The 72,089-nt window shown below is 32.5% G+C and overlaps 7 protein-coding genes and 1 pseudogene across 7 annotated transcripts; 1 reads left to right on the forward strand and 7 right to left on the reverse strand.

Annotated features, from left to right (window-relative positions):
* Positions 1–4,972: 4,972 nt before the first annotated feature.
* Positions 4,973–7,270, reverse strand: LOC116025483 (annotated as a pseudogene).
* A 13,129-nt stretch (positions 7,271–20,399) lies between these two features.
* On the reverse strand, positions 20,400–22,824 carry LOC116026207 (transcription factor MYB3-like). The gene is made up of 3 exons (XM_031267679.1): positions 22,528–22,824; positions 21,754–21,883; positions 20,400–20,819 (listed from the first exon to the last, which is right to left on the reverse strand). The coding sequence occupies exons 1-3, from the start codon at positions 22,673–22,675 to the stop codon at positions 20,564–20,566; spliced, it is 534 nt and encodes a 177-aa protein (XP_031123539.1). The 5' UTR covers positions 22,676–22,824; the 3' UTR covers positions 20,400–20,563.
* Positions 22,825–28,499: 5,675 nt separating this feature from the next.
* Positions 28,500–33,252, reverse strand: LOC116026054 (uncharacterized lipoprotein syc1174_c-like). The gene is made up of 11 exons (XM_031267498.1): positions 33,154–33,252; positions 32,973–33,010; positions 31,896–32,095; positions 31,666–31,800; positions 31,277–31,393; positions 31,017–31,145; positions 30,480–30,656; positions 29,904–30,044; positions 29,275–29,460; positions 29,023–29,094; positions 28,500–28,752 (listed from the first exon to the last, which is right to left on the reverse strand). Exons 3-11 carry the CDS (start codon positions 32,013–32,015, stop codon positions 28,603–28,605), a joined length of 1,227 nt encoding a protein of 408 aa, XP_031123358.1. The 5' UTR covers positions 32,016–32,095; positions 32,973–33,010; positions 33,154–33,252; the 3' UTR covers positions 28,500–28,602.
* LOC116026053 (TMV resistance protein N-like) lies at positions 33,044–40,190 on the reverse strand. The gene is made up of 5 exons (XM_031267497.1): positions 39,652–40,190; positions 35,366–36,431; positions 34,927–35,253; positions 33,862–34,820; positions 33,044–33,710 (listed from the first exon to the last, which is right to left on the reverse strand). The coding sequence occupies exons 1-5, from the start codon at positions 40,161–40,163 to the stop codon at positions 33,140–33,142; spliced, it is 3,435 nt and encodes a 1,144-aa protein (XP_031123357.1). The 5' UTR covers positions 40,164–40,190; the 3' UTR covers positions 33,044–33,139.
* Positions 40,191–42,566: 2,376 nt separating this feature from the next.
* On the reverse strand, positions 42,567–44,129 carry LOC116025484 (TMV resistance protein N-like). Its single transcript, XM_031266715.1, has one exon. It carries the CDS (start codon positions 44,127–44,129, stop codon positions 42,567–42,569), a length of 1,563 nt encoding a protein of 520 aa, XP_031122575.1.
* Positions 44,130–44,224: 95 nt separating this feature from the next.
* LOC116025485 (TMV resistance protein N-like) lies at positions 44,225–52,210 on the reverse strand. The gene is made up of 3 exons (XM_031266717.1): positions 51,699–52,210; positions 44,657–45,725; positions 44,225–44,554 (listed from the first exon to the last, which is right to left on the reverse strand). Exons 1-3 carry the CDS (start codon positions 52,208–52,210, stop codon positions 44,225–44,227), a joined length of 1,911 nt encoding a protein of 636 aa, XP_031122577.1.
* Positions 52,211–54,667: 2,457 nt separating this feature from the next.
* On the reverse strand, positions 54,668–57,279 carry LOC116024834 (heavy metal-associated isoprenylated plant protein 20-like). Its single transcript, XM_031265842.1, has 3 exons — positions 57,100–57,279; positions 55,850–55,925; positions 54,668–55,035 (listed from the first exon to the last, which is right to left on the reverse strand). Exons 1-3 carry the CDS (start codon positions 57,172–57,174, stop codon positions 54,746–54,748), a joined length of 441 nt encoding a protein of 146 aa, XP_031121702.1. The 5' UTR covers positions 57,175–57,279; the 3' UTR covers positions 54,668–54,745.
* A 9,345-nt stretch (positions 57,280–66,624) lies between these two features.
* On the forward strand, positions 66,625–67,879 carry LOC116026219 (putative fasciclin-like arabinogalactan protein 20). The gene has a single exon (XM_031267700.1). The coding sequence runs from the start codon at positions 66,650–66,652 to the stop codon at positions 67,745–67,747; it is 1,098 nt and encodes a 365-aa protein (XP_031123560.1). The 5' UTR covers positions 66,625–66,649; the 3' UTR covers positions 67,748–67,879.
* Positions 67,880–72,089: the final 4,210 nt, after the last annotated feature.

A 72,089-nucleotide genomic window follows, 5' to 3' on the forward strand; every position in this document is an offset into this window, starting at 1 on the left:
AAGAGTTGAAATTGAATTCATAATCTTTTACCAAAGATCTTATATCACTACACTATAATGTCATTGACAAATTGGGTTTTAAAAAATTGCTAATACATGTTTACTAAATGTCATTGAAACAAAGAAGGATTGTGAAAGTTTACCAAATTAAAACAAATATTCCCCTTGAAAATGAGAAATATACCTTTCAGGAATGAATTATTCTTGTGTTCACATGGGAGATTGCCTAATTTTCCATCTTTTTAAAACAAAAATTTCCTATTATTTTCACCTAATCGTTTGAAAATTCTCATTTTATTGCCAAAAATTATGAACCATGGGACCGTAACGTAATGAATGCCGGGGATCCATACCTTTTGCCCCAAATATTGAGGACAACTTTTTCATATTTGGTTTGCTAGCTGTAGCCATGGGAAAAAAATAATAATAAATAATTTAATTTTCCATTACTAAGCAAACACTTCCATTCCTACAAATTATGCATAATGCATAATTAATTAATTAGATTGCTAGCCTTTGGTCTTCAAATGAAGCTTCCATTTTATTTTTACTAGTATCACATACACGACAATAATGTTTGTATTTTAAATTTATTTCAAAACAAAGAAACTATAGTACAACAGATAATCTAGGGAGATAAGAGGGTGAGATCAAGGGATAATATACTTATAATAAATTAAATGGTAAAGGATAAACAAAAGAGATCATAATACGGGCAAAGGTAATGGCGGTCAAGGAAGCTCTAACCTGGTTAAAAGATCTTGGCAGAAGTAATATCATAGTAGAATCAGATTGTTTAAACTTTTTTGTTGCTTTTAATTTGTGTTACTTAGTTCACTCGTATGTCGATTTGGTTGTTAAGCAATGTCATATGATTGCTAGGGACATTGGGAACGTCTCTGTTCATCATGTCAAAAGGTCAGCAAAAAGTTGTAGGTTTAACTCTTAGAGAACAAATTAAAACTATTAAACTCTACTACAATTTACTTAGTACATCGTATTTTAAAATTTTAGTGTATATCTTTATTCTTTATAACTTTTTCAGTTTTGATATTTCATCTGCAATATAGAGAATTGACAACCTTCTTCTCTAAATTGTTTCTCTTCAATTGTTGGCATACCGTCCTTATTTTTCCTAAACGAACCTGTTAAAATTAATTTTTTTTACAAATAAAATATTAAAACTAAAGTAGATTATAAATAAAAAAAAAACATAAAAAATACTAAAATATCAATGCACTAAGTAAAATTTTAGTGGAAAAAAATTTTCTAACAACCAAATAATGTATAAAATTATTTTTCCCAAACTATAGGAATTCTAATTCCATGGAATTTATTTTCATGCAAATCAAACGACACTGAAGGTTAGATATTTCATATTAAACATCTAAAACAAAATTTGAAAAAATTAATTTATTTTGATCTGCTGAATGATATGAGATTTCAAACATTTAAAATCAATTAACCAATGCATGCATATATGGAATATGAAATAGCTGCCTTGACGTGCCAAACAACAGTGTCAAAAGTTGTTCCAGAATTTTTTTCAGCATTAATTAATTATGCATATAATATTATAAGAACCAAAGATAGATTATATCAAATATTAATTATTAGGCGTATGGTTTAATCCAAAACTTGCTTTAAAAGTTTTCTTTATTATTATTATTATTATTATTATTATTATTAGTATTATTATTTATTTTTTTCTTTATGAGAAAATTGTGCAATGTATAACCTTTCGTAACGCAGCAACTCTCGCTAGAGGTTGCATAAATGCATGAATTTTGTGAAGACGTACCATCGCTGCAACTATCATTAAAAAAAAAAAAAAAAAAAAAAAAACTGAAATTACATTTTTTGAAAAGAGTAAAATAGGATGACAAATCATCCTTCAAATTGCTTTCATACATGTTCGGGATATAAGAACGTAACGTATTATATATTTTCAATTAATAAATTATATATCTATTAAATTAACATATTATGTATACAATTGACATATTATGTGTTTACAATTAATAAATTATGTTAATTAACGTATTAACGTATTATGTATTGACAATTAACTTATTATGTACCTTCAGTTAATAAATTTTGTACTGATTACAATTACGATATTACATACTTTTAATTTATCTACAAGTACATAATCTGTTATTTGAAAGTATATAATATCTTAACTACATGTATATGATCTGCATATTGTTTTTAGACTAGAGTCTACAATGCAAAATGGACCTGATCCATTGTATAATTGCCTCTATTTAGTATTTACTATTGAAATGATTTAGAATGAAATGAAAGTGGGCTAACTTGTGCCATGGTCAATTGGCCATATTGAATTGGCTGAGCCGTCTCGCAAATTATAGTGTGGATCACGGTTCATGTTGCACTGTAAATCAGAAAAAAATATTTATTTTTAATATACTAAATGTACATTATTTATGTACCTAAAATTTATTATTTGATAATATATCAAATAATAAACCTTCAATATTCAAATAATTCACCTTCAAACATGAACTTTAAGTATATTAAAAATGGGAAAAATATTATATCTACTCCCAACTTTTGCTTCGCACGCAAAATCTTGATGTAGACATTTGTATTAGGACCTACATGAAAAAAGTAGCTTATCAGTAGTGCCGGCCACATCAGAAAATAAGATTTGAAAGTCCATGTAATAAAACTCTTAAAATGTATCTTATGTCCCTGGATTAAGGCAAATTATGCTATGGACCAGGGTCCACCTTACAAGGTGAACTCAGGTTCATGATCACAATTTAAAAACTCTATGTTCATAATTTTAGAACTCTATATTCACAATTTTAAATCTCAATATACAAAATTACATTACTCAATATTCATAATTTTTGAACTCTATATTTACAATTTTGTTATATAGATTCAAAAATTGTGCTATACTATTGAATATAGAGTTCTGAAATTGTGAACATAGAGTTCTGAAATTGTGAATATAGAATTTAAAAATTATGAATATAGAGATAAAAATTGTTAACATAAAATTTAAAAATTGTAAACATAGAGTACTAAAATTGTGAACATAGAGGTGGACCAGGTCCATGGCATAACAACCGATGGTATAATGATTGGGCTACGGTTGGCCTGCTGATTAATAGAGTAATAGTCGCTTCATGGGCCAACTACTTCGTACTACATGATAATATGATATGATCCATTTTGTTTATAATGCTTATAATTTTCTTGTTATTATTTGTTGAATATAGATTCATAAAAAGCTCCAGTCTGAGAGAAATAAGAATTAATCTCAGTCTATCTAAAAAAATCGGATGGATCAGATCAAATTTTTTTTAGAAAAATGCATTGAAATTTTCCTAATTATCCTCAACTTTACTATGCAAACTTGAATACTAAAATATGCAATTCTCATAATTTTTCAGGTTTGCACATTTAGTATTAACATTTTGTACATTTAGTATTAACATTTTGCATATTTAGTATTAAAATATTTCACTTGCAAAAAGCGAAAGTGCATTGCACTTAGGGTTTAGATTTTAGAGTTTATGATTGAATTTTTAATTTTATTTGGTTTAGTAGTTCACTTTTTACTGCTTAAAGTCTAGCATTTACGGTTTAGATTTAAAATTTAACTTTTTCGTTGCTTTTATAAAATTTATCAAGTTTGCATATTTAGTTGTTAAAGATTGCATATGTAAGTGTTCAAGTTTGCATAGTGAAGTTGAAGGTAATTACGAAAATGTTACCGTGTATTTTTATTTTTTTTAAAATCTGGTCAGATCCATTGAATTTTTACAAATGTAAGACTTAGATTAGTTCTTAATTCTCTCCTATGCTACTATTCTCAGAGGATCCTTATTTAGCCTATATATTGTTGGGAAAACATGCTGATAAAGTGAAAATAAATATATGTTGTGCCGTGGTATAACCACGTACTACCATAGAAGCGAATTCGCCGGTTCCGGTGTAGGCTCACAACAACGGTGTGACCCCCGAAAGTTAACACAGCAATCCCCATCTTCGTGCACACAGAGCCGGGATTGGAACTTACACACCATCATTAATTTATGGTGAATAATATTAAAGCATGAGTAAGTCATGAACCACAAAACTTTTCGTGACTTGCATTTTTCCCAACAATCCCCACAAATGCAAGTGAATGAAAAGGAAGACTCTGAGAAGTGTAAAGGTTTGACACTTAAGTGCTAATGAATGAATCTTGAGCCCAAGAGATAGGTGCGATTCTAAGGCACTTCCTGTAGACCCAGTACATACCAACCTTGGGTTGGTTGCGTTGGGAGATCGGGCCGGCTAAGCATGAGCTCTAAAGTTTACTTGAGAGACTCGGGGTTAACCAAAGACTACCAAAGGAAGTGAAAATCATGTTGACTCGCGGTCTCGGGGTTGGCCATGACTCGAGCTCAGCCACAAGACATGGGAAGCGAAGGCTACAAAGATGAATGGTCCGCGGGGTTGATTTCCGGGGTTGGCTTTTCGAGTTGACCTTTGGAGGCTCTCGCGGTCGATCTGTATGTCAGTTGGGTATAATCCTATTCTTGTGGAAACTCCAGAGGAATTAGTTAATATGAGTAGTTTTAAATAGCACCCTCCTTGTCTCAATAGAGACATGTGTACTTTGTTCAATTACTACAATATGCAAACAACTAAACAAGCAATCTCATAACCATCTTTGTCCTATTATTTATTATTTCCATTATTCCATTCTTATTATTTTTATCTGCAATTATAATTAATTAATTTGGACCCATTTCAATTATTAGCTCCATCAAATAGATTAATGGCTCCTTTTATATATCTCCATTTCTCTCGTCTCCTCTCTTACTTTATATGCTATTATCAATTGCACAAGATACAACAATTCACACCCGAAAACATTATTTCATTTACAATAACAATAACCAAACTATCACAAGCAAATTATCCGCAAATAAAAAACAAGTACAACACTTTAAGCTAGCCAGAGATATGGAAAGGAATCTGGCGAGAGAGATGATGAGGAATCTGGCGAGACAGATGGTGAAGAATCTGGCGAGGGATTTGGCGAGACAGATGGTGAAGAATCTGGTGAGGGAGATGAAGAGAGAGATGGTGAGGAAGCTGGAGAGGGATTTAGTGAGGGAGTTGACAAGGGAGAAGGTGAGGGAGATAGCAAGGGAGAAGGTGAGGGAGATGGCAAGGCAGTCTTATTGCAAATTGGTGGGTTTTGTGTTCCAATAAGTATGGGTTTTACATTGGAGCATTTGGATTTGGCACTATCTCCATGGAAGGTCAAGCTAATGTGACCAACCACAACTTTCTCGCATGGCACCTTTCGACTGCATATGAAAGTCACTGCGTTCTCTGTTGCAGATGTGCCCTTTATGTTGTCATAGCTCACGTTGCTGATCTTTACAAGGGATGGTTTCTACAAATCAAAACAACAAAATCTTAACAATGTTATTGCATTTAATTTGTATTTGTGAATCTTTGTAATGGTATGCATTAAATCCATTTGATTGAAAATGGTAGAGGGTATATATGAAGGTTGTGTGTACCTCTTTTTGGCATTTATTATAAGGGCAATATTCTTGATCTATCAAAATTGGATTGTTGACGTTGTGCATGACTATATCATCACAATGTAAGTCAGTGACCACTCCAAGGTAAGAATTTGGCCATGTTTTCACTCTAACACCATTATCCGTGTTTATAAGTGTGCAATTTTTTATAAAGATACCCTTCAGAGGTTTTTCACCAGGTATTTTGCCAAGGCTTCCCACACTGATGCCATATCCCGGCCCACATGTCACATTTTTTACATGAAGATTTTCTGTTCCATCTCCAATTGAGATGCAAATCATCCCCCGTCGCTATGATAGTATTTTTAATAGTAACATCAACTATTCTCGCAACATGAATTCCATCAGTGTTAATACTAGTATTGGGTGCAATAATGGTGAAATTGTCGATTGTTAAGTTCTTGCCTCCAAAAACATTGACGTGAAACAATTTGCTATTCAGAGAAGTTATATTTTGAATCACCGAATTTCTCAAAAAATTCAAGCTCAAATTCTGTATCATACAGTCAAAAAGAAAAAGTTAATTAAATCCATAAACACAAAAGCTGCATCACTTCATGGCCACATATAAATCAAATCAAAGAAATCATTCTAAACTTTAGACTTACATTGGGAAGCTTATTGCAAGATCCAATTGTTCTACCACAATCATTTTGTAACCAAGCTAGAGCTCCTTGGCCATCAAGAATGCCACCACCAGAGAGTGTGAAATTATCAACGTATTGAATTGTAAGCCATTCCCTTTTTGGATCAAGTGTGTTAGGATCAAGAGGGGCTTTCAATGTAGCATGGATTTGAAGGCGAATTGGGGCCTTGCATGGACCTGAAAGCACTACTTGGCTCATTGGATATGTGCCATTTGGGATCAAAATAGTGCTTGGGGTTGTATCTTTACATGCTTCATTCCAAACATCCAACAATGCCTAAAACATTAATACATAATCAAATATTAAAATTCAAGAATTTCTAGTACGTTTTGTATATACCTGGTAGAATCATATATGTTATTTGAATTTATCAAGTATTATATCTACATTTGTCGGTACAGTACATTTTATAGAAAAACATACCATGTATGATTGTATTATATACAAAAATACCAATGCCAATTATACCGTAAAATTTTTCTAATAATTTACTGACGTTATTTGAGTTTATTGAGTACTATATTTGCATTAGTCTCTATAGTACTTAGTACAAAAATAATATACCATCTATAATTATATCAGGTACAAAAAATATTGATATGAATTGATACTGTAAAAATTCTCTAATAGTAACTTACCACACTGATATCTCCATCAAGTATTGTGCCATATTTAGTGACGACGTTCAATTGGGCATTCTCGGAATGTGCTAATAATAATATTAATACAAATATTAAGCCACAAAGAAATTTTGGATTCATCTCTTCATTGACATTTTCTTCTCGATCTTATAATTGATTTGAGAGATGAATGCTGAAGTCATTTATAGTGATAATAATTAAACTGACTCCCTCTGAAGTATTAATTTTTTATTTTTCATTTTTGTAGTTGTGGACAATCTCAATCAAGTTGGTTAGGTTGTTTATTTTTTTTTTTGAGTACTACTGACTCTGTTATAATGTAGTATCTGTCCATAGCTACTTTCGCAACGTTTTGAAGTACAAAGAGTCAACAGTCGCCTCCACTGAGGCTAGAACCCATTCCCTTCCATGTGGGAGTGTAAACTTGGTGCCACTAGAACACAAAGTCTTTGGCAGGTTGTTCATTTGGTAACACATAAGATTACAAGTTCGACTCATAGCAAGAGGAGACTATAGACTTTTTTAGTTTGAGCCTATCAGGCATCAGCTACAGGCAATCTAAGCTAGTTTATCCAATGCACACTATCAGGAATTTTCAATAATTGCTTAGCTATTTTAGAGGTCACAACTTTGTAGTTAATCTTCTTATTATTTTCTGGAAATATTTTATTTAATTTAATTTTTTTTTTGTGACGATGAAAGCCTGTAGCCACTATTCAAGGTGTACATTAGGTAACCCTGTTTTTGTGCGTTTTGTGTAATAACATGCAAACCAACACACATGAGAAATAAATTATACTATGAAGACCCTATGCGACGGGTTCGACTGAGAGAGTGTTGACGACAATAATGAAGAATCACACTCTTGATCTTCTGGTATGAGAACCATATTTCACCCACTCGACTACCCCTTTCGAGGCATTTTATTTTTATCTTTTTTTTAAATTATTTTTTCTAAGTTAAGGCATTCAGTATTTCAGTACATAGGTGTAAACAAATCAAATATTTTTAATTCGATTCGTGATTCAAATTCGAATATTTCGATTTGAATTCAAATAATTTAAATTCGTATTCATATTTCGAATCGAATTTTATTCAAATTCGAATTCGAATCAGAATAATTAAATTAAACATGTGTAAGAATTGCAGTTTCTAATTTAATTAAGGCATTTAGTATTTATTTTACACCATTGTGTTAATTACATTTTATCTATAATTAAATTAAACATGAGTAATGAATTGCAGTTTCTTTTTATATTCAATTGTCAGGTTAATTTTTAACAAATTAAATCAAACGTGAGAAATTGATGAAATGTGAAACTATAGTGAACTAAAAAATAATAATAATAATAATTAAATACACATATTAATGCCGAAGTTTCACCTTCATATCTATATCAAACTGATGAAACTTGAAACAACAGTGAGCTGAAAATTAAATGCATCCATGCATTTATATATAAATAAATTTGAAGTTTCACCTTCATATCTAGCTTATGTTTCTCAAAATATTTTCATGGAGAGACTATATTCCTAACTTGGGCATTTCAGTATTATTAGTATGGTCGAGGTTTTGAGTTTTATAAACTTATATATGAGTAGTGCTAAACACTTATATCATTTATATGTTTTTATTTATAATCTCGAATTTTTAAATTTGTGTATTCCTAGAATGAGAAATCTATTGAAAAATGTTACCAAAATTCAGGATTTTCTCCAACACTTTGAAGGATTAGAATAAATTGAAATAGCATCATAAAGTAGGCTTCTCCCAAAATTTTGACCACCTTTGAGAGAGAAAACAAAGAGTAGTTATATGCATCGTAAAATTGGACAATAGTTTCCCACCACCTACATGGTTAGAAATTAGAATAACGCTATTTTTGTCGGAAATAAAATTGTGGATGAATTTTTTGTTTAAATAAACCAAAATGGTTTCGGGAAGTGGGCTTCTAACCAAAAATTTCACCACTTTACAACGGTTTGGTTCACAGAATGAATTTGGAGGGAATATGAATGTTATTCCATAGGGAATAAAATAGGTAAGAAATAGAATATGAATTGTATTCTATTGTTTAATTTACTAAAGGAATAGACTTTAGGAATTGTATTTGTTTGGTTAGTTAAAGGAATAGAACTAATGAAATAGGTTTTAAAGACATAAATACTTTATACAAAATAATAATAATAATAATAATAATAATAATAATAATAATACATATTTATATTAAAGAGTTATTAATTAAGGACAACTCAAATATAAGCAAACATACATGCATGTGTGTATGTATGCATAATAATAATAATAATAATAATAATAATAATAATAATAATAATAATATTATTATTATTATTATTATTATTATTATTATTTTTTGTGTGTGTATAGATATAATTTATTTAAATATATATTTATTGATAGATAGAAATTATAAATAATTAAATATATAAATATATATAATACATTATATTTATTAAATATAAATATTAAATAATGTGCAAAGGGTATTTTTGGTATTTGTAATATAAAAGCTATTTTCAAGAGCATGGGAATAATACCAAAGCCCCCTAAGGAATGGCTATTCACTTTGCAAGGTAATATCTCATTCTTATGAATGTTATTCCCATATGACAAAATAACCAAAACAAACCATGGAATAAATCTATTTCAAAGAATGTTATTCCATTATTGACCTATACCATGAACCAAACATATCATTAGAGTACAGAAAATAGTGACTTAGAAAAATATAAGTTATATGCATTGCAAAATTAGGTGAAAGTTTCCTACAACCTATTACCTATATGATGGATGCAAAAATGATGTCTTTGTTGGAGATATAGTTGTGGATGGATTCGTTATTCAAATCACTTCAATGAACGAAAATTTCTAATTATTAGTCATAAAAAATTTCTTGACAATTTGAATTTAAAAAGAAAACAAAAATTTCATGATGTTTTGTTAAGAGTGGACATTTCGATTCCATTTATCTCAATCAAACCGAACCGAACCAATTCAGTTTTTAATATAAATCAAACAATTATGTTTTTGACAAATTGAATGGTTTTGGTTTGGTTCTGTTTTAGTTTTTAATATAAACCATCGGTCCGGTTTTTATTAGAACCGAACTGAAAATCGATTCATTATATATACACCTAAATGCTTATTTTATTTTTAAAATTAAAAGTACTCAAATATATATACTACTTCCTTTTTTTTTTTTTGAATACAAGTGACCCTATTACATTGTAGTATATGTTCATCTATATTTTCTCAATCTGTAGAAGCACAAAGAGTCAATATCGCCCCAACCGAACCAAATTCGAGTCAAAATCGAACTCTTTCAAATCGAAATCGAATAGTTTAATTTTCTGGTATTAAATTATTATTAATTTAGGGAATAGTTTTCCACCATTACCAATTGGTGATTCATTGTCATTCCAGGAACAGAGAGCAAGTGATGAATGGCGGAATGGATAAGAATATAGAAGATGAAAAATGGAGGGACTAAAAACTGACAGCAAAGGTTACGGATAACGTGCAAGATAAATCCACCTTACAAAACAAATATTCTTAATTCGTGTAAAAATAAAAGGGCATAAAGGAAAATAAGAATTTTGAAGTCAAAACAAGAATCACAAAGTATGAAACAGTGAACAAGAAAATTAAGAATCAATTTCGGTCTTATAATTATAAAAATCAGATGGATTACATCAAATTTTTTTTAAAAATATAGTGACATTTTTGTAGTTATCGATTGTCAATTTCACTTTGCAAACTTGGACACTTAAACATGCATTCTGTAACAACTAAATATGCATTATTGAATAAATTATAAAATTAATGAAAAAAAACTAAATTTTAAATCTAAATCGTAAATGCTAAACCCTAAGCAATAAAAAGTGAATCATAAACCAAATTGATCTAGCAAAAATGAGTGATGGTAAGTGTACATGTGTGAATGTCGTCGTTCCACTAAGGATTGGGGATATGATGACACGCAATATGTAATCACAAGAAACTAGCCACTAGAATAAGGAAATCAACAAGAAGCTAAGAAAATCATAACGAGGTTGAGGTTACGGTAACTAAACAAAATAACACAAATACATATTAACAAGAGATAAACATTAAATAAAGAACTAGGACTCAAACTAGGGAGCATTATCATCTAGATGTTTTAACAACCTATGGGATTAGGGAGAACAAGTAACAAATGAGTCAATTGGGAATGCACATAGGTATCATAGTCTAAAGCCACTCTCGTGAGCAAATAAACAAGGATTAGAACAATGAATTGCCCTACTTTCATGGTGTATCAATTCCAAGTCCATCAAGCACACAAAAAATCTTAAACCCCCAATTTCCTCTATTTTCATAGAAGCAAATTAGGTTTATGCAATGGGTGGCTTGAATTCATCACCCAACTCTCGTTGAGGCAAAGAATCCTCCAAATACATGGCAATGAATGTGTACATCAAACATTAGCAAGATTCAAACACAAAACATTCACAAACACATGAACCCTAGGTTAGAATTCTACTCATTATGCAATAAACACAAACCAAGTATCAAGATAGATAAAATAGCCCTAGTTCAAGCGCAAAAGCTAACTACTCAGACATTATAAGCATAAATAAAGCAAAAGCACAAGTAATAAACATAAATCTTGCAAAAGAAAGAGATTAAAGGTAGGAGAATTTATGTATTGAAAATGGAAGAACAATCTTGAAATGTTAGAATCCAAGCTTCAAATCCAAGATTGCAAGCTTCAAAAGTGTTAAAGAACATAAATCTAAGCTTTATCTAACACTAAAAATATGAAATGCATGAGTAGAAAATAGGTAGGGCTCAACCTTGGGTCAAAACCGAGTTAAAAAATGCTCAAAATGAGCTTAAATATGAACAGAGTGGGCCGGGGGTGGCACGGCTATAGGCACGGCCGTGCAAAAAATAGCCCAAAATTGATGTTTACTGCCCGATTGGCACGGCTGTGCCTTTTGACCTTCAAAACTTCCAAACTAGGCTTAATTGTCTTCATGAGAGTTGTAGCCTTCGAGTCTTCTTTCTAATGGCGCAAGAATCACCTCATTTGGACATTCCTAGGCCAAAATATGGTCCAAATACTAAGACGTCGGTGTGCAATGCGAGAATTGCAATGTTTTGATCTTTTACTTCTCTTTTGTTTTGGTTTGCCCAAATGACCAAGACCATTGAAAACACAACTCTTATTAGGTTCCTATGGAAGTATTGCATCCATCTCATTAGCTTTATATATATATTTAGCTCTCATTGATTCCAAATGCATCCAAAATGCTCCATTTGACTCCAATGCTTGCCAAATTGCATGAAAATACTCATCTTTGCTCCTAAAGTTTTCCAAACCAAACTCGTTGCAAAATAACACAATTTAGTCATAACCTCATGAAATTTGGAATGATCTATAGGCAAAATGGATTAGTAAAAGGGAGAAAAATATAGACAAACAAGCACTTATCAACTCACCCACACTTAAACATTTGCTTGTCCTCAAGCAAAGGCAATAGATAGATTGTCAACCTAGCAATTAATGAAATTGATCATACTCCCACTTTGCACAACCTATCAAACCACAAACCAACTTGCTATAACACAACTTGTTTCAAGAATCACCTTAGCTTGGTACACAAGTTCCATTCTAAAGCCAATAACCAAGCACGCCAAAATGATTAAAGTGTGTGACTATTTAGTGTGCAGAAATACTAAGTTGAGATTATGCAAAACTTGGCATTGAATGAAAACTTCACACTTGTTCACAATTGAGGTTAGAAGAGATATAACTTGAATGAACTAAGGAGCAAACAATACTTAAGGACAAAACAAAAATTACCCCATATTACCCCTCCAAAAAATTACCGAAATTTAAAAAATAAAAATAAAAACCAAAAAATTATAAACACACACATCCACTAAATAGAGAGTCTGAATTTTTCTATAACTTTTATGTGTATGTGCACGCGCGCAAGATTATCTTGACAAATTAATGGTTGTGATCTCATCATAAGTAACTTAAGGCAAATAATGTAATTGATTAAATTTATAAATAATCCACTATCAATTATTTTTTTTCAAGATTTAAAAATGATAAAATTAATACAAAAAAAAAAAAAAACACATGATCCACAAGATCAACATTTTTTTTTATCCACAAGATCTTTTCAAGATTTAAAAATGATAAAATTAATATCAAAAAAAAAAAAAAAAAAACACATGATCCACAAGATCAACATTTTTTTTTATCCACAAGATCTTTTCAAGATTTAAAAATGATAAAATTAATATCAAAAAAAAAAAAAAAAAAACACATGATCCACAAGATCAACATTTTTTTTTATCCACAAGATCTTTTCAAGATTTAAAAATGATAAAATTAATATCAAAAAAAAAAAAAAAAAAACACATGATCCACAAGATCAACATTTTTTTTTATCCACAAGATCTTTTCAAGATTTAAAAATGATAAAATTAATATCAAAAAAAAAAAAAAAAAAACACATGATCCACAAGATCAACATTTTTTTTTATCCACAAGATCTTTTCAAGATTTAAAAATGATAAAATTAATATCAAAAAAAAAAAAAAAAAAACACATGATCCACAAGATCAACATTTTTTTTTATCCACAAGATCTTTTCAAGATTTAAAAATGATAAAATTAATATCAAAAAAAAAAAAAAAAAAACACATGATCCACAAGATCAACATTTTTTTTTATCCACAAGATCTTTTCAAGATTTAAAAATGATAAAATTAATATCAAAAAAAAAAAAAAAAAAACACATGATCCACAAGATCAACATTTTTTTTTATCCACAAGATCTTTTCAAGATTTAAAAATGATAAAATTAATATCAAAAAAAAAAAAAAAAAAACACATGATCCACAAGATCAACATTTTTTTTTATCCACAAGATCTTTTCAAGATTTAAAAATGATAAAATTAATATCAAAAAAAAAAAAAAAAAAACACATGATCCACAAGATCAACATTTTTTTTTATCCACAAGATCTTTTCAAGATTTAAAAATGATAAAATTAATATCAAAAAAAAAAAAAAAAAAACACATGATCCACAAGATCAACATTTTTTTTTATCCACAAGATCTTTTCAAGATTTAAAAATGATAAAATTAATATCAAAAAAAAAAAAAAAAAAACACATGATCCACAAGATCAACATTTTTTTTTATCCACAAGATCTTTTCAAGATTTAAAAATGATAAAATTAATATCAAAAAAAAAAAAAAAAAAACACATGATCCACAAGATCAACATTTTTTTTTATCCACAAGATCTTTTCAAGATTTAAAAATGATAAAATTAATATCAAAAAAAAAAAAAAAAAAACACATGATCCACAAGATCAACATAAATTGAAAACCTGGATAAGTCTACACTTTTTAAGTGTTCTCATTATTTTTAACATAATGCGCGTTTATTTTTAGGTAATAAATTAAAAATAAACCTATGAAAAATAAATCTGTAATACACTAATAATGAACAATTATGTTAGTATATGGTCGGATCATCATAATCTACAGTATAGTAATTGTTAACAAGCTACTCTTACATCATGTTTCGTTCACGGAATGAATTTTAAGCGAATAGGAATAGTATTTTATAGGGAATGGAATAAGCAGCCAGGAATAGAATAGGAATTGTATTATATTGTTTGGTTCGCTAAAGGAATAGACTTCAGGAATGTAATTTCAGTGTATGGTTGGTTTAAGGAATATAAATGGGATGTGTTTAAAAGAGACATGAACACCCCTATACGAAAAATATATTATTATTATTATTATTATTATTATTATTAATGAATTTATGTATATACTTCAATGAATATAATACATTATATAAATGCATATATATTTAATTAATTACATTTCAATATATAATGGTTAATAATATAAAAGTATATTTTCGGTATTATAGTATAAAAGCTATTTCCAAATACTTGAAAATAGCTAATACTAGGGGGTCCCCTAGAAATGACTATTTCCCTTGCAAAGGGAATAGCTTATTCCCCAGAATGCTATTCCCAGGAATAAAAGGACGAACCAAAGTTACCAAACGATGAAATAGGTCTATTTCCGGGAAAGATTTTCTATTCCCGACCCATTCCATGAACCAAACACACTGTTAGTAATTTAATTAGAAATGACTATATACATGTGTATGTGTGCGAGAGTGTAGCATTTATAATAACAAGATAAATATTTTTTTTTTTAATATTGTTAAGGGACTTACAAGAGAGTATATATATATTCTTGTCAAAAAAGAAAACGCAGATGCCCCTTGTGATTAAAAATCAAATGTCATATCAACAAAAGAAACAAAATTGTAATTTTGAGATGTATAATTTTCACGGGTTTATTGAAATGATATCCTTTTGATGGTGCGGTGTATGATTGATATAAATTGCATAATGCGCAAGGCTAGGATTTAAGGTAGAGTAATGTATGTATGTTGGGATTTTGATGTTTCACGTTCACGAGAAGAAAGCAAAGTAACGTACGATTAAGAAAGTTGACTTGGAAGTTGGAACGGTGGTTAGTCCCTCCATGCATGCATGCATGCATGTGTGACAATAACATCCGATTATACTCTGATCTCACGATCGAGGTGGCACGCTTTTCTATTTACCGCTATTACATTTTTGGCCGCCAATCCCCCACTTGTCACATTTTATATATCAATAAGTCTTTTGATCTGTAATGTTATCTCAAATGAAACATATAATATTTTTTATTAAAATATAATTAAGTTTCTATAAAAAAAAAAATATTACTTCAATTCCTTGGTTAATCGAATTCCTTGGTTAATCGAATTAAGGCTGTATTTGAAAAGCAGGAAAATGATTTTTGAAAAATGAGTCATTTTTCAAAAAACAGTTTCATTTTATGTGTTTGGTTGCATCTTGAAAAACTGCCTTTGTGTTTGGTAATATTATGAGTTAGAATAGTATATATTATGAGTTACAATAACGTACTTTATGTGTTAAAATAATGTACATTATGCGTTAGAATAATGAAACTTTTGAAGTAAGATAATGTATTTTATGAGTTAGAATAATGTACATCACATTTTAAAATAATCTTATAATGTACATTATAAGTTATACAAATGTATATTACAGTGGATCGCGTGAAAAAAATTACGTGAAACGATGTGATTTTTGGATCATAATCGACACAACACGATAATAACTATTGAGAAAACGGCTCACCCGCCAACTTGAGGAATAAAAAAACATAAAACATTAAAATAAATAAATAAATCCTACTTGCTAACCAATCAGTATATTGCATACTGCGCCCCGATGTGGCAGATTCCATTGGTTGGCCACACCTAGTGGTCTTAGTTTTTATTTTATTTTATTTTTTTTGAAAAAAAAAACATTTTCTAACCCCCCAAATATTGACTATTAGTTGTTTTAGTCTGGCAAATGATACCATAGGCCAGCAGGGTCTACCTTTGTAGTGTAGATCTTATTCTAAAATAATTTTCAGGTTATAGATCATTCAACAATTAACATATTATGTATATGTAGCTAACATATTGTGTATAAATAAATTTTATACACATAATATGTTAATTGTATATACTTAATCATAGAAAGCACATAATTTATTATATATCTGAAAGTACATATAATATGTTAACTCTAAACATATATTCTGAATGTTATTTTGGACGAAAATCTACGATGCAATATAGACCCTGGTTCGTGATATAATTGGTTTTAATCTCCAATCCTTAAAAAACACAAAATATTATTCACAATTTTACAATATTGTACGTAGAAATAGTTTTGGCCCCCAAAAAGGAAAATGTAAATGTTACTCCGTATTTCTTGCAAATTTTAGTCATATTGATACATAAAGTACTAAAATGTTTATGAGAATATCTAAAATATTAACGCCGTCCTATATTTTTATTCATTAGAGGACGAAAATGACCCACAATCTTGCAAATATGGGAATGCATTTTGAAGTTTTTTTTTTTTTTTTTTTTTTTTTTTTTTTTTTTTTTTTTTTTTTTTTTTTTTTTTTTTTTTTTTTTTTTTTTTTTTTTTTTTTTTTTTTTTTTTTTTTTTTTTTTTTTTTTTGTCAGGTCATGAGGTATCATGTACAAATATTAACTCAAGTCTCTAGGAGGCACCTTAACCCCGTACCATATTCAAACTAGTCCCTATTCGCACTGGGCCGGCCTAATTAAGGGGTAAGGTGACACCTTAAGTGCTTACTACTATGCCAAAATGTATAATTAGTAACGAAGACGCACATTTATCTCCTTCTACTTGCATAGTAGTCAGTGCTACATTTCGTTGGCAAGATGTTGGACTCGACTCTCCGAACTAATGACCTGCTTTGATACTAATTGCCAGGATCAAGCGCATATCACTACGCCAAAATGTATATAGCTAGTAGCAAATGCGCAACTTTATTAGAGTTAGCACCACATTTTGATAACAAGATGTTGAACTCGACTCTCCGAACCACCACTCAACATAAGGTGTATTCCATTAAGATTTTTATAAATTTACAGACTTTTTAAAAATTTAAAAGTTTGAATGTATCAATTAGTAAATGATTAGCTGAGTGTTTTGCTAATGGTTTTTTATTTTTTATTTGGGTTAAATGATTTACGAAGTGTGTCTCACAATTATTTACTAAGGAGCAATGTAGCAAAAATCACTATCGGCGCCTGGCACCGTCCTACCGCCTAAATTATCACCATAATCGGTGGTGTAGGATGCTATTTAGTCAACCTCTTTTTTAAAATGCGTTATTACGCTCAAAAAGATATTATTTTGAGTGAAATAACCCTAAATCGGTTCAAATCCTAGACGATGTTTTTTAAGTTAATATTTAATATTTTAGTATTAAATATTGAAGTATTAAATAATTTATAATTATCAAGTCTTAGCTTAAAAATAAAATAAATAAAACATACAACATACGAATTCAAAAATGGGAAATGGGAAAAGAACATTCGAATTCAAAAAAAAAAAAAAAAAAGTAACACAGAACACCGAAAAAGAAAATAAATAAATAAATAAATAAATATGAACACGTAACAAAGTACCATTAAAGAATTACCAATTAATTCTTTCTCTTCAAAACCTCCTGGTGATTTCAACTCAGAAAATGACTATAACCGATACATGTGCTAGGAAAGTTTATGCTTTTGTATTCTTTAATTTAATTATAGTTGCATAATTAAATTTGATTATAAACTTGTTATTGCTAGTCTTATATGCACAGAAGTTGGTGATAACTAAAAAAAAATTGGAATAAGGGTCAAATAGGCCATCGAACTACACACGAAACTGCAATTAGGCCATTGAACTAAAAAACAATGCAATTGGGTCCCTGAACTACACAAATCCATGCAAATTAAGTCAAAGTGACTTGTTTGACTTGATTTTCCGGTTACCAACTTTAAAAATAATATTTTAAAATAATTTAAATAAAATAATTAATTAAAATTAAAATTTAAAATTAAAAAAAAAGTACCCAATTGACTTGTTCCTGTTTTTTTTAATTTTAATTTTAATTAATTAATTAATTTAAAATTATTTTAAAATATTATTTTTAAAGTTGGTAACCGGAAGATCAAGTCAACAAGTCACTTTGGGTTAATTTGCATGAATTTGTGTAGTTCAGAGATTCAATTGCATTATTTTTGAGTTCGATGGCCTAATTGCAATTTCGTATGTAGTTCGGTGGCCTATTTGACCCTTATTCCAAAAAATTTTAATACAGTAAACTTTTTCTTCCTCGAATCTAGTATGGAATTTAGACACATGCTCAATGAATAAAGCTTCCCTGTAATAAAGAAAAATGAAAGGAAATTCTGAAAAACTATTTCGAATATAAGTTTTTCAAATATGTATATATTTACACTAATTTAACACTAATAAAAAAATAAATCAAAAATATTCAAAAGGTATATATTTACACGAATTAACACTATTAAAAAAATAATACAACAATATTCACGATTACCTTTGGTTGGGTTGAGCTTCCCTCAGCTCCTATGTGGTAAATAACTCATGTTTGGACCAAATATTTTGTATCTACTATATATTTGTTAGACTTCTATTCATTTTGAGCCCCAGTTATTATTATTATATTTATATATATAATATTTATTTAGGGATGATGATGAATGAATATGTAAACCAAGCTAAGGGCGGCAGCATGCATGTTGTAAAAGGAAACAATTTATCAATTTTTATTATTAACTTTTAATTTGAAAGGCATCTTGACTATTGATTTTATTTAAGATTTGATCATCTTATTAAATATTTGTTTACTAGGCGTTAAATTTGAGGGTATGAATGTAAAAATTGACTTGTTATTGAGATTAGCAAATTGAATTCATAAACTTCATACACTAAGTTCATTATTAGTGAGAATGCGAAGAACAAGGTTGATGCATATATAAGTCAATTTGGACCATGATACTAATAAGTCTTGACCCCATATTTGAGGTGATTATATTATTTGTTTTAACACCCTTAGCTTAAATCTGGAGATAGAATTCTATTAGCTAATTTTTACATTCTTACCCTTAAATTTAATGCATATTAAACAAATATTAATTAGAGAAGCAAATCTAGAACAAAATCAATAGTCAATGAACTATTTATAATCAAGATGATCATCAGAATTGATAAATATCAATAGTCAAGCGAACGTTTCTGGAATTAACTCTTTGTAAGTGCTAATATACATACTACGACGATATTTGGGGTTTGAAGGGATTGCCCTCATTTTCCGCCAGTAATGTTGGTTACATGTTTTTGCATGATTGACACAGATCGAACTGGCAGCATGTTGTTCACATGGCAGTTTGGTACGTACTGTTCCTCTTTTCAATACCCTCAAAACAGATGAACACCATCATATCGATCCTTACCTTGATTATAGAGTGATAATTTGATAAATATTGGCGTTGGGCAAAGGCGGTGAAAGGCTAGCAAGTTTAGACAAAGCTAAGGAGATTATTGGGCGAAAGTCGATGAAAGGTCAAATGTAGCACTTCACTTCTTGAAAATGTGAAGGTAAAAAAAAAAAAAAATTAAGTTGCGTTTTTGCCATGAGTTATAGCTTGGTGTAATGGTAAGGGATTTATCCTAATTAATCAGTGATATCGGGGCCACTGCACAATTAAAGCTCTCTGGTGAGTCCAACACCTTATTTTTCGAAAATGTAGTTGTCAAGGGTCAAGTCTAGCACCTTGCCTCTTGAAATTGTGATAGATAAAGAAATAAAGTTATGCCTCCACTAACTACGAGCTAGTGTTACGTACCCGTTTGATGTTAACAATTAGTGATATCATTTATTACTAATTTATTTAGAGCTATTATTACAATTAGATTATAGTTGTAGACATAAGCTCAACCTCAAAAGAAATGAATCCACCGTATTGGATGAAACTTTCACATGTCTTCACTCATCCCTAAATACCAACTGAGCTGTTTATGAGACATAATAGACATAAGCTAGAGCACATAATAATAATAATAATAATAATAATAATAATAATAATAATAAGCTACGACACATATTGTACGTTCAAGTGTTCAACGTTAATACGGTTAATTTAGGTAGTCCGGCAGCCGTACACTTGCCGGCCGGCCTAACGGACGTTACTACTTCCGGCATCTGAAACTTCACCGTCGCTCTCGACCCGTTGCTTTTCCGGCGAAGTAACACGGCTCTTCCCGGCCGAAGTTTGGGCGGCGATGTTATGAGGGCGGGAATAAGTGCAAGAAAGGCGGTGATTATTGGGATCAATTCCCATATCCAAAAGCTTTTTTTTGATATGGGAATTCCAGTAATTCTTCACTTCTTCCTCGGTGCGCCCCGGCAATCTCCCGGCGATCAACGACCACCTGCCAAACCCTACTAATATGAAATCTTAACCATACTAATGACTCTGTAATAATTCTGTATTTGTTCATAATTACTTTCTCGACCTACTGAAGCATGAAAAGTCAATACTGTCCCACTGAAGTTCGAGAACCCAAGATATCTCATAGAGCAAAGTCAATTCGTGCCACTAGACTTGGCAATTTATCAAATTTAGAATAATTAAAGATGATTACATAGATAAAATATTCAAATCACTTTTTACCCAACATATATGGACACACATACTAATTTCTTTATCTTTTTTACCTTTCTTTCCTATAAATTCCATCAATCCTCACTTTATACCCAACTATACAAGGTTGCATTGTTTTCCATTAGCATGTGAGGTGATGACAACAAAAATGGCAAATATTAATCTCATCATAATAAAGAGGTTTTTCATTCTTGTTCTCTCGTTTATAGTAACATTTTCAATTATATTGTAGTTACCGATGTTGATTCTTTGCATTCTATTTCAAGATATCCAAAAATGTTCTAAATTTGAAATTTTTATCCAGTAATAAGTAATAACATATTGAAAACTTTAGAAAAAATAATGTATAATTTTTTTTTAAAGATAATAGCATATGAAATAAACTCTTAACCAATATTACTATTTTTTATTTTTATATAACGAGAGAAACCTGCTACCACTACCCGGAGGCATGTATAAGGTACGTAAACCCCGCTAGTGTGTAACAACATACAAATTCATACCGGAGAAGTAAATCCCACTATAATTGTGTGACCCGCTCAACTGAGATGGTATTTGCAAGAATCAATCATGACCTTTGGACACGAAAATCATGCTCCACCCACTTAACCATTTTTTTTGGGGTAACTATTTTATTATTAAATAGGATAATTATGGGTTAAGAAAAAAGTTAAATTTCCATTTTGTATACACTCATTTACCTGTCGCCAAGCAAGGCATGAAGCTTGATGATGAGATCCTCCTCATCATCACCAAAGTTCCCTCGTTTGGCAGTTTGCTTTAAATGATTCATCCATCTAAGCCTACAACTTTTACTGCAACGAAGCAGACCTGAAAAAAAAAAAAGTAAAAATAAAAATTACCAAATATAATTAACTTTATTTACTTCAAACACATACTCCGCATCCCTCTCAAATCAAAAAAGAATATGGGTATAGGTTAAGGTTTACCTCCCATGATAAGCTTTTAGTTTTAGATTAAAATTTAAGAATCCAATTTTTTTTTTCTCCCAAAACCTTTAGTCTAGTCCTGATATATAGAATATGTAAATTTTTATTCTTTTTATTTTTTATAAAAGACGGCGATATCAATTCTCTTGACTCATAATAAATTCGTGTTAAGAAAAATAAATTAGTGTTTTTGTGATTGGATTAAAACCTATCTTATACCTAAGTTCAATACTTTATAGTCTGATAACATAAACGAAGATAGAATCTAAAAAGCTAAGAGTTCTTAGATTCAATCCTTATTCCCCTCGAATATACCAAAGGCCAAAAGAACTTAAAACAAAGGGGCAACTATAGCCAAATGGATGAGTTAGTTGTTCACCTAATAACTACAAAGTTAAAAATCTGACTCCAGATGGGAACAATTTATAGACATTTTTTATTTGAATCGATCAGTTAAGAACAACTTAAGCTATCCCTTTGCTGGCTAAGGTCATAAGGCGAGGTAGGGTGGCATTATATACAAACCTGCAGCCTTGGGCAGGTCGCGCCAGCCTCCCTCGCCGTGTTTTCGGATGTAATCTAGGAGCTTCTGGTCTTCCTGCTTGGACCAAGCACCCTTGTTGATCTCATGATGATGATGATGATGAGAATGGTCGCAGGAAGCCTTCCTCATAGTCGTTAGTTGTCGGAGAGACAAGAAGTGAATTAGGTGTGTGGATCCGGGAAGAAATTAAAACACTCCTTGGCTATATATGTCGTATGTATGTATAGAAAATGATGAGAGTGTAATTATATATAGTTGCGTGAAGACGGAGGCGGTGGGTGAGGTGTGGTGTGGTGTGGGGGTGGTTTAATTTACACTTTATAGTGTTTTATGGAATAAAAGGAGGACGACCATGAGAGAGTTGACCGGTGGTTTGGCCCTGCATGCTCTAGTATGTATGCAATGCATGCCTTACTCACACCACCCACTTTTATAAAATTGATAATCAATGTACATTTTTTCTTTCTATGCTACTACCTCAACTATAATGCACTAGCAATTATTATAGCACAGACAGCTCAGTTAATTCTTAAGTAGGTTAATTATAGGTAATGATACAGAATCAAACTCTAGCTAGCAGTCGTAGTGTAAGAGTTGCACCCAATACTTGCATGCGTAACTCAATTGATCACACAGATGAAATTTGTCACAATAGACACCAGCGTGTGAGAATAACCTCTCAAAATGAGAAGATTTTTTGTGCATAGTGAGTAAAAGTCTAACGTCAGTTGATTAATTGAGTCACCCTAGTTTACCTTTCTACTATCTTGTTGGACCATGATGTGAGGACGAGAAAATTTTACATTTTCTGCATGGACAAGTATTATCAACACTTGCTAGATGACAATTACATAGGTACGTACGTATTTTGCTATATAAGTATTACATTTGCCCTCAAAGTATTACATTTTCCCTTATAAGTAAGAAATACTTTATTCCTAATTAATATTACATTTGCTATATAAGTATTACAATTACATATTGACCTGACCCGCCTCACGAATAAAGATCCGTGAGACGGTCTCACACAAGTGTGACTCATAATAGTATTATCTTTTTGGATGAAAATATAAAATTGATATCAAGTCTGTACAAATTTTATGACAAATAAACCTCTTTTTTTTTTAGTATTAGACTCTATTAATTACAAGGTGCCACAAATAAACACCATTTAGTTTTGTTATAAAGTATAAATGATCAACTGAGTGTAGCTTACGTACTGATAAACTTGGGACAGCTAGGCGCTATGTATATAATACGATGAGCTTTGGATTGGGACCGATGTTTATTATATTTGTGATGTGTATTTATCACAACACTACAACTAATAACGGGCACTATAATATGTGCTCAATTGAATGTTATATTCGTTCTATATTAAAAATTTAAATAAATATATTTTTTAAAGCAAAAAAAATTAAATATATAATTAAGTTACACATTTATATTTTATTCATTATATGCTTAATTAATAGAAAAACGTGAATAATGTTTTTCGTTTCAATTAAAAGTTAAAAAGGATAAATGGACTATACATTTATATTTGAGTTAATTCTTCTTCTTTTTTTGTTATAGATTTATAGGCGTTATTCCACTTTTAGTCCTTTTTTTTTTCAGAACATCCCTTGTTGGTCCTAGTATTATTGTAGCATGTTTATTTTTGGTCCTCCGTCAAAAAATATGTTTAAAAGAGGACATCTCAGTCTATTTGGCCTACCATCTTCTCAACTTCAATTCTCTTTGTAGTTAATTCTTTTTCCTTTTTTTTTTTTTTTTGTCATAGAGTTATATGTGTCATTCCACTTTTGGTCCTAAAAGTTTTAACTCCATGTAAACAAATTTGTTGATGGGATCAAAAATGATCATTTCACAATAATGATATAACCAAAAGTGGAATGACACCTATAACTCTAGGACTAAAACAGGAATTAACTCTTAGAACAAAATGGAGTTGAGAATATTGTAGGCTAAATAGACCAAAATGCCCCTCATGTTTATTGCCATCGTCTAAACATATTTATTAACGGACGGAGGACCAAAAATATCATGCCAGAATAATACTATAACCAAGGGAAGTTCTAAAAAAAAGACTAAAAGTGAAATGATACCTATAAATCTTGGACAAAAAAAAAGAATTAACTATTTATATTTTATATATATGTTAATTTCATTTTTTGTCATAGATTTATAAGTGACAATCCACTTTTAGCCTTTTTTTTTTTCTTTTTTTTTCTTTTTTTTTTTCAAAACATCTTCCTTTGATCCTAGCTAGTATTTTTGTGACATGACCATTTTTGTCCTTCATCAATAAAATGGTATAAATTCCAGAAAATATAAGGGTATTTAGGTTTTCAATTATGATTTTTTAAATAAAAATAAAAATAAAATTATAGCGGGTTAACCCACTTTGTATTTTAAAAAAAAATCGAAATGTCCTTGTATTTAACGATATTTCAACGATTTTGTTGACGAATGATAAAAAATGGTCATGTCACAATAATACTTGGACCAAAGAGAGATGTTCTAAAAAATGACTAAAAATAAATTGTCACCTACAAATTTAATAAAAAAAAATGGAATTAACTCGTTTATATATTATATGCTTTGGTCAACATCAACTCTTAACTTTACTAATATGATAATAAATAATAATATATTACTATTACGTCAACATAATTTGTGGTGGCTACTAATACTATTTTCAAAAATAACAAAAGATTCCTAAAAGGGATCTGATGACCAAGTGGGTAGAGCATGATTCTTGGACCTAAAGTTTACGAGTTTGATTCTTGCCAGAGTTTGTTACACAAGATTTTTAGTGCAGTTTACCTTTTCTACGTGCTTTACCGCAAATTATATCGTGGACCGCGGTCCCAAAACGACGTCGTTTTGATTAATGAAAACAGACGGATGAATTCGCGCCACTCACTTTCTTTTCATATATACTGCACTTTCTTTTCAACACAACTGTAGTTACCTTTCAACACAACTGCAATTACTTTTTGATATAACTACAGTTTCTTTCGATAATATAAAAACACAAATGTGAAACTGTTATTCAGTATCTTTTCATATACACTGCACTTTCTTTTACTGTTATTCAGTATCTTTTCATATACACTGCACTTTCTTTTCAACACAACTACAGTTACTTTTTGATAACTGCACTTTCTTTTCAACACAACTACAGTTACTTTTTGATATAACTACTTTCTTTTCAACACAACTACAGTTACTTTTTGATATAACTATAGTTTCATTCGATAATATCAAACACAAAAGTGAAACTGTTATTCAGTATCTTTTCATATACACTGCACTTTCTTTTCAACACAACTACAGTTACTTTTTGATATAACTACAGTTTCATTCGATAATATCAAAACAAATGTAAGGCAGTATCTTTTGGAATGAACTGTAGTTTCAATCCGTCTCCCACCTACTAAAACGACGTCGTTTTGGGACCGCGGTCCACGATATAAGAACTGGTGCTTTACGGGTTAACAAGGTTTACTCAGTGCACACCCTCAAATAATAATTACGACTTACGAGCTTCCCTTTTCACCAAAATAAATAAATAACATAAAACCCAAAAATAAAAAACCAAGCTGGTCAAAACAATACCAATAGTTGCATGATTATATGTCTCAAATCAAGGTTTTTAGCCCAACATGTACAGTATGTTCCATATCACTAGTTGAGATAAGAGACTAAGGTTCGAATCGCTTGGCAGGGAGAATGTGGAGATTATATCCAAAGTATACAGATCCCTTGTGCACACCAGCATTTGGCTCTGTCTGTTGAGCCATTGAGTCAAAGTGATTTACATCCTCCCAAATGTTTTGTTGGGTCAGAGTCTGGGACCCTTGGGGTTGGGGATTCAACTTTTGGGAGAATAATTGTACATATAACTTGAAATTATATATCGCCAATTAGTGTTAAAATAACATGTTGAATATAACAAGATTTTTCACCACTGTTATTGGTCGAGAACTCGAGATGCATAATCTAATGTAAATAATGAACCAAGATTCAAAATAGAATGAAAAACTATTTTTTTGAATTAACAAAAGAGATTAATTAATGTTTTATACTCAAAATAGAAGTGCCAAATTTTATTTTTTTTTTACACTAATCATTCAATCAATCTTCTTTTTTTTTTTTGGCAGATGGGACCCAATTGTGTCATCTTGTGTAGTCTCTTAACACACCATAAAATATTAACGTTAGTGAGATGAAATGTATAAAGTATATATTTAATTACATAAATATTTTAATATAGTTTTTCAATTTTTATTATTCGTTTTGAACTTTTGGGGTTGTTAGAGGTAGAAGAAAGATTGAGTTCACCAATCTTTCATGGAGAGTGTTGGCAAACGCGTTTCACGTGCCTACCAATTCATCTAACCCATTTCTTGAATTTTAGATATATTTGGGGAAGAAATATAGTACATGGAATTTCACAAGTACGTAAATGCGCGACAAAAATAAAGAGACAAAGAAATCACCAATAGGACGCCAAATTATTTTTGTACTCAAATTCCCATACAGAAAAAAAAATAAGTATTTTTTTTTAAAGTACAGATTAAAATGTATTTATTAAATTAAGAATTTTTTTTAAATTGAAGAACGAAAATAAAAAGCATATTTATTAGCACAAATTTCGAATTTGAAAAATGAAATACTATTTTTTTCAAACCTAACAAAGGAATTTGAAAATATATAAATTATTATATTAAATATAATAAATTATTTCCCAAAGTTTCAAGAAAGTTTTCAGTTAATAAGATCTGATTTGAATATATCTTTATACTGTACTATCACTATTACAATTTACTAAATATTATTAATGCAATAATATTAATAAGCTCTCTTGAATTGTTTTGAAAGTTAATTAGCATTTAATATTAATATGAATTATGATGATGATAGTATAAAAATATATTCAAATAGCTTCTGGAAAATTTGTTAAATAGACTTTTAAACTTTATACAAAAAATAATAATTAGACACCTAACTTTAAAAAGTTGCAATTAAATACCTGAACTCAATGAAACCATGTAAAAATTTGATGATATGACCTTTTTAAATTTATCAAAATATTATTTTTCGAAAAAAAAAAAAAAAAGGTGACAACCGCGACCATCGGTCTCCTTTAGTGGTCAATGAAGAAGGCAACCATTGGTCAACTTCTTCATATCGAAGAAGAGGCGACCAAGGGTCTCCTTTAGTGGTCAATTAAGAAGGCAACCATTGGTCAACTTCTTCATATTGACAAAGAGGCGACCAACATTCAGTGAAGGTTTCGAAAGTGATTTTTATATGATAAATTTTATAAATAAAATATTATTATAAATGTATTCTTTTTAATGTGCATATGTGGTGTGACACGTAAGCTGGTACGTCAAATTTTACTGGTTTGGATTAATCAGGTATTAGGCCAAGATGTATTTTATAATCGTAGTAATCGGTAGATGGAAAGTAGGTTGGGAAAGGTGGAACTTCAGCATAATGTTATTCTCTAAGGATGGCGAATGGAAATTGAACAGTGCGCGGCTAAGCATAAATGCGTAAGAGTTGTAAAAAGCTAGGTCCCAAGACTAAACAAAGAACATTATCAAAGTAACAAGTGAAAGTAAAGCAACAAGTAATTGTAAAGAAGCAAGTAAATGGAGGAGACTAAGACTAGGTGTTCCTTGATTAGATGCAGAATGACCCCAAATATAGGAAGTAATATAATGCATTGATCATAGTTCTTCGAAGATGTTTCCATTACCAATACCACTATCATATTCAACAAGGAAATCAAATATGTCCAGTGTACCCGTATTTCAAAGGCAAAACAAAAATGTAGTTAATCTAATCAACACAAGGAAATCAAATATGTCCAGTGTACCCGTATTTCAAAGGCAAAACAAAAATGTAGTTAATCTAATCAACACAAACCTGCTCATAATTAATACTACCAATGAAATTTCTCATATTTTAATGGCTCATAATTTATATCGTATTTACAATAACATAAAAGAAATAATCTACCAATAACATTAGATTAACTACAGCTTTAACATAGCTCTACTATGATACTCTAACAAAGAATGGTTTTGAATGTTCTTAATTCTGTCTCTTCTAAGGGAATCTGGGTTAATTCCTGCTTTATGAGCAGCAACTACACCTATGGCTTCCCAGTAATTTGCCACTCTCACCTGGAAAATAAATTCCAAACATAATAATCAAATACTCCATAGTTGGATGCACTACTTGGAACAGCATAGATGAAAGATGGGCACAAGTTTCTTTGTTTCTTTCTTCGATTTTTTTTTTTTTTTTTTTGGTAACTTCAACAAAATTGTTGCTATCTTACAGTTGATGGAAATTTGAGTTTATGGGATAACCGGATATGTGGTTTAAGGACATCTACATAAGTCAGAGATATACAGAAAGTAGAAAGAGTTATCCAAATATTGTATACTTACAGCTTCTATCCCAAGTCTCTCAGGCGTATCATTGAGAACAGTTTCATTCTCTTCCACAGCGATTATAAGTGGCTGCAACGAATAATACATAGAAAGTGCAGAAGAAATAAAGGAAACATAATTAGAAAATAAGCTTACCTAGGAAAAGCGGGGATTGGTCAAATGTAGCAAAGAGTATATTAGTGTGTTGTATAATTGCTATCTCTGATGTAGAGCTTATTTAGTCATAAAAGATAAACGTAAGAATTGTACCCTGTTTCTTTTACTGCTTGCAAATGCAAGGGCACCATCTCCCCCGCAAGCATCAATTGGTAGAATGACACTGTCAACGTCACTGGCTGAAATGCAGTTTTTTCCTAAAACCTCAGTTCCCTTGATCAGATACTGTGGTGCAGTACCAAGCCCAGCAAGCACACATGGCAAGAAAGTATATCCTATCTGTCAGAATTCAAAGGTGGAATTCAAGATTAAAAAATTTAAAGAAATAAATAAATAAATAAAATTAAAAACGAAGTAAAGAGAGAAACTATGTCAATCTTACAGGAGATGAGAATAAAAAACATAACGAATTCAGTGCTTGCATCTGAAGAATATCTATTTGTCTTCGTTCTTAATTTTTTATTGGTATATTGATGGGGGCAAAAGGAGTTAAGCACTACACTAAACCCTGTATCTGTGTCCATCATAAAACACATAGATCTTTGGGATGATTGGATGAAAGGCACAATCAGGCCTTAATCTAAAAGAGTTATGGACAATTGGACATACTGAAGGCCTTAATCTTCAGTAAAAAAGCATGTCAGAGTGTCAGACTACTTAACACCCCACACCACCCCCCGCCCCTCTCTTCCCCTTATGCTTGTGTATAGCAGCCTTCTTACCTCTTCAGAAGCTGATTTTGGACATACTGAAGTGCTTAGTTGAGGGGGTGATAATGCAGGAGCATGTGCACAAGGAATTTGAAAATGTTTCACTACTAGATGGCTTATTACTGCCTCCACACCAGCCAAGAGATCTATTCCCTTCAGAAAGAAAAAACATATAATAAGAGGAAATAATAGGTTTATATTACTGATAAGGGTTAGGGACTTTCAGTCACACCACAAAAAGAGTCATTAGAAATTTAGAATAGCATAACCAGAAAAGCTGCACTACCATATCGGTATCAGTTTGTTTTTTAATAAATCCTAATCATGTCTCTTTTCCTGGTAATGATAACAGAATATCAGGCATCACTAAGGCAAGAATAAAATTAAAGTGAGCATTTGGAGAGTAAATGGTAGAGCAAAATATGTAATTCGCTTAAAAAAAAAAAAAGCTGCATCCCCAAACAAAAAAGAAAACCTGGTATTACTGGTGCCAAATACTCAGAAATGAGAGATGATAGCATGCCATAAAATAAAGAGCAAGAAAAAGTAAAGAAACCAGTGTTATGAAGTTTGGTGTATCAACCATACCATCCCCTGTCGGTAATCATCTATATCTTCATCATCATCGTCTGGAAAACGTGCAACAACTGCAACTGCATTCACGTCTGAACCTTTTACCAACTTCTCTACAGCCCTCAACAGGGAGTCTGGATTTTGTATCCTCCCAGTTGACTGCCCACATTTTGGGTCAACCCACTTCTCCACCTATAATAAGTGATTCTGTAGGTTAAGGGAGGCCTTCAACACTAAGGACCAATGTTCATAAGCAGTGCAGAAAAACATTGGTAATACTAAAGTAAAGTCAATAAAAGATCTGCCGACCATTTAGTATAAAAAGTGTCACATGATTATTCAATTTTAAACAACTGTACAATTGAGAGAGATGGAAATTCTCATGTACTTTGCTCTATTGAACTTCTTTCCTACAGCATTAGATGTTCCTAAGCCATTACAGAATACATAATTTCTGTAATCATTCATATCCAACTCCTCCCCCAAGTAATGAATAAAAAGAATGCGACTGGATACACTAACTCCTACTCTGTTACCACTTAATATGCGTACCATTAAAGGGAGGTCTGTTACAGTATATTCCACAAATGAGAGACCAAGGGAAGCTCTAGCTGCATCAACAACTTGTAGATGGCGAGTACGAAGATCTTCTTCAATTCCAGCATCAAGAACCAATCCAACCTGATTAATGTTATGATGGTCACATCATTGCAGGCTGAATAGCAAGGAAATGGCACGGCAACATCAGCAGCCTAGTGCAAAGCATCTATCACCGCCAGAACAAGTTGGACAAGAAAGAATTCAAAGCATACTCTATTTTGATGAACTGGTTCCAGTGCCCAAAGTCCTTCTGCAAACCGATCTAAAGCATAGCCTTCAACATACAACACATTTGACATGGGCCAGTAGAGCATTGCAGCATTAAGAACCTGTAAGCATTACAAATTTACATAGAAAAGATAAGTTGCAGGACAGCTCTACCAAATATGTCAGTATATACACTTAAATCCTAACTGTAACTTAGAGTTCTCTCTATGCAGTTAGATTCATGACAACTCTACCAAATACTTCAGAAGCCAGTACTATGAATAGTAAATAGAGTGCAAATCCATTGCAATTGAACAAGTGTGAAATTAAGTCAAGTCAGGGCTCAAATGTAGAAAAGGATCTATTGTAAGATGTGAGCCAAAAGAAATCTCACATTAGGATGAGTGATAAGGCAGTCAACAACGGAAGAAAAAGCTCTGGCCACTGGCAAAGCGTCGCCGGCATAGCCACCAATCGCCGCTCCTATTCCCGTCGGCACTATCATCACACTCGTGTACTGCCGCTTAAACTGCTCAAAAATAATTGAAACAGTACAAAAATTCAAGGCATAAAAAAGTGAAAATTTCTATTTAAAAACACACACACACATACAGAAAATTCTACCTTGCTAGGAAGAGGAGAGAAAGAGCAGGAGACTCTGGTTTTGCACTTGGGAAGTGAACGGTGGCGAAGACAGACGTGGCCGGCCAGGGAGAATGGACAGGTGAGATTTAGTGCCGCCATTGCAACTGAGTATTCAGATTTCGCTGCTTCTTCACTAGTATGCAGCAATGGCGCCGGCGAGGAGGGCTATTTGGAAATTCCTTAAAAATTCACAATAAATAGATTATGTTAGTGTAAATATAACGAGTACAAATGAATATTTAAATCGGGCCGTGACCCGTGCACTTTAGATTGGGCAGTCTAAAAAGACTCGTTGTTTATAATAAAAATAATAAGGCAAAAACTTGTGTGAGATCGTCTCACCATTAGACGGATCGGGTCGTGTCAAGATGCAATTGTAACACTTATATGAACAAATGTCATACATATATCCTCAAATGTAATACTAATCAGGAATAAAATTTTTGTTACTTTGTTACTTATAAGAGTAAATGTAATACTTTTAAGGGAAAATACAATACTTTTACATTTCGATTTAAAAGTATTACATTTTCCCACAAAAGTATTATATTTGCCCTTATAAGTAAGGAACACTCATCAACATTACTTATTATGAAAAATGTATTACTTTTTCTCTTATAAGTAACAAAAATTGTATTCTTAATTAGTGTTATATTTGAAATTATGAAATTTGCACATATAAGTATGACATTTGCATGGTGCTTTGACCCTATTCGACCCTACTCACGAATAAGGATCCGTGAGACGGTCTCACACAAGTGTGACCCAAATAATAATTCTTATTACATAAAATTTAATATGGAGTATCAATTTGAAATAAATAAACTATTATTTATAATTTATAATAGATATATTACAATATTTATATATGAAATTGTGATACTATTTAGGGGTAAAATGATTTTTAATGGAACATCTCACATAGTATAATTGTCTATAATCGGAACATCTTAGACAAGTTTTTGCGTAAACTGATTGTATGTGGTTCCTCAAAGCATTGATTGATACTATAATACTGAATAATGTAATAGTGTAATGGGTTAAGAGTATTAGAACCTGAGCGACTGAGACGAGCTGCTACAATTTATATCTAGCTGAAAAAAAAAATAAAAAAAATCACAACTATAAATTTATTTGTTAAAGCATAAAGAAAAAAAAAATATAGTGGGGAATAAGAAAAAGACGAAATGAGTATTGTAATTGAAACAATAATAACTCTCAAGTCAAATGTATTTACCAATTACGTCACAGTCTATCATTGCTTCAATTATCAAGTCATCATCTTTATATAACAAACTACAACCCCAATCTGTTGAAACTTGAGAATCCAGAAATGCCTCAAATGTTGAATAATGATTGGGAGTAACACCAGCATCTTTCTGAGCCTTTGATTCATTCCACAGACTACTAAATGGTATGTAGGCAAAGCAAGTACGTGGCTCAAAGAATTTTATTGTATCCTTATCTAGCTTGGTGATCACACACCTTGTTTGGGGAGCTTCTTCATTTCTTGTATTATCATTGCTTGCCAGTTTGGCTATGACCGCACAATGCTCCAAATGTGATTCCCATATAGTTGTTGAAGGGAGAATACAACATACAACAAATCCCAGAAAATTTGGAGTGTACCAGAAGGGTTGAAGATGAATTGAAATCCTACTTGCACCATCACATTTATATTTGAAGCGTGTGTTGATATCGCTCCCAGTCAAATCAGTAAAAAAGATAACACTGAGAGGAGTCATTCTGAGAAAAGACCTTGAAAAATGAATGAGATTCCTTACTTCTGATGGCCTGCCAGCAAATTAAAACGAGTTAAGAGTGAATATATATAATAATTATATTCCAAGTACTTGGTTGATAGCGCAGCTCAGCTATACTGCTTCTAAAGGCAAATTAAAATCGATCGAGTATCTACATATAATAATGCTTTCTAAGAAAAGACCTTGAAAAAGGAATGAGCTTGTTTGCTGATGAACTTAACCAGCTGGAAGCTCTAGTAACCGCAAGATTATGAGTGAATGAGATTGAATATAATTCCAAGTACTTGGTTAATAGCTCAGCTATATTGCTTTCAAAGGCAAAACGAATATCTGCATATAGTTCCCATATAGTTGGTGGGAGTTGTGGTAGCTCTTCAAGCCTCTCACAACATCTGATGTCAAGGTACTTAAGGCTAGGGAGTTGACTGATGCTTTCAGGTAAATGTACAAAATTGTTTTCACTCAGATTCAAGTACTCCAGCGAGTTCAAGCCGCATCCAAAATCTTGAGGGAGCCCTTGGTCCAACATTTTAAGAGAAGAGAGCTCTAGCATTTTTAGTAACAACAACCGCTTGATTGAAGATGGGAGTTGAAGAATGGCCGTTGAATGTACATGAAGCTTTTCCAATTGGGACAAGTTGCCCATGTTTATTGGCAAGGACTTCAACTTAGGACATTTTTCAACTTCAACAACTTTAAGATTTTTTAACTCACATAAGCTTCCAGGAAGTTGAACAAGATTATGACAATCAACCAAACGTAGTTTAGTGAGGCCATGTAGTTGTTGGATGGATGATGAGGGGAATTCTCCAATCCCAATAATGTATCGCAATTCCAGCTCCAGTAGATATGGCATACTTGCCCGGATCTCTGGAAATTTTTCTAATTTTTTGCAAAAGTTAAGATTGAGAAACTCCAGAGATTTGACTTGAGTGAAGCTGGGAAGCTTCTCAAGATTCATGCAGTGACTTAAATCCAATAAAACAAGCTTCTCAAGACATCCAATAGATGGATGGACTTTTTCTAAACTCACACAGCCTCGGAAGTCTAATCTCACTAAATTTGGCATCCTTTCAAAGTTTGGGGTTTCCAACAAAGAGCGGGAAGAGCTGAGATCCAAATAAACCAATTTGTTCATGTTCTGCAGGATATATAAGATAGAAACAAAATATATATAAGTCTCAACTCTTTACCTTACCTTGATGATAGAATTGAAGGAAGACAATTGAATTGATCAAATTAATTACCTTTGTTATGATGCAAGTTTTGAGTGAACTATACGGTAAATGAAACCCAACCAGCTTTGATGGATTAAAGCTTTCGGGTAATGAAAAGAAATGATAAGATGAGAAATGAAGCCACCTCAAACTGCTAGGAAGATAATTATCCATAATGCTCCTACCAAAACTTTCCTCAAACTCTAAACCACTCCAAAAATAATTACCATACCCTTCAACTATGAGTATCTTCAATTTTTTCATCCCTTTCAAAGCTTCAATCACACAGCTAATATTTTCATTATAGCTCTGTCGGTCTCTATATGTGACCAAAACACCTTCCATCTCTTCATGATCCTGAAAGAAGAAAATATTATATATATATATGCATAATGCACATTAATATTTTGTTTAATTCAATAACTAAGAGTATTGAAACATACACAAGATTTATTATTATTATATTTACCACGTCATCTAGCAGGTCGTCAAGCTGCCATATCATCCTCCTAGGAATTTCTCTTGCAATACGCAAACCCATTTCTTGTATCAAATCGTGCATATCCATACATCCATTTGATTCAAAGAGAAGAGATCTTTCGATTAGCACTGATATTCCAATGCTAGGATGCAAATCACAACTCTTAAGTACATCTTCTACATAATCTCTACTCTTTTTACGAAATAGACATGCTATACTCAAAAATATCCTTTTCTCTCCATCTTTAAGCCCATCAAAACTTATCTTAAGCTTCTCAATAACCTCATCATCTGGGATGGTTTTAATCATCTCCAGTGTGCTTTTCCACTGTTTATTGTCTCGTCCACATAGAAAAGAGCCCCAGACTTTAAGAGCTAATGGAAGACCATCCGCGTAAGTTACAAAAGATGTAGACAGATCTACAAATTCATTATCTGGAGATTCTTTTTTGAAAGCATGCCAACTAAATAGTTGAAGAGCTTTTTCTTTATCCAATTTCTTTACTTCATAACATTCAAAGGCAACTCCAAATTGAGTGAATAAATGCTTGTCTCTTGTAGTTATGATGACTAAACTACCTTCGCAAAGCCATTCACCATTTCCAACCAATTTATCTAATTGCTCCTGTTGATCTACATCATCAAGAACAATCAACACTTTCAGCAATTGGAGCCTTTTCTTGATAACCTGAATTCCTTCATCCGCATCATCTGTACGCATTCGACTTTCATTCAGAAGTTTTGATAGGAGTTTCTTTTGCAAGGCTACCAACCCATGTTTACTATGATTTTCTCGAATGTCAGCAAGAAAACATGTGCGATTAAATCTTTCAGATAATTGAGCAAAAACAACTCTTGCAAGGGTTGTTTTTCCTATACCGCCCAAACCCCAAACGCCTAATATTAATTTATCATCATCTCTATAAGACAGTTTTATCAAGTTACTTATCTTATCAAGTTGCGACTCTAAACCCACCAAATTTTGCTGGATACTTTGGGTTGGAAGCAGTTTGAATATGTCACTTACAACTCCTTGGATACAAGCTAATTCATACCTGAAAAGAAGATAAACACATTATTGGTTAGGTTTTTTTTTTTTTTTTTTTTGGAAACTCGGCTGCTTATAATTTATATTTATAATGTTTAATAATTTTTAAATTATATAATAGTCCCTCTATACTTTTTTTTTTTAGTTCTTTACTTCATTTTTATTGATAAGGTGGTCTGTTTTAATTCTATACTGTTATAATAATTATTATATTATATTATTATTAATTATTAAAACTAGCCAAATAACAGTTAATTAGAGGAAGAACGGGGTGTTTGTGGCCATGTTTTAATTTGTGGCTAGGATGTTAGATAATGGCAAATTTTCAGCTATTTGTTATTATATCTCCCTAAAATAGCCATGTTTTCCTGACTTTAAAGCTGCATTTATTTCTTGGAATGTGAAATTACTTCAGGTGATAGAATTATCTTTCAAGAGGTAGATTTTCTTGCATGTTTTGTTATGTACATTTATATCTACAATTTTAATAAGAGTAAATAAAGTTAAGGCTCTAACGTGGAGAAAAAAAAATGTTGGTGCTAATTATTTACTTAAACAAATAGTTCATATTATTTTGATTTTAGGTTATTTGAATGTCTTATTTGTCAACATTCAACAAATTCTCCCCAAAGTAGTTAATATGATTTGAAGGTAAGAAATCTTTGCATTGTAGAAAATAAAGATAATATAACCAATGAAATTATTTCTCTTTTTTAATTTTTTGATAATGAATAATTTTTATTGTAGAAAATAAGACATATAAGTAATAAAATTATATCTCTTTTTTTTTTAAAAAAAAAAATTGATAATAAATAATTTTTATTGTAGAAAATAAAGATAATATAAATAATGAATGTATATCTCTTTTCTAATTTTTTTTATAATGAATAATTTTTTTTTCTGAATAAAGGCATTGTAAACAGCGAATTTTAAATTAAAGAAATGCATATTTAATTTTTTTTTTGTACTTACTAATTTATTTAATTTAATAATAAGGTAGGATACTCACTTTTCAATAATATACGCTAACATATTCATAGTATATGTTTAACAATTATGTCAATTCTAATTGGGATGTGGTTCAAACTTAAGACTTCTCTTATAGAAATTAATGGGTAAGTTAAAAGTTAACGGAATATTCATTACTAAAGTTTATACTAACGGAATGTGGGTTATTTAAGGAAAGAAAATAATATAATAAAGGGTAAAGAATGAAAATCATAAAAAATTACTAAAATCAAAATAATATGAAACATTCGTTTAAGTAAATAATTACCACCAACATTTTTTTCTTCCCGTTTAAGCCATAAATTTATCAGTAGTTATACTGTGGACCATGGGTCATGGACTCATGACTGATACTACAGTTGTGTTGAACGGATACTACAGTTGTGTTGAAAGGGAACTGCAGTTGTGCGGAACAGAGACCGTTTCATCCGTCTGGAACTGCAGTTGTGTTGAACTGATACTGCAGTTATGTTGAATGGATACTACAGTTGTGTTGAACGGATACTGCAGTCATGTATGTTGAACAGATGAACGACCTCTATTTCGCGCAACTGCAGTTTCCTTTCAACACAACTGTAGTATCAGTTCAACACAACTGCAGTATTCTTTCAATACAACTGCAGTATCAGCCATGACTATGGTCCACAATGCATTGTGGACCATGGTCCACAATATAATTTGCGTAACTTTATTGGCTCTTGATTGTAGATGTAGATGTAGATTTTTAGACTAAGTATTTAGACTATCATTTTTACAAAATTGCAAACATTTATTTTAGTGACATTATAATCAACCTCTCATATATTATCTTGCATTCATATACTTTGAATTACCAATTTAAATTAAAAAAATTCAACATTAATTACATATGCATGAACATCTCATATATAATCTTGTATTGATATTCTTTGAAATTTTTATTTAAAAATAAACATTGGGTACTAATTTAGACCTGGCAATCATCGACACGACCCGTTAACACGACACGAAACCGGACACGAAAATAACGGGTTAGTGTTTAGCCTTAACATGTCCCGGGTCGTTAACGGGTTGACCCGTTAAGAACCTGTTATGTTTTCATGTCTTAACAGGTCAACCCGTTAAACCTATTAAGAACCCGTTTAACCCGTTAATATTATCGTGTTAACCCGTTTACACGAACCCGTTTACACAGACCTGTTTAGAACCCGTTAAGAACCATTGTCATTTAGGTAAGAACCATTGTTTTTACAAAATATATCATGAACATGATTAAGAATGAATTTACTACATTAGGTCAAGATTATACACCAATTATTGATGTTCAACAATATGAAATTTGAATGTTTATTGTGTTCAATTTTATTCTAAAAACTAGTATGGAATTCTTTAATTATGATTTTTTGATGTTATTTTATAATTTTATGAATGTTATAAATAGAATTTTTTTTAATTTGTTTGATGGATTGGATTGTATGTTTTATTTCTTTTTTATATAATTTAACTTTAAATTTTAGTTTTTAATATATCAATAGATTTAGCGGGTTTAAACGGGTTTCGTGTCATATCGTGTCGACACGATCCGAAACCCGTTAACAAAACGTGTCTATCGTGTCAACCCGTTTAACCCGTTAACAAACCGTGTTCGTGTTCGTGTTACAATTTTGAACCCATTAACCTTAACGTGTCGTGTTCGTGTTTAGCCTTATCGTGTTCGTGTCGTTATCGTGTCGACCCGTTAACGAACCCGTATACACGAATTGCCAGGTCTAGGTACTATCCTATTCGTGAGTGAAAAAACTAGTTTTTATATATAAGGGTTAGACTTATGGTTGTCATGGATAAAAATATATATATAGGGGCGCGCTCTAATGAGAACGGGTACTCATGAGAGAAATAAGAACGATCCGCAATCGTTCAAATATATATGGAGAGAGAGTCGAGTAAAATACATAACCATATAATTAATTTTTTCTATCGATTCTTCACACGTCGGTATTTTAACATATGTATCAATATAATATCAATATTGACTATTAATTTTAAACGTATCAAATGAATTGTATACAATAAATGTCTAAGGGTAAGATTTAACAAAAGATAAATATAAAATGTTTTGGGAGAATTAATTATAAAACTAGCTAGGTATTAACCTTCTTAGCGCTACTTGCATATACAATTCCAAAACAAAAAAAATACAGAATAAAATGCTAAAGAAACCAAGGACGTCGAAAACATACCCGTTGTATTTATCACCCTGTAAATCGTGCCCTACAATTTTGCCTGTCTCTCTCAAAGCGTTCCTCCACGTTTCAACCTTCGCCTTCCCCTTATCATCTTTGAAATTTTTTTGGTGTTTTGTAAAGGATTCATCAAAACTTCCTGTTTGGTTGCGCACATGTGAAGGCTCCACGTCGTAGAAAATTGGCACCACAACTTGGCCAAACTTTTCTTTGCATTCCATGATGGTTGCAACTTCATCCAAGCACCATGTTGACGATGCATAGTTTCTGGAAAAGATGATAACTGCAATTCTTGATTCTTTAATGGCTAGTAACAGAGTCGGAGCAATATACTCTCCCCTCTTTAGTTTCTCATCATCTTTAAAGGTATGAATTCCCTTCTGTTTAAGATGATGATTAAGATGATCCAAAAAAGTTTTGCGAATATCTTCACCTCTAAAGCTCAAAAAAACATCATAAGTGAATTTGTGAGTTGATTGTGAAGGCTTAGCGGAAGAGGTAGAAGCCATATTCTGAAACTGGAAATTGGGTGCCTTAGCTTGCTCTGAAACAGACACACAACTAAAGAACTAATTGATATGGGTAAGTAAATACGCGTGATTTTCTATGTAAAAAAATGATCACAAGTCAATATCAATTCGTAAATACACGTAAGATTAAATTACGTGTGACTTAATTGGTCTAACATTCGACTAAGTCAATACGCGCGATTTTTCTATGTCAAAAGAGGATCATGTAACACCCTCCTCCAATAAAATTGCAGAAACGTAAACCTTTAACCAAAAAATATAGTGTTATTTTATCTTTCAAGTATCTACCTATACCTAAACGCTAAGACTAATTTACAACTGATGGAGATATTAGAAACGATCCAATAATGAGGACCCCGGGTCTCGGAGGGCATAGCCTAGGGCCTAGGAAGATCATCTAAGCGACCTAAGAAGGATCCAGAGCCCAGAATAATGAGCTTAAGACTTAGTCTCGCGGCCCACCATGTGGGCCTTGATTTAGTTTCATGGCCTGCTACATTTCTAACTAGGTTGGTTGGGCTCCTTTGTTGGCTAGAATTGTTAGTTTTTCTAATTTATATGTTATTAGTAAATTAAATCCTAAGAGCTTGTTTAAGATTCTCTATAAAGCATCCACTATATGTGAAAATATATTTTTTTTTCTTGCTTGAAATTGTCGTCAAAACATGTAAATAAGATCATTCAAGAAGTAATCATTAATTAAATAAGTGTAACATGTGTCACGTTCTCTATTGAACAACATTTTCCTCCATCTTAGACGTGAAGAACTCTCGAACATTTGAATAACCACTTCATTCAATTGGATCACAATGTTGAACAACTCTTCTCCAATTGGCGAATATAATGGTATATGATTTGCTATATTGTGGATTTAACAAAAAGAACTTTTCCACTTTCGATCCTATGATTTTATTGTTCCTGTAAATTTAAGTATACAACTTTCATTTCTGACATAAGTAGTGACTATATTAATAATTCTTGATACTTAGTAGCACAACTTTCATTCCTGACACAACCAAGCAATCTCATTTATATTAGTAATTCTTGATACTAGTTTTCATGTTGGTTTATTCTTGAATTTAATTTATATTATTTTATTTTATTTTATTTCTATTGTAATTAAAATCATCTATTTGTTTAGTGAAATTTTAATTTACCTAATAAATACTCCGTAGTAATTAGCTCAAAACTCTCCATGGGATGGATCTAAACCTACCTGTCCTATCTATAGGTTAGTTTAGTTATATTTTTTGGTGTAAAACGACACACATCACTATTTCATTTAAAAAAAGAAATTGATTCCTTTTTTTGTCCCACTATTTTATTGGTATGTTCTCTTCTAGCACTAATTAAAAAAAAAAAAGAAAAAAAAAAGAAAGAAAGTTTTCATTTTTGGATCAAAAGAGAGACACAATTCAACTTTAGACTCATCCCCTTGCAAATTAAAGAAGTCAATAAAAATGGACAAGTAGAAGTTTGAGGTATGTATAATTGCTTTACAAATAAGAATGGTAGGAAGTAAGAGGATACTATATAGAGTTTTGGTAGCAAGCTAAGCATGGTATCCACGACAAAATGGATAGAGGAAGCTTTTGCTCTGATCTGCCCATCAATCATATAAAAGCTATAATTGAGTATGAATTTATTGTTAGGACTTGCACCAAAGTTGCACACTCAATGATCACAGAACCTATGTCCAAGCATTTACAACACCCTCATCAAATCTGTGTTCAATATTCATTCAAAATCCCTTTATAAATTCATCAACTTTCATAATTTGAATCCAACTCAGAAGCTTACTTGTACATGTTAGAATTCTGCCAATGGGAATTTAGCATTTTTCCTAGAGAGCTTGTGATGAACTGAAACCTCCCCCTGAGAGAGAGAGAGAGTTATAAAGAATTTAAAATTGCCAGAAGCTGCTAAACCAGATAACGCAAAAAAAGACGTCTGAGTGGTAGGAAAAGAGTCTCCTTTTTGAAAGCTAAGCTGTTTCAGACTGATAATTCTCTTCTCTATCTGCATCTTCCTATACTGATTTTTGAGAGATGCTGCTGGCAATTCAACAGAATTGCAATACATATGAATGAAAGAAATCCTCAAACATTTGCACATTTCATAATTAGATATGGTTCCTCAATCAAATTAAAGCATTGATAATACAATATAATACGGAATAATGTAATGGGAAAAGAGTATTAGAACCTGAATCACTACCATTGGGACAAGCTAGCCGCTACACATTATTTAGAGCTGAAAAAAGAAAAAAGAAAAAAGAAAAAAAAGCACAGCTATAATTTTTGTTATAGCAAAATATAGGGAGGAATAAGAAAAAGACAAAATGAGTATTGTAATTGAAACAATAATAATTTCAAGCAAAATCTATTTACCCATAATTTGAAGCTTTATCATTGCTTCAATTATCAAATCATCATCTTCATAGAACAAACTACAACCCCAATCTGTTGAAACTTGAGAAGAATCTAGAAATGCCTCAAATGTGGAATAATCATTGGGAGTAACACCATCTTTCTGAGCCTTAGATTCATTCCACAAACTGCTAAATGGTATGTAGGCAACGCAAGTACGTTGCTCATAGAATCTTTTATACTTATCTGACTTGGTGATCACACACTTTGTTTGGGGAGCTTCATTTCTACTATTATCATTGTCTGCCAATTTGGCTATGACTGCACAATGCTCAAAATGTGATTCCCATATATTACCTCTTGAAGGGAGAAGACAGCATACAACAAATCCCAGAAAATTTGGTGTGTACCAGAAGGGTTGAAGATGAATTGAGATCCTACTTGCACCATCACATTTATATTTGAAGCATCTGTTGATATCGACAGGATAGATAACAGTGAGAGGAGTCTTTCTAAGAGAAGTCCTTGAACAAAGAATGAGCTTTATGCTTTTTAATGATTCTGGCAGGTATGATTTTGCGCTCGGACGCATATAGACCTCAAAATTATGAGTGAATGTGATTGAATATAATTCCAAGTACTTGGTTGATAGCTCAGCTATATTGCTTTCAAAGGCAAAACGAATATCTGCATATAGTTCCCATATAGTTTGTGGGAGTTGTGGTAGCTCTTCAAGCCTCTCACAATATCTGATGTCAAGGTACTTAAGGCTAGGGAGTTGACTGATGCTTTCAGGTAAATGTACAAAATTGTTTTTACTCAGATTCAAGTATTCCAACGAGTACAAGCATCCAATATCTTGAGGAAGTCCTTCATCCAACATATAAAGGGAACAGAGCTCAAGCACTTTTAGTAAGAACAAACTAGATACACTAGGTAAAACTACGTTGGAACTGCTCCATTTAGATCCATAAATAAAATCTCCAAGGTATAAGTATTCAATTGAACTCAACTTCTTGATTGAAGATGGGAGTTGAGAAATGGCTGTTCTCTCTACATGAAGCTTTTCCAATTGTGACAAGTTGCCCAAGTTTTCTGGCAACGACTTCAATTCTGCGCATCTTTCAACTTCAACAACTTTAAGATTTTTTAACTCACATAAGCTTCCAGGAAGTTGTACAAGATTATCGCAATCAACTAAACGTAGTTTAGTGAGGCCATGTAGTTGTTGGATGGATGAGGGGAATTCTCCAATCCCAATGTATTGTATTTCCAGCTCCAGTAGATATGACATACTTGTCTGGATCTCTGGAAAGTTTTCTAATTTTTTGCAAAAGCCAAGATTGAGAAACTCCAGAGATTTGACTTGAGTGAAGCTGGGAAGCTTCTCAAGATTGCCGCATTCACTTAAATCCAGTAAAACAAGCTTCTCAAGATGTCCAATAGATGGATGGACTTCTTTTAAATTGACACAGCCTTGGAAGTCTAATCTCACTAAATTTGGCATCCTTTGAAAGTTTGGGGTTTCAAACAAAAAGCGGGAAGAACTGAGATCCAAATAAACCAATTTGTTCATGTTCTGTAGGATAAGATAGAAACAAAATATATAAGTCCGAACTCATTAGGTTAGCTTGATGATAGAAGGAAGCCTGTTGAATTGAATTACCTTTGTTATGATGCAGGTTTTGAGTGAACTATGAGGTAAATGAAACCCAACAAGCTTTGATGGATTAAAGCTTTTGGGTAATGAAAATAAATGATAATATGAGAAATGAAGCCACTCAAACTGCTAGGAAGATAATTATCAATAATGTTCCTACCAAAACTTTCCTCAAACTCTGACCTATTCGTCTTACTGTAAAAATCATTACCATACCCTTCAACTATGAGTATCTTCAATTTTTTCATCCCTTTCAAAGCTTCAATGAGACAACTAATATTTTCATTATAGCTATATCGATCTCTGAATGTGACCAAAACACCTTCCATCTCTTCATGATCCTAAAAGAATAGAAGAAAATAGCATGCATGCAATTGACATTAAAAAATTAATTTAATTCAATGACTAAGAGTATATATAAAAGCACAAGATATTATATTTACCACATCATCTAACAGGTCATCAAGCTGCCATATCATCCTCCTCCTAGGATTTTCTCTTGCAATGCGCAAACCCATTTCTTGAATCAAATCATGCATATCCATGCATCCATTTGATTCAAAGACAAGAGATCTTTCAATAAGCACTGATATCCCAATGCCAGGATGTAAATCACAACTCTTAAGTACCTCTTCTACATAATCTCTACTCTTTTTACGAAATAGACATGCTATACTCAAAAATATCCTTTTCTCTCCATCTTTGAGCCCATCAAAACTTATCTTAAGCTTCTCAATAACCTCCTCATCTGGGATGGTTTTAATCATCTCCAGTGTGCTTTTCCACTGTTTATTGTCTCGTCCACATAGAAAAGAGCCCCAAATTTTAAGAGCTAATGGAAGACCAACAGCGTAAGTTACAAAAGATGTAGACAAATCTACAAATCCATTATTTGGAGATTCTTTCTTAAAAGCATGCCAACTAAATAGTTGAAGAGCGTTTTCTTTATCCAATTTCTTAACTTCATAGCATTCAACGGCAACTCCAAATTGAGTGAATAAATGCTTGTCTCTGATAGTTATGATAACTAAACTACCTTTGCAAAGCCATTCACCGTCTCCAACTAATTTATCTAATTGTTCCTGTTGATCTACATCATCAAGAACAATCAACACTTTTCGCCATGCGAGCCTTTCCTTGATCACCTGAATTCCTTGATCCACATCATCTATACGCATTGAACTATCCATCCAAAGTTTTGATACGAGTTTCTCTTGCAAGGCTACCAGTCCATGTTTACTATGATTTTCTCGAATGTCAGCAAGAAAACAAGCGTAATAAAACCTTTCGGTTAATTGAGCAAAAACAGCTCTTGCAAGGGTTGTTTTCCCTATACCGCCCATACCCCAAATGCCCAATATTAATTTAACATCATCTCTAAAAGACATTTTCATCAAGGTACTTATGTTCTTAAGTTGTGATTCTAAATCCACTAAATTTTTCTGAATGCTTTGGGTTGGAAGCAGTTTGAATATGTCATTAATAACTCCTCGGATACATGCTAATTCATACCTGAAAAGAAAACAAACACATCATTGGTAGTTTTTTTACAAACTCTACTACTTATAATTTATATTTATAATATTTATCATAGAAAATTTCACTTTTAATCCTATGATTATTGGGGTCTAATTTACTAAAAAAAAATTGATTATTGGAGTCTTGTTAATTTCAGTCCACGAGTTTCAAAACTGTCAATTTAGTACCTTAATTATTCATTTTTTTCAATTTCAAATTGCCAAATTGCCAGCTAAAACTCACCGAAAAAATGTGATAAGTGCAAGAGATGCTACAATTGTAAGGTCAATCTCGGGTCGCATTGCATGTATTTACTAGCGTTTGAGATTGATTTGCCCTTTTATTGCATTAGAATACTTGATTTTGTCATGGAACCCCATTCCACACTTGGCTAATTGTTTTTCAGGTAAAAAAGTTGCGCAAAGTGGTGAAAAAGGGCATGGATTTCAAAGATTGATTCGAGAACCAAATTGGAAACAAAAGGACCGACCGGACGCGCCTAGGACGCGCGCCCGCCCAGGCGTCCACGTCCCAGGTCCACAAAGTGCAAAGCAGTGCGCAGCGGACGCCAGCCGGACGCCACCGGACGCGCCGCGTCCGATTATTCGCTCTCTGAAGTTTGCAAAGTCTGCTTAGGGCGCGCATCGGACGCCATCGGACGCCCCACGTCCGAAAAATCACTCTCTGAAGTTTGCAAGGTCTGCTTAGGACGCGTAGAGGACGCACGTCGGACGCCGCGTCCGATTCCCACTTCCCGCGCCGAAGATTTGAACAAGCGCGCAAAGAATCCCGCTGGACGCGCAGAGGACGCGCGTCCAGTCGGGCGTCCGATACGGTTTATTTTGGCGGTTGGCGCGATTTAAATAGGGAATTGGGGCATTTTTTTTGGAGGATCCCCATTCATTTTTCCAGATTAGTCTAGCCTAAAATTCTCTCTCTAGAATTAGGTTGAAATTCTCTCCCAATTCACTTCAATTCCATTCATACTTCCATTCAATTAGCTAGATTTGGAGGAGATTGTGGACAACAACTTGCAATTGATCAAGATTTGTAGAAGATTTCCATTTGCAATCAAGTAATCTTTCAATTTCTTCTATTGTTCTTCAATTTCTTGATTTTGATTTGATCTTGAATTTTGTGATTTGATATTGAATTGCATTTTGATTTGATCTTGAATTTTGTCCTTGATATTGAATTGCATTTTGATTTTGATTCTAGTTTTCCTTTTTGTGTTTTGTTTTGTTGAATTGAGTAATGCTTTGAATTGAGTTGAATTGCTTTGTTGATTTGGTTTGAGCTTTGTATTGAGCTTTGCTTTCAATCCTTAGAGCTTAAATTTGTTAGATGCTTTGAGAATGCTTAGTCTAGTTATGTGTGGCTAGTTACCTAGGGATTAGGACTAGTTGAACATACGTTTTGCTCTTGAGCTCTTATGTCTTGAATCTAGGGTAGATTAATGCCTTTTGGATAGCTTGATAGTGGTTGGGATGTTTGTATGATCTCTTTTCCGATTAGGCCAATTGGACTTGAGGATTAGTGTGTTCGCTTTCACCTATGAGAATAGGGATTGCTTGAGACCTCACCAACCTCTTTTCCTTCTCACCTTTGAGAAAAGGGAGTAGGAAGGCAAGATGCACATTAAGTGTTTGTGGTAATGCCTCTTCTAGCCTAAGGTTCACAAGTATGGCTTTATGGTCTAGTAGTGAGTCCATTGACCACGAGAGTGGCGGTGGTGCTAGTGACCTTGTCTCTTGTTAGTCCGTTGAGCGTTTTTCACATCCCTAGTACCCTAGAAAATCAAGAGTTGCATGTGTGGTAGACTAGTCCCAATCCTTCTTTCCTAAAATTGTTCACAACACCTTTTGTTTTAAGGGTTTGATATATTCTTAGAATGACATACACAAACCTTTCGATAGGACTAGTTTTTGAAATCTAGGAACTCTTGTGACTATTCCCTTGTCTACCAAATCCTTTTCTACCATTCCTTGAGACCGACACTCGGGAACTTCTTCCCGTTTTATTCACCTACACTCTTTCCACCTCCCGCGAAAACTACACCCTTCAAAATGTTAATTGATCACATTATGTTTAGGGGTGACAATTCAACCCGCCCCGATGGAGACGGATTCGGGGATTTTTTTTGGGGTACAAGGGCGGGGATGGGGGAATTTCCCATTCCCCGCCGGGGACGGGGAGGGCATTCCCCTCCCCGACCCCATCCCCGAATCCCCGTTTAATATATATTAATATATTATATAATAATATATATATATAAGATTATTAATAAAAATAACTAAAGTGACTTAACCTTAGATTTGAAGTTCATTTGTATTGCTATGTACTTATATTTGGACTTTGGAAGAGTTTGAAACAATTTAAAATGTTTGAACATTTTATAATTATGTATTTATGTTTGAAAGTTGAAACTTTGGATATTTGTAGTAATTTTAGAGTTTGGATATTTTAATTTTATTAATTTATGTAGTTCGAATTTGGACTTTGTTTAAGGATTCAAGGCATAACAATATAAAATTTTCATAATATTAGTCTCTTTTTTTAATTGACATAATTAAAAAAAATCCCGGCAGGGATTTTCCATCCCCGAAAAATTCCCGCGGGGACAAGGATGTGGAATAAATCTCCATCCCCGCCGGGGAAGGGGGAATGGGGAGAGATTTCGGGGACGGGGATGGGGACTCTATTCCCCGCCCCGCCCCGCCACGTTGCCATCCCTAATTATGTTTAATCACAATGGCAAATTCGTCTTTTCATGTTTAGACACATGTAAAATTTTTGTAATTACATATTAATATTAGTATTAGTATTATTATAACAATTAAATTAGTGTACACAAAATAAGTTAAAGATATTTTTTATTTTTATTTTTTCAACTCTTATTGCAACTTTTTTCTCCTTTATGATAAGAATTAAAATATAATAATTTTTTTTCTTAGTTTATTTTGTTTCTTCCAACCATTATATATATATATATATATATATATATATATATATATATATGCTTATTATTCCATGAGAACACAGTCAACACACCTCCAGGAGAAAACTAAGAAATCAATCTCAGCCTTACATTTGTAAAAATTTGATGGATCTGATCAAATTTATTTTAAAAAAAAAACACAGTATCATTTTTTTAATTATCTCATGGGCTCGAGGCCACGGTCAAGCATTCGGGTCAGGACTGAGCATAAAAGACTAAGAGTAGAAGTTGATCAAGCTAATAAGGGGCATAATCTTCAGGGCAGGTCGGCCAGTACTCTCTCGAAGTCGGATTAGGTCGGAAAAATATCCTCATTACGTGGGGAGTCGGATCCTATCAGGTTCTCATACGCATAGGTCGGTATACCGCGGTATATTCCCTATCAATGTTAATAGGAAATGTGCATTTTGTAACAACTAAATGTGCAACCTTAAAAATTTTAAGATATGAAGATTTTAGTGTTCAAGTTTGCATAGTAAACTTTGTGATAATTATGAAAATGCCACTGCATTTTTTTTATTTATAATTTGATCTTATCATCTGATTTTTCCAGATGTAAAGCTAAGATTGGTTCTTAGTTTTCTCCTAAGGCCTTGTTCTCATATATGGGATGATTCATGTGCAAAGCTTCTTGCAGGTAAAAAATAGGGTGAGATCTGAACCGTTGATCTAATCTAGGTCAACGGCTCAAACTGAAGTAAAATTAAGAAGAAAAAAAAGAGTTTAACTTTCTGGCAACATAGATGCAACTGATTAAGTGTCTCGTACTAACGCACCTTAAGCTTTAATCATACGCACTTTAAGAGTAAATGATGCATCGTGAACTAGAAAATGACGCACTTTAATCTTTAAACATACGTACCTTAAGCTATAAACTTACGCACAATAAGTTTTAAAATTAACCACCTTAAACTTTAAACTTAGGCACCTAAGCCTATAAACTTACGCACCTTAATTCTTCATTCCTTTTGTGACCTTACGCAAAATGACCATAATGCCGCTGCATATTTTTTAAAATTGTTCTTCATTCTGAGATGTTGATTTTGGCAATATCAAAGGATGTAATTAATCTGCACGTTTCACCCACGAGAAGTTCCGCACCTGATCCCTTGTCTATATATATATATGATGTTCTTTTTTTAAATTTTGTTATGTATGTGAGCATAAATAAATATAATATGTGCAGTCCAACTATTAGCTTAAGCTTTTAGTTGAGATGGAGCACATGCTTTAATTTGGTATCAGAGCCAGGCAAAAGGTCATGGGTTCGAGTGTCATCCAAAAAGAGACTTCCACGTTAGACATTTTTTTAGTAATACTGACATGTTACAATGTAGTATATGTTCATAACTACTTTCTCAACCTACTGAAGTAAAGAGTCAATATCGCCTCCATAGGCTCGAACCCCTCCCTTCCATATGAGAGTCAACCGGATGCCACTACAAGTCTTGGCATTTTAAAGACTTAATTCATTTTAAATTTTAATTATTAATTTATTTATTGTTGAATTATTTTATTTAAAATTGAGCCTTAATTTCACCCAAAAGAAAAATTCCTTCTAGTGGATTTACAACACGTTTGGTTCACGGAATGAATTTCGAGGGAATAGGAATACTATTTCAAAGGAAATGGAATAGGTAATGAATAGGACATGAATTGTATTATGTTGTTTGGTTCGCTGAAGGAATAGACTTTAGGAATTGTATTCCAATGTTTGGTTGGTTAAAGTAATAGAAATGAAATAGGTATTAAAGACATAAATACCCTTATACAAATAATAATAATAATAATAATAATAATAATAATAATCATTATTATTATTATTATTATTATTATTATTATATTATTATTATTATTATTATTATATTATTATTATTATTATTATTATTATTATTATTATTATTATATTATGCATACACACATATGCTTGTCTATATCTAAGTTGCCTTTAATTAATAATTCTTTAATATAAATATGTGTTTTTATAATAATAATAATAATAATAATATATTTGTTAGAGAGATACATGGAGATTGAAAGATTTACTCCTAGCCTAAATTTTTTGAGTTTGAATATGTGGTTAATATCCTTCATTTTTCTATATAAATAGCTTAAGTAAATACAATTATATATTTTTACTGACAATTCTCTCTTGTTAACACACACACACACACACACACATATATATATATACACACACACACACACATACATACATACAGGTTGAGAAATTATTTTTTTTTTGAAAGGTTTATTATTATTATTATTAAGAATTATAATATAATACAAAAGGGCAATTTCGGTATTATAGTATAAAAGCTATTCCCAAATACTTGGGAATAGCTAATACTAGGGGGTCCCCTAGGAATGGCTATTCCCCCTACAAAGGAAATAGCTCATTCCCGGGAATGCTATTCCTAGGAATAGAATGACGAACCAAACAGTGGAATAGGTCTATTCCCGGTAATGGTATTCCATTCCCGACCTATTCCACGAACCAAACACGCTTTTAAAGTAAATATTTGGCACGTCCATTAGAAAGGTGGAATTCCACCAGAAGGAATGAAGAATTCATTTCTAACGGTGGAATCCCATCCGGAAGGAGTGGTTAATCATTCCTTCCCGACAGTGGAATTAATATTTTTGGATTGTTATTTTTAATATTTAAAAGTAATTTATATATTGATATAAAAAAATTGAAGAGAAAATAATATTTATTGAAAAAAGAAAATAAATTTTTATGTGAAATTGGGATGAATTATTTAGAAAAGTGGATTAGAGTTGTAGGAATGTGGTGAAAATAGTAATAGAATTGCAAATTTGATGATGTGAAAGTATTTTGAAAGTGAGAAAGTTTTGCAGAAATATGGATAAACATAGTTCTACTTGCATATAAAATTAAAAGGAAACACAAAGAAATTAGAGAGTAAAAATGATAAAGATCAAAGCCAAGGACGTCAAAATCATACCCGTTGTATTTATCACCCTGTAAATCGTGTCCTACAATTTTGCTGGCCTCTCTCAAAGCGTTCCTCCATGTTTCAACTTTCGCCTTCCCCTTATCATCTTTGAAAAATTTTTGGTGTTTTGTAAACGATTTAGCAAAACTTCTTGTTTGATTGCGCACATGTGAAGGCTCGACGTCGTAAAAAATTGGCACCACAACTTGGCCAAACTTTTCTTTGCATTCCATGATGGTTGCAACTTCATCCAAACACCATGTTGACGATGCATAGTTTTTGGAAAAGATGATAATTGCAATTCTTGATTCTTTAATAGCTAGTAACAGAGTCGGAGCAATACACTCTCCCCTCTTTAATTTTTCATCATCTTTGAAGGTATGAATTCCTTTCTGTTTGAGATGATGGTTAAGATGATCCAAAAAGGTTTTGCGAATATCTTCACCTCTAAAACTCAAGAAAACATCGTAAGTGAATTTGTGAGTTGATTGTGAAGGCGTAGGGGAAGAGGTAGAAGCCATACTCTGAAACTGGAAATTGGGCGCCTTAGCTTGCTCTGAAACATACAGATACACAACTAATTCATATGTAATAGGCGTGCCTTAATTGGTCTAACATTCCACTAAATCAATACGCATGATTTTTCTATGTCATAAAATAATCATAAGCCAATATCAATATTACATTAATTACGTCTGACTTAATTGGTCTAACATTCGACTAAGTCAATACGCGTGATTTTCCTATGTCAAAAGATGATCATGTAACACCCTCATTTTTATATCCAAAATTTTTTACCTTTTCTTCTTCCAATAAAATTACAAATACGTAAAATTTTAACTAAAAAATAAAGTATTATCACCACGTTCAGGTATTTACTTATATACCCAAAGTCTACGACTAATTGACAGCTTTCACGTTCTAACAAATAACACAAATCCAACCTAGTACATTACATGAAAAATAACTATACAATCATTAATTATATTCCTCAATATAGCAAACCTCCAAGGTATTTATTTATTAGAACTTTGAATTCGTAATTTTCTAAATGCTCTAAAATTGGCCAGTAGTAAATAGCACAATTTAATTATATATTGGTTTTCAGTTTGTGTTATGAAGATATATAGTCTAGTTTAAATGAACCGAGCTTGCGAATTTGTTGGCGAGAATTGGTATAGTAGTCTTTCTAATTTTTACAATGCTGTTAGTAAATTAAATCCTAAGAGTTTTGCCAAAGGCTTTGTGGTCAAGTGGCATAGTTGTGGTCACAGGTTCAATCTGTTCTCTAAGTTGTTAGAGCTTGATAATAACCAATTTATTATTATAAAAAAGTAGAGTAATTTTGTCTTGGAAATCAATAATCTATCTTGTTAAAATTAAATTGATATTATATTTATTTGACATTTGATATTATTTTTCATTTTATTGTTGCTATTTAAATTTCAATTCCTATCTCATTCTTTATTAAATTTACGGAAAATGTCATTTTTCCCCCAAGTTATTATATGTATATAGCATTTTTTACCCATAAGTTATTAAAGTGGCGGTTTTTCCCCTGTGATGTTAAATTGACATTTTTGCCCTTAAAAATAACTATTTCATTTATTTTTCTTCTCCAACAATTATTGTTTATATGTATGGATGACCACGATTCGGTTCGAACCTAACCGGAAACTGTAGCAATCATACCAAAATAGTATGGATGGTTCAATTCGGTTCGGTTCTAATTTCGATTTTGAACCGCCAATTCAAAATTTATTTATTTTTGTAAATTCTATTTCTTATTTTTAAAATAGTCTAAATTCAACAATTATTTTTTTTTTATTTTTTTCTGGTTTTGAATCGTAACCGTAACCGTCCATACTATTTAGGCTCAATTTCTATAGTGTTCGATTAGGTTCGAATTGAACCGTGGTCTTCCATACATATTAGTAATAATTAGTTTGAGAAGAAAAATAAATGAAATAGTTATTTTTAAGGGTAAAAATGTCAATTTAACATTACATGGGAAAACAACTCATGGGGAAACTGCTATATACACATAACTCAGGGAGAAAAGTGATATTTTCCCTTAAATTTATTGTTAAAATTAAGTCTAATCATCTCTGTGGGTACGACCTTATTCATCACTATTGCAATTCACAAGAGTAAGTAATTTATAATTTATGGATTCGACAGTCACCACACACAAATATATGCAAAACTTCTCAAGAACAAATCTAAGCCACAAAACTTAACTTGGAAATTTCAAGTCTTCCACTACAAACACTTTGATGTTATTCTTTAAAGGAATAAGATGCAAATTGGTCACTGATCGTAACCTGAAAATGCAATTAGGTCACTGAAGAAAAAAATACAATTAGACCACTGAAAACTCCAAATATATGTAATTTCACCTGATAGCAGGTTACCATCTATTCCATCAGGGTGTTTACTTACGTGGAGGGTGAGTTGACATTTTTTTAAATTATTTTTAATAATAAACTTTAAAAGTAAAAATAAAAATAATTAAAAATAATTTATTTTTTAAAAAAACCATTGGGGTGGCTGGCAGCCATCCCCTTCCTCCCCTCCCCCTTCCGGAGATGAAGAGATATGTCTTCGTCTTCGACCGAAGACGAAGGAGGAGGGTGGAGGGGTGGCCGGGATCATGTTTTTTTTTTTAATTCTTTTTTTTAAAGTTATTATTAAAATTTATTAAAAGTGCTAACTCATCATCTACGTAAGCAAACAACCATGAAATGGATGGTAACCTGCTATCATGTGAAATTGCATATATTTGGAGTATTAAGTGGTCTAATTGCATTTTCTTTGTTCAATGGATTAATTGCATTTTTAGGTTACATTCAGTGATTAATTTCCATGCACCTTGTTCCTTCTTTAAATTTAAAAGTTTTAAAAGTCTAATCAACCCGCATTCCCGGCCTCTCTAAACTTTTACTTGCCGAAACAACATAGACTTATGAAGAGATTGATGTACCTATATTTTAATACCACCGTACCCTTAGAACTTTTATTGAACATACATATATAATATTGTACACGTAAATATGTTACATGACCGAACAAGCATTAGGGTTTTCATCACTAAACATGGAGGTGAACCTCTCAGTATTTGGACTTGGGATAATAGCTTGGGGAACATTTCTCACATAACCAGATGGAGCCTTCTTGTCATAGGCTCCAGGGGCATAAGGGTATGACACCAAATCATACTTCACATATGGCCACAACTCAGCCTTTTTTCCTGTGCTTTGAACTTTCTTCAACACCTTCTTTGGCTCCACATAACCTGATACTGTTACCCTGTTTTGCTTTCTGTTTATATCCACTGATTTTGCACCTAAATTATACAGGGAACAAAGATTAGTCGTACGTGAATGATTTACATTTAAGATCATATTCTATATATGTAACTTGAATTTTTTTGTTCGGTTTTAGTATATTATATCTTTATATAAGTAAACTAGTGTTTTGTTATATAGTTTAGATAGATTATATTGTATTTTGCGCTGCCCCTAAGCTAGCTTAGAAGTTCAATGTTAATTTAAAAATTGATTATAATCAATACCTTAACCAATAGTTAGAATTGTGTTATGGTGTACGACTATTAATTGGGTCAGGCGTGCACGGCTAGAAAAGTTGAGACTTTTAACCTCAGAACAATCCTAATTAAGGTGCTTTCTAACATCTTTGAGGATTCAAAATGTTAATCGTCAGCTATTTTCGACCACGAGTTGAAAGTGGTCAATAAGGCCAATAATTAACAAGGGTTTGAAGTAATGTATTTGTTTAGGATAAAATACATAATTAAATTGAAATCTTTAAGACCAAGCTCGTTAACAAGAAAATTCACCTTACTTGAAGCCCATCAAAGCAATCGGCCCGCACACGTGAGGGGCGTGTTGAGCATAAATAATATATAAACATAAATGTGCACTCCAACTATCAGTTTAGGCTTTTAGTTGAGATGGAGTACATGCTTCAATTATATGTGTTATGCATGCTATACTCCGTATTTATTTCTTTGTTTTACATAAAAGTCTGCAATATAATCGCTACTTGAATGTGCTCTGACCGAAAGTTCTTTCCATAATAGAGCAAAGCCACAACAAAGTGGTACATATTTGATTATTTGTACACAAACTTGAACAAACCTTTCATGGAAGAAACAGCGTTCCTAACCCTTCTCTCACAGCCATCACAATCCATTTTAACCCTGATGTCAACTGTCTGTAATGGGAGACATATGTAGTTAGAAAGTTAATGAGGGAAAATATAATAAATTGAGCAAAGGAGGGGTTGGGGGTTGAGAACTATATATGTTATCTTATACAAAAGGGAGTTTCCAAGTGCAATATGGCATAGTGCCATAATTTCCAAAAAAAAGAAAATTAAAAAAAATTAACCTTTTGTTTGAATATACACAAAAATATTTCTAGCTCGAGAGAAGGCGTGCTGAGTAAATAGAAAACTTTAGAAATTTCTAATACATCTTTTAAGTGAAAAAAGAAAAGAGTTAATCATCATTATTTTGGTCACTCAATTATTCTCCAACTGTCAATGTAATCACTAGTTTTCAATTTTAACCAATTTAATCTTTGAATTGTTTAAACTTTTGTCAATTAAACCCTTTCAGGGCCAAAATTGTGATTTCTAAATTTTTAAAATTTCGTCAATTTGGTCCGTGAAAGGGTTGAATTGACGAAATTTTAAATAATTCGAAGATTAAATTGGTTGAAATTGAAAATTAAGGACTACATTGACAGTTGGGAAATATATTCGGCATGTTTTTAAAAAAAAAAAAGAAATATCATTGAATCAATTCAAAAACTATAACAAATAATGTGGGGGAGAAGTCCCCCAAGAACATCGAACCGGAGAGCCACTGCTCCTAGTTAGAGTATTAGCCAACTGGTTCCTTAACATGGAATGAAAAATAGAGAAATATGTTCGAAATTTTTTTTCTTTAAAAGTAAAAATATCCTATTTAATTTATGTTTATGTTGTCTATGCTTTTTTAAGCTATTCACCTACGTTAACATGATGGAACAAGTGGCTGAACACTCTAGTTTAGTATTGTGGCACCCCAATTAATGGAAGTGTTTACTATATTAATTTTAAAAAAAAAAAATGGGAACAACCTAATCGGTTATGGACAATTTAGGTTAGCTTACCTTCTTGTGATCTTTTGCCAGTTAAGGTAGACAGGGTTTACCCAGTGCACAACCTCGATTGTGACTGCGGGTTTCTCTCGTCATTAAAAAAAAAAAAAATAGCATACGATTTTAAACTGGCAAAATAGCTGAGTAAAATGTTTCTTATTTTAATCTTAAACAACAAAAAAAAAAAGAAAAAGTAGAGGAAGTTTGCTGATAAAAATATTATTAATAACAAGTAAACGAACCTGCATGAGTTTTCGTTTTTTGTTTCTTCTACTCTTAACCTCAAACAAGTCTGATAGATGATCAAGAAACCCCATTCTTCCAGCTTTCTTGAATTTGTGTGTGTGGAAGGGGAAGTTTTGTAATAAAGGGAATTGTTAGTTGGGGAGTTTGTGGCTTAGTTATGCATGAATTCTGTGTGTCTATATATATATATATATATATATATATATATATATATATATATGATGAGATGAGGAGACTGAGATTGAATATGCATTATTGATAAGTAAGAGATTGTCCACATGCTGTGTTTGCGGAAATTCAAATATTTTATTGAAGAAAATGACTTGTGCCTGCTTATAATCATTCTATATAAGAACATCCATATGATGCATGACATCTGGACAAATATGGGGCTTTACTTGCACCCTAGTTTATCAGGAGATCAGTTGGAAAATGAGTTATTTATTAGTAATAATTGTTGAGTGTTACACTCTTACCCAAAATTCCAAGACCAATATATGCCAATTGCCAAAGCCCAATTCAAAACTCTCAACAATTTTGAAAGAAATCACCTTTTTTTAAAAAATGGTTTAATATCAGTCTCAAAAGGTGTTGAGTCGATTAAAAAGAATTTAAATCGTTTAAGTATAAGGTCAAGAGTTTGAACTCATAACTATACAGCCCTAATCGAAATTTAGAAGGTGCATTTTAGGTGAAGCCAACATCGTGACCTTAGTCAGAAAATGAAATTGTACAATCCAATCCTTTATATAAGTATATATTGTTTATATATTGCAAAAAAAAAAAAATCATTTATAGTTGACAAGTACCATATACATACGATATTACATGCGGGTTTTTATGTTACACACTTACACTTTAGAATCATAGTCTAAACTAGTATTCTTTTTATAGAAATTTCAGTACTGAGTGTATTTTGATTAGGCAACTCCTGCGAGGATATAAGTTGTCAACAATTAGTATATTCCTTTGGGGATTCTTAAACACATGCAAATTAAACCACATTGAGTGAAGTCCGATATGTGCACTTTCATTAATTAATTTGTTGGGCGGAGGCTTGGAGGGACAAATTTAGCAAAATGCTATCGAGACGTGGTGATATTTACTGCTACAAAAATATAAGGAATTAAACTAAAGACATAATTGAAATTGTAATTATTATACATTAGTAACTCATTTTATTAAACATATTTATATTGGTCCTATTTGGTAACATAGTTAGCTTATCAGCTACTTTTGACTTATTTGACTATTATTAACTGTTTGACTTGGTTAAACAGTTAATATAAACGTTTAATTAATTAGCTTTTTGTAGCAGCTTATTGCTCCAAAACTCTAAAATTCAAAAAGCTGCTCAAAGCAGTTCTTTCGATCAATTTTTTAGAAAGTCATTTTACATGTAATAAGTTATCAGGTAACAATTAACTTATCAAACATTTTTCTACAATCAACTAATGCTATTAACTAGTCAAATCCACTAACTCAATCAGCTAACAGCTATTTACCAAATACTCTCATTGAATATAAAAGCACATAGAAATTAAAGGACAAGTATATAGCTAATATCTAAATCTAAGAAGGTCCATAGACACACGCATGCCACTTGGTGCTATGAGTAATTTAAATACGAAAACAATATAGAAGGCAATTAATAAGGTTTGATGTGAAGTCACATAATCATATCATTTACTCTTTTGCATGACCTTCCACTATCAATTGCCCAACCACACTACTTCTGGCCAGTCGGCATGCATGGCGTCAATTAAGCATACCCACAATACGGAGTAATGTTTAGGGAATTTCTCAATATATAATCGCATTTATTATAACACTAATAATCATCTTAGAAAAAGAATATATATATTAATGAGTATTGACATATATAGGTAAATTGTCATACCACATACGGCAAGAAAGGGGTTTCACACCATCCACTCAAATATCAATTGTCACACCCCAGTGATAGTACTGTTGAGCGGTCGCTTGGAAAAATGATTCCAGCATCCTGTCATCGAAACGTGACATTGACTGCTTTGCAAGTATAAGAAAATAAAGTTGCATATATATTCACTACTAGCTATAACTTTTGGCGTATAAGCGTTTGATTTAAGAATTGGTATCAGAGCAAATCACGAAGATGGCAGGCGGGGAGGGGGTTGTTAGTTTCATGACAACTACTACATTTTCTATCCCGATGTGTCTTACTCTTAGAGCATATTTGGTTTATGGAATAAATTTTAGAGGAATAGGAATCCTATTTTATAGGGAATAGAATAGAAATTCTTCTCTCAAAAGGTTGAATCCCCAACCCCTAGGCATCAACTGAACACAACTGAACACAGAGTCTAGACCTTTGTTGCCCCTCACTTTGAGAGGTTGACCTTTGTTCACTGCCCCTCACTTTGAGAGGTTGTTCCCACACTGGCGCGGGTGAGACTCGATCCCTGGACCCTGGTCATAAATATTCAAAAGGCATAAATACCCTTTATAAGTTAAGTTATGGCCAATTGACTAATTAAACTCTTAATCAATTATTACCAAACATTATTCAATTGTCAATTCCCTGTTCAACTATTCAATTAATTAATAAACTCCATCTTACATAAACGGGATTGCGGCTTGGGATTGGGATTTACATGGATTTGATTGTTGTTGGTGCATGTACTCTATTGAGTGGGCAATATATCCATCCTTAATCAAGATATTATTAATGCCTATACTATAATACAAAGACCATTAAATTTTATTTTCAATCGAATAGGTTAAATCTTAAATTAATGGCATACATCAATCATATCTTGTCTGCAACTTTTACTAGAAAAAAAACCAAGGAAATTATAAATGCTTTATTATAATATATATGACTTATGAGAATGTATGTGGTACATTTCAATTACCCAACTAATGTCTAAATTGAACAAATTTCAATCAATAAGGATAGCAAGCAATTTCGTTTCCTACATAGTCGAGGCTTAAACTTAAGAGACTTCTAGTTAAACTGAAATAGATTTCACGACATCTCATCCACACCCATATAGGAATAAAGTAAAATAAGTTTAGTTTCTCGATTATTTACATCTTCATTTTTAAGCTTTTGTGGGTGTGAATGAATATAATTGAATAATCAAAAGCATAAAAAAATTTCATTATGCTGATTTAATTTCCAAGCTTTATAAGAAAATATTGAAGTACCTACGAATTTAATACATATAAATTTTCATTGTTTTACCTATAAATTTTTCATCTGCAAATTTAACTTTTATCGAAGGGAAGTGCTTTAAAACTAGCAATTGTTTTTCTTCCCAAAAGGGTTGAATTTCCAACCCATCTGAGTGGATGTAAACCATGGTAACGCAGTTTAACACAAAGGGAAGTGCTTTAAAACTAGCAATTGTTTTTCTTCTCAAAAGGTTGAATCTCCAACCCATCTGAGTGGATGTAAACCATGGTAACGCAGTTTAACACAGAGGCTAAACATTTGCTTACTGTGATGCACAAAGAGCCCCTCACTTTGAAAGGTTGCTAGGTTGCTCTCACACTGTAAGGAGCCCCTCACTTTGAAAGATTGCTCTCACACTGTAGTTGGTGAGACTCGACCCCTTATCTTTCTTTTTAAACTTTACCTTTGTGACCAACTGAGCTGCCAATGCGGGCAACTAGCTAGCAACTGTTGTGGGGACAAATGGTTGGATGAGTAGCAAGCAAAATATTAGTTTCAAGTGGCGATCAATGAATTAATGGAGCCCATATTTTCCATTATTTGGAAAGAAATGACAGCTGCTCAATTTTTAATAGCTCCCTTAGGCCTTCATCATTTCCCTCAAGACTTCTTCTACCTTCAATGCATGGAGATTGTGACATGACCTAAATAGTTAGGGTTTCCCATTCAATAATTTAAACATTTTCTCCCATTCATATTCCAATATTATTGTGGTGTAATAATGTGTGACAAGTTAGATATACACAACATTTTCAATTGAATAACTTCAAATAATTTCATGATTGCACAATATCTGTGTTGCCCAAATTTGTTCTGCCACATGAGTTACCCAAGTTATAAGTTAACAATATTATTTAATTTGTGTGGGGTATAGTATACTCATTGGAAATGACATTACACAAACTCTATCAAACTATCATATTTAATGAGATGAGATGAACAAATTGTTTAAGTGGATAGGGATGTTATCATACATATATGCATATAGTCCAGTCATTTCAAGCCTCTTCCTTATGCAACAACTCATGGCCTAGATTGTTCTTCCCTTGAAAATCCATCATTATCAAAATTTTAATATATAAATATGAAAACTAAAATTAATATGCCAAATCCTAGCTTTTAAAAATTAATTAGGGGGTGTTTGGTAAATATTTTTTAGTGGATAGTTGTTAGTTGATTGGATTAGTGGTTTAACTAGTTGATAGTATTAGTTGATTGTATAAAGATATTTGCTAAATTGGTTGTTAGCTGATAGCTTATTACATGCAAAATGACTTTCTTAAAAAACTGATCAAAAAAAGTAACTTTGAGCAGCTTTTTGAATTTTAGCGTTTTGAAGGAATAAGCTATTACAAAAAGCTAATTAATCAAACACTTATATTGGTTGTTTAACCAATTCAAACAACTAATAGTAGTCAAATAAGTCAAAAAATTGGTTGATAAGCTAACTATGTTACCAAACATAACCTAAATCACTACTACAAAACATAGCTACTACAACGACGACGGTTTTTGAAGTGCCGTATAAGTGACCTCTGTGGTAAATAATTACTTTAACCACCGTGTATGTTACCTATATACGGCGGTAAAAAATCACCGTATAATCATAAACAATATATAATAAAATTAATTAAATTATTAATTATACTATAAGTAACATTATTTAATACGAAATATTATTAATTTTAATAGGGTTAATAAATGAATATAGTAATAAACATATTTAAAAAGTACTGATGTGGAGACGTGGGGTAAATAAACCTCACAAATACACACGTTATGGATACCCTTAGAAAAATATTATTTTTCCTTACCAAAACTCTTTATCTAAAAATCACTCCATGATTTGGTGTAACATGGGCAGAAAATATCTGCCGGATCGGAGCAATTGAAATGCTTAGCGTTTAGTCTTGCATATTCTGAAGCCTTTTGGATAACTAAATAAAATTATGATTGAGATGCAATCATTTGAAGAGAACAGTGTTTAGATTAGCTTCAATTCACAAATCATTGATTGACTAGGTTAACTTACTTGTCCCAAGGTTTATTGTTGTGTATCTGAGGATTCAATTGATGAAGGCCAGCTCCACAGGTTTAGTTGTCTCTTTGGCTTTGATGTGTACAACTTGAAATTTTGAGGTTATTAAGGCGTAGTATGTGTATATATTTTATTCTATTTATTCTATTTGTTTTAGTCTATTCTCTTATACTTTTTCTCCTATAATTTTGGTTCAAAACTGTTAAGGATCTTCCATATTATTGTAGTGTGTTTCTCTTGTGGTTAATATATATTATATTCTTTCCTTTCTAATAGACGAGATTTTTTTTCCTTTTTCATTGGGTCCTACGACTGTTTTAGCTACCATGACCATCATTCAATTATCCGCCCCGACAAATTTTCCAATTTGCCATACTAATGTCAATTTTCCAATTTGACAACGGCAGGTCCGATCGACGCTTATCGACCTTGGTTTACTGGGGTACATTGATGGTACTATCAAAGAAACTGCTCAATTTACTGACACTACATCGACGACTGTAAACCCCAAACATGTAAAGTGGATGTGCTATGATGAAATTATTCTTGTAGCTCTACTCGACAGTTGCATTGAGACAACCCAGCCCGTTATCTCCACAACCACGACGGTCGCGGATGCCTGGGCTCGCCTCATGTTGAGTTATGCCAGCTCGTCTAAAGGACAGGTAATATCTCTTAAAACAAACTAGCCAAAAATCCACAAGGTTCCCGATCAGTGTCTGGTTCTACAAGACATGAAGTATGTTGCTGATGACCTCGCGTTAGCGCAACATCCGGTCTCCAATGAGGATCTTGTGGTTCATACGCTCACCCAGTTAGGTGATGAATTCCATCCCATCGTCGCTGCATTCAGTGTTCGTGAAACAGTTGTCACCCATGCTCAACTTCAGTACGATTGCCTCAAAAATATAATCCATTATTAAATTAAAGTGCATATGATAATTTTAATAAAATAATATTTAAAAAATAATAAGAAAAAGATATGATCGATGACTAGATGTGAGTGTATGGTAATAGTGATGCAGTCGTCATGTTAAAATTCATTAAAAACAAAGTTATAATAGTGTAATGATAGTTTTGTCTAATAAAAATATAATAATGATGATTTCGTCGAATAAAAATAAGGCATATAACATTTTAAGTAGAATGTATACATTTATTAGCATATAAAAAAGGGACAAAAATCAAAACATAACACGAATGTACACATAATGTTTTTAAATTTTATAATACAGGATGCCAAATGTATAGTATTCTAAAAGGCCAAACAAAAGTAAACATTTTACGATCTCTTTAAAAAAAAAAAGGTAACATTTTATAATTCTCTTACTAATTAGTAATTTATCATTCACTAATTAATCCTTTCCCGCATATTAATTGATGTCACGATTTATGTCAACGTATCAAGAAGGTATTGGACCAAACTGTCTAGCTTTTAATTTGAATGGGACCGAGAGAAATCTTGATAACGAGACGAAGGATTTGAGTCACTATGACGCAAAATATAATCCAAGATTTGGGTGTCGGAATTGTTTTTGTATTGTTATTTGTGCTGCTTTTTACGTGTTTGTATCTATACTTTGCTATGTAGTTGATGTTGGAAAGTCTTTGGGACCTAAGGATAGATTCCCAACATGATCAATTGTTATATCATCCATGTGGATCTTGCCTTGTGGGTCTAAAAAATATGTATCTAAGTATAACATATTATGTGTGTTTAATTGATAAATTATATGTTTGTAAATAAATTAAAATGAAGACATATAATATGTTAATAACTACAAACACATATTACAGTTAACATATTATGTGCATGCATTTAATATATTATGTGTCTTTAATTTATTCACAGTCACAGTAACTGTTATCTGAAAATTTGTAGTATATTAATTACATAGACATAATTTGAATGTTATTTTGAACTAGGATCCACAATGCAAAGTGGATCCTAGTCCATAATATTATTTACGAGTCATTATTCTATGCGGTCTGATCGGCCACAATATCACAATCCTTATACCAAATTTAACAATACAAAAGTTTCTGAACATTAATCAATGGCTCCATTATATTTGAAGAATTTCAACCTTTAATTTTATTATGTAGTTACAATTTGATCCATTTTTTTAAATGATTTAGGGTCAATCACTTTCTCATTAAACTTCTAATAAGTTATGAAATGGCTTATATTTGTGCTTCATATATGCTTGCTTTTTGCTCAAATGTTGGGTAAAGAAATGTGGAACAATGTTCAATTTAATTTATTTTTTATTAAAGAAAGAAAAGATCGAGTAGTGGTGCAAGCAAGCATGAAAAAAGAGCTAATCTTAATAATAAAAAAAAAAGGGGACATTATGACACAAGGCAAAAATCTGAGATCACATTAGCAACAAATGAGCAAAATGATAGCGTGAAGGTAATTTACTATAGAGAACATTTTTAAAGTAGATTTTTGGGAAAATCGCACTTTTGGTCCTTCAGTTGTTGCCCGATCTGCAATGTGATCCCTCATTGTCAATTTTAGGTAATTGGATCCCTAATAGTCTTAAACCTTAGCCAATTTAGTCCTCCGGTCAGATTTCTCACTAACTAGAGTTAAAATCATGGACAATTTGGTAATTTTGCAACCCCCACCTTAATAAATTCTCCCATCCATACCCGTCTTCTTCCTCCTTGGCATCGTCCGATTGTTCTCGCCTGCTTATTGAAAACCCCGTCGGAAATGGCGAGTACGGAGCTCGCCAGAGTAATGCTGCCGGAGATTCGTCGTCGTCCTCCTCCTTCGCGCCGGATCTCCGGTGCTGTAGGCCAGTTTCCGCTTCTAGGCTCGAGGCTGTCGGTGGGTCCACCGAGCCCCGTCGCAAGTCTTGCGATTTTGGGATCGGAACACCCTCGCGCTTCTCTTGGACATCAATGACAAGAATAATGCGGCCAATGCGGATACGCAAGTGGAATCGAAGAACATTAGGTTCTCCAGGCTGGCTCATTGTGATGAGGAGCTAGTAGAAGATGCGGAAATTGGGGGAAATTGCGAAAATGGAGTTAGAAACCATTTGAAGGACATTGCTGGAAATTTCTGGGAAGCAGCTTCAGTTTTCAGCAAGAAATTGCGAAAATGGAGTCAGAAACCAGAGGGCGAAACCTCGTTGGTTGACTCTACACCTCATATCCGCACCGTGGAAATCGTCGTCATTTGGGTCATCGGGAAAGACAACAAAGTCCTCGTCGAATCGCACCAGGAATTGTCCAATGGTAATGTTCGGAACCGGTATCGACCCTTATCGGAGAAAATGAAACCCGGCGAGAATGTCGATTCTGTAGTTTTTTGTGCAATCAAATTAAGAGCTGGGTTCCATAATTCTCAGAAATTCTGAGCTTAATAGCATTGTGAGAATTGTGCCCAATTCTTATGTAAAGAAAGTGGACCAAGAAATCGCTTCCGCTGTCTCGAAAACCCAGAAGCAACCGCAACCATCTCAGCTGCGCGGTGCTGTCACCACTCCTTAGTCCCATGAACTCCATTCTTGAATCACCTTAACATCTTTCTAGGATACACCAAATGTGTTTTTCTTGAATCTCTACAATGGCTAGTGGCTTCAGACTCCATAAAGGTTGCGACTTTTTCACTTCCTCCTGGTTCTTGTTGCTTTGTGTTTCTTGACTTTCTTCATTTTGTTGTGCAGCCAACAAAATTGAACGTAGATTCTTCAGCCAACAAAATTGAACTTTCTTGAATCTCTACAATGGCAAGGTGATAAGAGATGGAGACACCATTGTTTCCGGCGGCAAAAAATTCGTCCTGGGATTCTTCAGCCCACCGGGGACGACTAAAAGGTACGTCGGAATTCGGTAAAATGGGATACTCTCGGAGATCTCGGACAACGCCAACGAGAAGAGGGATTGCGAAATGACCAAATTGGAGAAATAATTAAGGTAGGTGTTGCGAAATGACCAAATTGCCCATGGTTTTAACACTAGTTAGTGAAAAATCTGACCGGAGAACTACATTGACTAAGGTTTAAGACTATTAGGGACCCAATTACCTAAAATTGACAATGAGGGGTTACATTGCAGATTGGGTAACAACTGAGGGACGAAAAGTGCGATTTTCCCTAATTTTTTTAGCACTTTTGGTGGAGCTCATGCTGAATGCATCAATCAGATCCAGCCACGCGTCCCTTTCAAACTTTTCCCGCCAAAAGCGATAACGTTTTACAGTATCAGAAAACCACCCTCAGTCTCACTCGCAATCGCAAGCAAGCCTTCACGAAGAATTGAAGCAGGAACAATGGCTTCCTCCAAATCACTCTCTCTCATCATCGTTTTTCTCTCCGTCGTTTCTCTGTCCGCTGAAAAACTCCACTGGTCTTCGCAATCGCCTTCACCGTCGCCGCCTCAATTCCTTCTCAACACAGCTGAGAAGCTCTCCAAATCCGGCTACATCTCCATGTCTCTCACTATCCACCTTATAGCCGGTTCCGGCATCTTTAACGCCGCCTTAACCTCCTCCGAAGTTCCCGCCGGAATCTCCGCCCTCACGATCTTCTCTCCACCGGACTCGGCCTTCGCCGCCTCTGGACAGCCGTCGCTGCCGCACCTCCTACTCCACTTCGCACCAATTTCCCTCTCTTCCACCTCTCTCCACTCCCTCCCATACGGATCCAAAATCCCGACTCTATCCTCCTCCGATTCTCTCTACATTACCACTTCTCGCTCCGCCGGCGCGCCGATCTCCATCAACGGAGTAAAACTCTCCGACGAATCGCCCGTCTTCGACGACGGCTCTGTAACCGTCTTCGAAATTGACGACTTCTTCCCCCCTAATTTCAGCCTTCCGACCGCTGGAGATCCAAGCTCTAGCCTGATCGGTTACTCCGAATGCAAATTGCAGCCGTTTTCGCAACTGCGCGACGCTTCCGCGGCGCTGAAATCGAGAGGCTACATGATAATGGCTTCGTTTCTGGATCTGCAGTTGTTCGGCTTCCTGAATCCCTCGCCGTTGAAATTGACGGTGTTCGCGCCCGTGGATGCGGCCTTGATTTCGTATTCCCGCAATGCGGCGGCGTACCAGTCGCTGCTGCTGAGGCACATACTGCCTTGTGTACTTCCATGGACAGAGCTGAACGAGCTCGGGAAGGGCGCCGGAACAGTGTTCAAGGATTATGTTAGCGGGTTTACCGTGGCCGTGACTAGCTCCAATCGCCTAATTTTTGTGAACGGCGTTCGGATCACGTTCCCGGATATGTATCACAGCGATACGATCGTGATTCATGGCGTCCGTGAAATGATTCCTTTCTCGGATGATACTGAAAGCGGACGAGCAGAGTCTGTGAACAGAAAAATTCAGGAATTTATGTCTCAGATCGTAGTGAATTCTGAGTTTTGATGGAGATTTGCATATCCTTTTCAGATAATTTCTTGGATTGTGAATCTGTTGAAATTGTAGATTCTGATTGTTTTCAGCCCCAACCACCAGAATTCATGTATCAGATACAGCAAAGGGAGTCTGCAAAAATGATGATAACTTGTACAAGACTGTAATGTGATTCTAATCAAATGATCAGTTTCAATTGGGCTCCACGAAACTGAAATAACTAGCTTATTTCTTTGAGTTGTTATCAAGGCATTACTCATAATTTTAAACATTCAAGCATGGTAGATATATCTAATGTGATGGACTCTTTATGGACACCAAGCAATAGTTCTTCTATACTTAATGGGTCACTAATTCATCATAATTTACTCATTCACTATTTTGTTGAGCCGAGGTGTAAGAGCCCGGGTTGTTATGCCGTGGACCCAGGTCCACCTTGCACTATACCCTATACCCTACATTCACATACACTATACTCTACATTCACAATTTGTAAACTCCACATTCACACATTACAGGATTATATGTTTAGTAATTATACTCTACATTCACATACACTATACTCTACATTCACAATTTGTAAACTCCACATTCACACATTCAAAACTCTATATTCACAGATCCTATACTCCACATTCATAACTTGAGAACTTCACATTCACACATTACAAGGCTACAAGTTGCTAAAACTTCTTAACTCTATTACAGATTCACACATGCATAACTTTACATTCACGATTTCTATACTCCATATTCACAATTTGAAACCTCCACATTCACACATTTCTGAGAAACTCTACATTCACACAATCATAAATCTACATTCACGATATCTATACTCTACATTCACACTCTGAAACCTCTACATTCACACATTTTTGGACAACTCTATATTCAGCAATATGCTTACTAATTTAAAAAAAAAAAAAAAAAAAAAAAAAAAAAAACCAAACAAACAAACAAACAAACAAACAAACAAAAAAAAACAAAAACAACGTAGTTTTGGACCCAGGTCCACCTCCACAGCATAATTTGCCGTAAGAGCCCTGAGGCGAGAGAATTTTGCATTTCTACAAGCATTTTAAACAACCATATGAATTAAGTGATTAAAGTGCCGGGCAACCACAGTCTCCAGTCAAGTTGATCGGGTAGTTGACTAGTGATTATAAGGCTTTATAGTGACCGACGAGTTGTCTATAGATCTTATCGGTTTGAGCCAATCAGTTAGGTTCACAAGGCTTATTTAACTTAAAATACACCGTCAGATACAGTTGTGTGTTTTCTTGTAAATCAAAGGTATCAAAATACTTTTCAAATTATATTTTGGGCTGAACATTCTGGACTTTCGGATTTTCCCTGGTTTGGTGAATCTTTGGGCTGAGTTTTGGGTACAATATTAAATTTTAAGGCTGAATTGGCCTTGGTTTAATAGTTTTGGATTTAATTCTTTTCCAGTGGTTTGGGCTTTTCTTTCTTTTTGCTGCTTTTGCATTTTAGAGATGGGCTTCTTTATACTTGTTTTGAGCTTCTTGTAGAGCTTGGTAAATCTTTTAAATAGTGACTGCTATTGCTTCAGGTATAGGCTTAATGCAGGCATCAGAAATACCTTAGTAGGACTTTGGGTGATCAGTAAAAGCTTCTCAAATCCTATTATAGCTAGCAACTTATTAAAGGTTGCAAACCCCACCATGATATACAAGGTTATACCAAAGACCAATCATTATTGCATGGACCATGATCCACATAGCTGTGTGGACCATAAATAAAAAGTACATTTTTAATATACTAAAAGTACATTATTTTTGTACATAAAGTACATTATTTTAGAGTATATTATTTAAGTATTGAAAGTACATTATTTTATATATACTAGAGTATAATGTATTTTTAGTATAATAAAAATGTATCTTATATTCATGGTCCACAGAGCTATATATGTGAACCATGGTCCACACAATAATTTGCCTACTCCCAAACCCTAAGCCTAATAGATTTCATTTCTTACAGCGTTCTTCAAGTCAAGGTTTTGTTCTTACCAAATTGGATGATGAGACCAAAACACCACAACGTACCATAAAAGATCTCTGGAAGAATCAAACTGGAAAATGAAGTTTATTTTGGCTGGTCAAAGTTGGAATTCTTACATGATATATGTATGGAGTCATGCCCCCAAAAGAGAGAGTCCATTAATATTCAAGCTTTGACTCCCTCCCTCATCTTCCATGGAAACACATGAAAAACATTGGCAGCTTTGCACCAGCACTTGTTTATTTTAGGACGCCAAGAATACTACATTGATTGATTTATGAGAAAGCTCGCAATTACAACCCGAAGATGCACTCTGAATGAAGCTCTCCTTGTAACCAGTAACCCTAATAACATGCTGATAGGGAATATACCCTGGGATTACCACTATACGTATTTTCGATATTTATACGATATTGGGTACGTGACTAGGGACCTATATAAAGTGCCCTAACCCTTCAAGTTGATGACTTTTGGTCCTTCTCGATCTCTTCCTCTCTCTAGATGAAAGCATACCCTCTCTCCCTTCTCTCTATGATTCAAGAACAATTAATAAAAGGGATAAATTGAGAGTCATTTGCCTGATTTACTTTACACTTTGCACATATTGATATACATATTGAATACACATGAGAATTTACTCCTATCACATGAAATAACAGGTAGTTATTTAATGAACATTGTAGTGGCTTAATAAACCTACATAATGAATATATAATAGTGACTTAATTAATTAATATGTAGTAGTTACATAATGAATATATAATAGTGACTTAATTAATTAATATGTAGTAGTGACATAACGTAATTGTTAATTAATTTAAAATTTTAGAAAATTTCTTAATTAGAATTTTTAATTATATATTTTTTATACTTTAATTTATTTATACCAATAAAAAAAGAAAAAGGAAAAAACAAATTTAAGTTTAAAAAATTATGGAGAGATGTATTAATTTATTAAAATTTAAATTAAAATTGATATTAAAGTCATGAAACAATATTTAATGTCATGAAATGGACTTCTTAACTTGGTATTAATGTCATGAAAAAATTATGGAGAGATGTATTAATTTATTAAAATTTAAATTGTACTTCTTAAATAAGTAACATGTTACAGACTTAAAGTCATGAAACAATATTAATAACTAGTAAAAATACCGTTTTCATATTACTAGAAGTTGAAATGTCAAAATTTGAAAAATTAAAACGATATGTACCTCATAATCAAGAAACGAAAGTGTCATTTTCCATTCAACGATTTATATATATCATTACCATTTAATGAAAATAGGATATTCAATGGTGAGGAATATAATACAGAATACTTAGCTAGCTATTTCTAGGAAACACACGATTTATATATATATATCATTACCATTTAAAATGAAAATAGGATATTCAATATATGGTGAGGAATATAATACAGAATACTTAGCTATTTCTAGGAAACACAGTACACCTTGTAACATGTCTCTTGGTACATTTCATCTAAATACAATACTTGTTTCTCTTTCTCTTCTAGTTTTCGTATGCATCCAAGGTAGTCAATTCAACATTCGTTATCAGATCAGGTAAATATTTAGCCACTATCGGAAGGTGTGTACTGTGTAAAGATCATGTATAATAGCTCAAAAATCACACAAAAGATGTAAACTTGTTAGAAAGACTATGTGAGACGGACTTGACCGAGAAGATTTTCTTTGCTAACATCATAACACAAAAATATCGTGTATATATATATATACCCTAATATTATGTGTTGAATGTAACAAAAATATGAAAATTTGTACCTTATTATTATTATTATTATTATTATTATTATTATTATTATTATTATTATTATTATTATTATATTGTGCATTATTTGTTGTTTTGATAGCTAATTGCCACTTTTAAAAATATAGTCTGATTTTCTATTGTGCAAGACATCATAGTGCTTTTAATTCTCATGATTTTTATAAAATAGTATCTGTTATATATACACTTTCTCAAACATTTTAAGTCCAAAGAACCTAAGTCTCATCACTGAGGTTCGAACCTATAACTACGTATTCATTTTGAATTGAATGAGTTTTTAATTTTTTTGAAGAAACATTTTGAATGAGTTAATTTTTTGTCCTAGATTTATAGGTGACTGTCTACTTTTAGTTTTTTTTTTTATTAGAACATCCACTTTTGGTCTTAATATTATTGTGATGACATGATCATTTTTTGTCCTCTATCAAGAAACCAGTTTAAATATTGTTAAATACAAAGACATTTTAGTTTTCAATTATGATTTTCAAAGAAATACACTTTAAAAATATAGTTGGTTAGCCTACTTTGTATA

This window comes from Ipomoea triloba, chromosome 7 (assembly GCF_003576645.1).
Source record: "Ipomoea triloba cultivar NCNSP0323 chromosome 7, ASM357664v1".
Lineage (NCBI taxonomy): Eukaryota > Viridiplantae > Streptophyta > Magnoliopsida > Solanales > Convolvulaceae > Ipomoea > Ipomoea triloba.

Bases quoted from the DNA above. Each gene is read 5' to 3' on its own strand.
- LOC116026207 (XM_031267679.1), bottom strand. From the start codon at position 22,675: ATGAGGAAGGCTTCCTGCGACCATTCTCATCATCATCATCATCATGAG. The intron at 21,884-22,527 runs GTTTGTATATAA...TTTTTTTTTCAG, and splicing joins CGACCTGCCCAAGGCTGCAG to GTCTGCTTCGTTGCAGTAAA. The intron at 20,820-21,753 runs GTAAATGAGTGT...AGGGTTTGGCAG, and splicing joins CATGCCTTGCTTGGCGACAG to GTGGTCGTTGATCGCCGGGA.
- LOC116026054 (XM_031267498.1), bottom strand. From the start codon at position 32,015: ATGGCGGCACTAAATCTCACCTGTCCATTCTCCCTGGCCGGCCACGTC. The intron at 30,657-31,016 runs GTACGCATATTA...CACTTATTATAG, and splicing joins TAACAGACCTCCCTTTAATG to GTGGAGAAGTGGGTTGACCC. The intron at 29,461-29,903 runs GTAAGAAGGCTG...GAATTCTGACAG, and splicing joins CAAAATCAGCTTCTGAAGAG to ATAGGATATACTTTCTTGCC.
- LOC116026053 (XM_031267497.1), bottom strand. From the start codon at position 40,163: ATGGCTTCTACCTCTTCCGCTAAGCCTTCACAATCAACTCACAAATTC. The intron at 36,432-39,651 runs GTATGTTTTCGA...TCTTCTTTTCAG, and splicing joins CAGGGTGATAAATACAACGG to GTATGAATTAGCTTGTATCC. The intron at 35,254-35,365 runs GTAAATATAATA...TTCTTCTTTCAG, and splicing joins ACGACCTGCTAGATGACGTG to GATCATGAAGAGATGGAAGG.
- LOC116025484 (XM_031266715.1), bottom strand. From the start codon at position 44,129: ATGAACAAATTGGTTTATTTGGATCTCAGTTCTTCCCGCTTTTTGTTT.
- LOC116025485 (XM_031266717.1), bottom strand. From the start codon at position 52,210: ATGGCTTCTACCTCTTCCCCTACGCCTTCACAATCAACTCACAAATTC. The intron at 45,726-51,698 runs GTATGATTTTGA...TTTTCTTTTCAG, and splicing joins CAGGGTGATAAATACAACGG to GTATGAATTAGCATGTATCC. The intron at 44,555-44,656 runs GTAAATATAATA...CTATTCTTTTAG, and splicing joins ATGACCTGTTAGATGATGTG to GATCATGAAGAGATGGAAGG.
- LOC116024834 (XM_031265842.1), bottom strand. From the start codon at position 57,174: ATGGGGTTTCTTGATCATCTATCAGACTTGTTTGAGGTTAAGAGTAGA. The intron at 55,926-57,099 runs GTTCGTTTACTT...CTCCCATTACAG, and splicing joins AAAAACGAAAACTCATGCAG to ACAGTTGACATCAGGGTTAA. The intron at 55,036-55,849 runs GTTTGTTCAAGT...TGTATAATTTAG, and splicing joins CGCTGTTTCTTCCATGAAAG to GTGCAAAATCAGTGGATATA.
- LOC116026219 (XM_031267700.1), top strand. From the start codon at position 66,650: ATGGCTTCCTCCAAATCACTCTCTCTCATCATCGTTTTTCTCTCCGTC.